The sequence below is a fragment of the Mixophyes fleayi genome, chromosome 10, assembly GCF_038048845.1.
Source record: "Mixophyes fleayi isolate aMixFle1 chromosome 10, aMixFle1.hap1, whole genome shotgun sequence".
Taxonomy (NCBI): Eukaryota; Metazoa; Chordata; class Amphibia; order Anura; family Limnodynastidae; genus Mixophyes; species Mixophyes fleayi.
In genome coordinates this window covers 12,989,937-13,050,884 of record NC_134411.1, presented here as the reverse complement: position 1 = coordinate 13,050,884, position 60,948 = coordinate 12,989,937, and the positions used below count along the sequence as shown (strand labels likewise).

The 60,948-nt window shown below is 41.5% G+C and overlaps 3 protein-coding genes across 10 annotated transcripts in view; 2 read left to right on the top strand and 1 right to left on the bottom strand.

Moving 5' to 3' along the window:
- The first annotated feature begins 855 nt into the window (after window positions 1-855).
- TSSC4 (tumor suppressing subtransferable candidate 4) lies at window positions 856-5,997 on the top strand. 4 transcript variants are annotated; one of them, XM_075187882.1, is made up of 4 exons: window positions 858-947; window positions 1,753-1,799; window positions 3,163-3,235; window positions 4,447-5,997. In XM_075187882.1, the coding sequence occupies exon 4, from the start codon at window positions 4,522-4,524 to the stop codon at window positions 5,455-5,457; it is 936 nt and encodes a 311-aa protein (XP_075043983.1). In that variant the 5' UTR covers window positions 858-947; window positions 1,753-1,799; window positions 3,163-3,235; window positions 4,447-4,521; the 3' UTR covers window positions 5,458-5,997. The 4 variants fall into 4 exon arrangements, with proteins under 4 accessions (XP_075043984.1, XP_075043983.1, XP_075043986.1 ...); XM_075187884.1 differs by having other exon boundaries at window positions 896-981; XM_075187883.1 differs by lacking the exon at window positions 1,753-1,799 and having other exon boundaries at window positions 856-947.
- Window positions 5,998-18,210: 12,213 nt separating this feature from the next.
- Window positions 18,211-41,077, top strand: SIGIRR (single Ig and TIR domain containing). Of its 4 annotated transcripts, none has more exons than XM_075187875.1 (10): window positions 18,211-18,281; window positions 18,816-18,870; window positions 23,849-24,038; window positions 24,868-24,998; window positions 27,181-27,321; window positions 33,502-33,645; window positions 36,069-36,171; window positions 37,149-37,299; window positions 37,482-37,644; window positions 37,782-41,077. In XM_075187875.1, the coding sequence occupies exons 2-10, from the start codon at window positions 18,864-18,866 to the stop codon at window positions 37,943-37,945; spliced, it is 1,194 nt and encodes a 397-aa protein (XP_075043976.1). In that variant the 5' UTR covers window positions 18,211-18,281; window positions 18,816-18,863; the 3' UTR covers window positions 37,946-41,077. The 4 variants fall into 4 exon arrangements, with proteins under 4 accessions (XP_075043976.1, XP_075043977.1, XP_075043978.1 ...); XM_075187876.1 differs by having other exon boundaries at window positions 18,220-18,277; XM_075187877.1 differs by having other exon boundaries at window positions 18,223-18,281; window positions 18,813-18,870.
- A 14,267-nt stretch (window positions 41,078-55,344) lies between these two features.
- PKP3 (plakophilin 3) overlaps window positions 55,345-60,948 on the bottom strand; it is a 50,171-nt gene continuing 44,567 nt past the window's right edge. For both annotated transcript variants that reach the window (XM_075187873.1, XM_075187872.1), the window contains 5 exons: window positions 60,482-60,667; window positions 59,325-59,478; window positions 58,841-59,033; window positions 56,348-56,435; window positions 55,345-56,229 (listed from right to left, as the gene is read on the bottom strand). In XM_075187873.1, the coding sequence (XP_075043974.1) occupies window positions 56,194-56,229; window positions 56,348-56,435; window positions 58,841-59,033; window positions 59,325-59,478; window positions 60,482-60,667 (657 nt within the window). In that variant the 3' untranslated portion in view covers window positions 55,345-56,193. The remainder of the gene's footprint in view (window positions 56,230-56,347; window positions 56,436-58,840; window positions 59,034-59,324; window positions 59,479-60,481; window positions 60,668-60,948) is intronic.

Below are 60,948 nucleotides of genomic sequence, written 5' to 3'. Positions count from 1 at the left end.
GATTGAAAGATTATGTGTATTTATTAAAAATCTTTAATAGGAACAGCAATCAAATAAAACTGCTGTTCCTGCAAAGACCTGTCTCCTATCTTTTCTATGGTCACTATTGCAAAGTGTCCACCTTTGTGTTAGTGACCTGGATGGGAGAACGGTAAGATGCAGTGAGGGATCTGAAGATCCCTCTACCACAATCATCTCCCCAGAGAGCACACCTAAAAAATGTACACATACAGTAATGAGAGCTAGCTGTATGTGTAAATGCCTTTTCATTCCTTATTAAATTGCAGTATTTAGCAGTCCCCATAAACATCTATGGAGACTGCTCTGTATTTCGAATAAAAATGCCAAGCAGGAGATATCTGCTGTGATGCACTGTTGATATATTTGCACAATACTTTTGTGTCTGCAGGGAATTATTTATTATTATCTTTGACTTATAAGGCGCCACAAAGGGTCTGCAGCACCGTACATTACATATACAGAAAACAGAGAACCAAGACACAACATGATACAAAGTACTATTCTGAAAACTAGTGTGCAGATAATCATTTAGTTGTCCACACTGACATTTTTCTCTGGCATATAGGCTGCGTTGTATCATAAAACAGCACAAACATCATTTTTCACACTCTCGTCTGCTCCAATTAGCTTCTACATGCAGCGAGTCTGCTTGTAAAAAAACCCTATTGCTCCTTTACTTCTAGGGGATGAAGCAGTGGAATCAGCGCAGCGTTTACCTGTTGTTCACCGTGTCCCCACTAGATGGCGCTGGCCCTAGGCGGAGATGACGTTGTGATGATCACCGACCACGCCGCACGCTGCCGTTTTGCAGCACGTTGCCAGAAACCCGGGAGTTGTGGTGACCTCTGACCTCGGGGAATGGAGTCTGAGCAGAGAGAAGAGATTATAGCCGAGCTGAGGGCCATCCAGAGCAGCACGGCCAGCCTGTAAGACCCCAGCACACAGTGCTTTGTCTCCACTGTAAGAGCCCTGACATGGGGGAGGTCTCATGTGTCTCTTCTGCAGCCAGCATTAGTCATAGTACATAAATAGTCATGTAGGAGATATATCAGGTGTATTACATCAGTGTGGGACCTAGATAAGTACCAGCAACTCACTACTTGTATTGCACATGCTATGATCTAAAGAGATAGTGCCTTCCAGTTGTATTGATTTCATAGAAGTGTTTATACTGCATATGAGACATGCATCAGAATTGTTTGAATTTATCTACAATTTATGTTTTGTTTTTAATAGCAAGTGATGCAGGACTTTTATCATTATATGATTTGTTTCTTTCACATCCCTTTTACATGAATTATTATACATACTAGAAACGTCTCCTCCTTAGGGCACATACTGCAGTGTGATTGGATGTTCCAATTAGTTATTTTGCTAAATTGGTGAATCCAGTTAATGTCAAATTAGGGACTATATGAAACACTGTTCGGGAGCACTTGTGAACATTTCAGCCAGTAGCGATGATCCACACTGAGATTATTTGATCTGTATTAAGATGTGTTTTGGTTTCCCTGTGCAATTAATGTTTTACTGAATAAGGGGGCTGAAGCTACTCGGTAAGTTGCAAGCCAGGTCCCACAGTTAATATTATTGACAAGCTTTTCTGGAAGGCTTCTGTAATTATGAATGAATGCCGGCTCATCAGATGCACAAGCACACATGGATTAGATGACCAACTGTCTAATCGGGAGCCTTCTGACATTGTACTTTTTTTTTTTTTGTCTGCTTCAGGCGTTCATAGATAATTACTGACGACTTACACAGCAGATGTCCCAGTAGTAAGTATGAAAGCTATATACAATGAGCAAATGAGTTTTACAAGGTGAGGTAGTATTTGCAGTAGTGCAGACCAGGGTTTCCCAAACCCAGTCCTCAGGACTCCCTAACAGTGCAGGTTTTCTGGACTACCTGTGGATCTGTTACAATGTGTCAGTCAGTAATGAATACACCTGTGCTCCAGCAAAGAGATATGGAAAACCTGCACTGTTGGGGAGCCCTGAGGACTGGGTTTGGGAAACCCTGGTGCAGACGTTTACGTGATGTGACGAGTTTGGTAGATCCGTTCCGTTCCGTTATGAGTATGGATTAGGCTACTTGTGCACCCACATACAACAATATTTGGTTTGATAGGAGATTATTTAAGTGAGATAAAAGGATGAGAACTTATTAGCGCTGCAGAGGTTTGTTTGTATTTCTATAGAATGGGAAGTTAGTTGCAGGCTTTGTGGGAGGATGTACAGTGTCTTTCCCCCCTGAAAAACAACCTGATTTTTCATCCACCTCTGAGGTGGCAGAGATTGGGTCTGGTCCTATATTTCTCCATAGAATGCATTTTGCACCTTCCAGTTATGCTTCTTTGAAATAAGGTATTTCTAGGCACATGTTGACCAAAGTCATACCACTATCCAGACATGTAATAAAGACATACATGAGGATACAGGGGCCCTTTTATTTTAGAATTTAGAAATTCCATTTTACTGTTTCCAGCATGCACATTTTCAGGTGTATCAGCAAATGTTGGTGCAGATTAAATTTCTAGGGGCAGTTTCAAGGACAGTGAAGTGTCAGGTTAAAATACAATGTTGTTGTTTTTTATTTAATAACACCCATAGTGGGTATCGGTGGTAGTCAGCATATCGATGCTGACTACCCCGACAAGACTTACCCTGGCGTCTTCACACCGAAGGGCTGATTCCCGACGAGCCTCCAGGATGAATGATGTGCCAAGCATCTGGAAGCAATCGCGATGAATGAAGAAGCCGCAGATGACGTCGCTGCCAACCGAGACACTTAACGGTGCTGTTAAGGGGGTAATGTAAGTATGCAGGCATGGACAGTATACATTACCCCCTTAACAGCACCGATAACAGCGTCGCGGTTGGCAGTGACGTCAAGTCGCAGCGGCTTCTTCATTCATCACGATTGCTTCCAGTCGCTTGGCGCATCAGTCGTCCTGGAGCCTCGTCGGGAAGGAGCCCTTCGGTGTGAAGACGTTGGGATAAGTCTTGTCTGAATAATCAGCATCATTATTCTGTACCCCACCCATGGGTATAGTGTAACATAGCCAAGATTGATACAAATGCACTAATACAATGTGGCTTGGCAAAGTAATTTATGTTCTAAATTGTTTTGCTCTTTTAGAGTGCAGTCTCTGACAGTGTTGGTGGAATATACAGATCCAGAGAAAGGGAGCTTGGTACAAGCTCAGAACAAGGTAGAATGACCACTTCTATGCTGCTTGTAGTTCTTAGTTATTTCCATACCAAGGCTTTAATTTTTGCAGTGAAAATACTTGTCCTAGAGCACTTGTGGACTTCTTGCTGGTCTCCTTGTGCTACAGTCCTGACCACAGTTGATCTCTCCTAGCGCTGACACCATCAGATGGTCTAAGCCATGCCTGTCCAACCTGCGGCCCTCCAGATGTTGTGAAACTACAAGCCCCAGCATGCTTTGCCAGTAGACAACCAGTTGATAGCTGGAAGGGCATGCTGGGACTTGTAGTTTCACAACATCTGGAGGGCCGCAGGTTGGACAGGCCTGGTCTAAGCTGACATCTAATTTAACCTACAGCATTATTGAATGTTTCTGCTTCGAATTGCAATACTGTATCCAGAGATTGTTCTAACACATGTGTAGACATCTATGACTACTGTACATGCTGTGGCACCCCTCAAGATCAGTCTGATGTGTCATTGTATGCATGTCACAGATCATTTGGCAGAGAGAAAAACCAAAGTCACATTGTGATGCACAGAATAATATATGTCTCTCTGTATGAAGTAAACTACGTTATCTGGGGTCAGTCACCCTATAGACGCAACAGCTGAGCAGTACAGGGTATAGAATAACCATTGCTTCCATACTAGAAGCCATTTTTCGTAGCCTTAGCTGAACTTCAACAAAATGGTGTCTCCATACACAGCCATGAGATAGAAATTGGAAAATATTCCTTCTCCAGCAGTAGACAGGTCATGTGATGAGATTGTACATAATGTACTAAAAGTTGAAATGTGGAGACAGCTTTATAAAATAGAGGATGATGGTTAATGCAATGTGTTGCCAAGAAAATAATGGGCAATATTCAGAGCTGCAAAATAATAATATTTCTTGTCTGCGAGAAAAAAAAAATATAGCATAAAATTGTCATCTGCTCCTCTTAAGAATGTGTCTGTGTCTTTTTATAGTATTAGGAGACAATTAATTGTCTTCTCTTATCCCTTTATGATGCCAGTTGTATACTAGTGTAAGAACCCTAGTGATACAATAACTGTGGCAAGGGGGCATCAAAATCCACCTGCTGAGTTTCGACTGCATACACGATAACAGCTGTCTAGATTATACGGTCTCCTGAGCTAGTCAGCGTTGGCAAAAATGTTTTTGAGGTTATCTGTTGTCATCACCTTTTATTATCTGTTTCCCCTACAGGTATCTGAGTCTTTATCTGTGTGGAAAACACTCTTTGGTTCTGCTGCACCTCCATCACCTCCCAGCTCTTAAATTATGTCCGAGTCAGAAGAAAAGGACGACCCTCCCAAGCACTTCAGTGCTTTCGCCTATGAAACCCACCATGATCCCGGCACTCTGTCCCTTAGCGAATCTGATCCTGAATTGTCAGATGATGCGGAGGTGGCATCTTTGACCCCAGAAGAAGAAGAGGACGATGAAGAGGACTCTAAACAGGATGGTCTACAAAAATCCTTTGATCTCCCTTTTACCCTGAAGGGTACAGATGCCAGCTTCTCCCAACGTAGCCTCGGCATCTTTGGAGGTCTACAAGATTTACAAAAAAGTTCACCTCTTGCCCATCGTAATGTAAAACAAAAACGTAAGATCGTAGCCAGTTCGTTACAAGAAGTTGCAAGGGAAAATTCTGGCTCCGCTGAGAAAAGCAGTGCAGAGAAGGAAGCAGCACCCTTAAGTACAGGCAGAGCAGGATCTACCAGTGCAAAACCCTCAGCACCTTCTGGCCGACCCTCAGCACCTTCTGGCCGTGTACCTGATTATTTAGAACACCCTGAACGTTGGACTAAATACAGCCTGGAGGACGTGCCGGACTCCAGTGACCGCACCAATCGCAGTACAGCTCTTGCTTTTATGACAGAGCTACAGCAGCGAAAAGAAGGAAAGGAAGCTAAGGAGGTTCCGAAGAAAACAAGCTCACTCTCCTTCAACCAAGACTCCTCCAGCTCTGGAGAGGGAAGGATCCTCTTTACAAGGCCCAACAAAGAAGGCCAGGGAAGCAAAGACAAAAGTGGCTTGCATTTCGGACAGCTGCACTTGTCTGGGTCATGGGGCGATGAAGGAAAAGAAGAGGGCGACGTGGTGGGGGAACAGGCAAAGGCTGAAGCCTTGGGGTTTCATGGATTTAAGAAACGCCCCCGGAAAAATATTAGACCAAAAGCTGATAAAGTTGATGAGGAAGAGGATACCCCGTGAGGAACACTTGGAAAACAATGTGTATACGTATTAGAGTAAAAGGACAACGTAACAAGGGAATACAATACAGGTCATTTTAGCGTAAACAAATTGTATTAAAGCGATCATTTTAAAAACTAGTGACAGTGTACATAGTATTGTAAGTTCAATCTATGAAAATTGTATCCCTGCAGTTTTGCTGTTTTAAAACTTTAAAGCCCCAAAAAGCCACGTTTCTACTCTCCCCTCAGTAACTTGTTGTTATGACCTCTACCTAGACTGATCAGTGGCCCATTCTGTGTTCCCACCTTTCTCCAGGCTCTTATGCCATGTTCATAACCAATTTTTGTAACCGTTCAGTAACTACATGATCATCCTGTGCGATCTCTTGCTGCAACAACGTGATGTTGAAAATAAAAGTGAATGGCTGGCAGACAGTGTGCTCCAAAGATGCTTTCCGATTGGGCAGAAAATAAATTGATTAAAAGAGTTCTGGAGCATTCATTTTTACAAGGGCTGCAAATTGTATTTGAGCATCCCTAATAAACTACTTTATTTTTATTTGTGATGTATGTGCTGTAATACCCAAGTACCCCTTGTCTGCATAAATTGGAGGTCATTCATGAGAATGCAGCTTGTCAATTCACTAAGAATGGACCTCATTGATTGCAAGTCAATTGGTAAGGAACTTGTTGAAGTAATGATGTCATGGGGAAATCTTTTTGTTCTGGTCATTAGACTTCCTGCCTACAAGAGATTGCTTAAAACAGAACTACACAATTGTTTGTATTCTGTAATCTGTTATGTTATTACACATCTTATATTATGCCAAGCCTTATATTGGATTATTATAGTTTATATAGTGCTGCACAGAGAATATGTAATTATTCACATCCGTCCCAACCCTATTGCAACAATCTTAAATTTCCTACCACAGAATTTTGTTTTTGGACTGCAGGGCGGAAACCCACACAACCCTGGTGATAATATACAAACTCCACACATGTCGGAATACTATCCACTGTGCCACCGTGTTACCCTGCCTTATGGGTTTGGTGGGCTTTAAATAAATACAAGATACAGAGGTAAACAGGTTCACTGCACAAACTCACTTTCAAGGCTAACTAGTTGTGTAAGCTATCATAGATACAATAGCAATGGGTAGCTTTGCAGTACACTCATTTAAGGACACAATTCAGAGTAAGGCGACTTTGGACTTCTGGAGGGGTGACACCCTTCTCTTTGCTATGACTGCTCCACTAAGGGTTAGTGACATCAAAAGAGAGCACTTTACTATTAATAATATTCATACACATGTACGATTTCAGGAATGGTTTGCTTATGTTGGATGCATTTTTCTTATGCCTTCCAGAGTTCCTCCTGGTAAACCCCCATAAAGGCACCACGTGCAACACTTCTGTGCTAAAATGACAGCACAATTGCTTGTTGTGATGTAGTTTTCATTATTGTTATGGAAAACTGTAAATTATTCAACTTGCATTCCATGTTTATTGTCCCTTTAAATATATTTTAAGCGAATCCTTAGGGACTGCAATGACAAGTCTCATGAGGGGACTTTGACACCCTTTATGACGGGTAATTATATTTTGTCTTTATTACAACAATTTTTTTTTTATTGCAACATATAAATGCAATAATATTTTCTGATGAGCAGGTCTTGGTCCTAACACCTGATGAGATGTGGGGAATTGAGCCCTATACTTACAAGTATGATCTGATCATTGGATATGATCCTAATGTATCTTATTTCACATTTCAATAAATCGTCTGGTTTCATGCTGCATTCAGAGTGAGAAGCACATACAGGACAGTAAGTGGTGATGTGCATTAGCAGCAAAATTAAAACCCAATTTTATAGAAGGTGGCTTGGTAACTTGCCATAATTATAGTTATGTAAGAAGTGTCCAGATGACTGTACCAAGTGGCTTAGTTATAGTCACCTTCCAACAGTGAGCAATGTCTGTGAGCATAGCTTGGTTCTGTCTAGCTGGGTGCCCTGGGGCTCCTTACAGCAGAGGGAGTAATATACAAGTTCCATGCGTGCTTTGTCGGTATTGTGCCTTAAGGGAATCTGATCTGTGACCACAGAAGGAGCACAGGGTATAACTAGCATCTTTCAGCCTTGGGTACCGATCTAAGGGACTAGCAGCTTAAGAATCAGGTAGTTGGATTTTTATTTAATTTTTTTATAACTAACTGGGACTGTTTTGCCCTGTTTCTGTCTGTCAATCAAGAGGCTGGTCGCAGCAAAGCAACTGAGTATTATGTATATGAGTGGTGGGAATATTTATATAAATGTGAAAGATATCCTTAAATTTTGTCGCTCTCCGGACCTCCTGTGTGATGTGCCACTGGGCCAAGGTGCATTGCAAAATCCTCACTGATGTTATGCGCCTCAAGCAGTGCGGTATTAATGATCCAAAGCACATGGATTTGCAGAGAAGCGGACATTTGCACCAGCCATTGGGCATCATAGGGGTGTTCCTTGCTACGTATGGACAAGGTGCTCCTGTGTACCTACTTTTGCAGAGCAGTGCAGAAATGATATTTCATTTGGTTGAGCTAAAGAAAGTAAAGCTGAAGGACTTGGGCGTTTTTTTATTGCAAAATTACAGGGTTTTTATTGTTTTGTTTTTGCACTAGTTCCGAACTGGCAGAGATTGGATCTTGTACTATATTAGTGGAATGTATTTAGCACCTTCCTGTCGCTCTTTGGAAGAGAAGCACATGTCTAAGTGGTCTTCGCACAAATTAAACAATATATATATATATATATATATATATATATATATATATATATATATATATATATATATATATCTTCAAACATTTGTATTAAAGGCTGTCCTAAACCAAGCAGTATTTTAGGAGAGTATTAAAGTGGTAGGAGGATGAACTGTTGATCATCTAAGTGCACTGGTGTAAAACCAAAACGTCCATCATTCACTAACCGCTATATTGGCTCCACCCACCAAGTTAATGAGAGATGGAAAAATCATCAATTCTTGTATATAGTTTAGGTATAAACCTGATCTCTTTCCAGTTTCTGTAACAAAGCTGTGAGATGGAGGAATGTTAAGCTGGAGGACTCTTGCAGTGTATCGCTCCCTCTGATCTAAGAGGTGCGAATTACATGTGCCAAACTTTATCAGACCTGGTGGGTGGAAATGGTGTTTCCCTAACAGGACTTGCCTGTGAACATTTGTATAATGCCTTTATTACATGAGAGAAGAGGGGTGTGCCATCAGTGTTTGGAGACAGCTTCCTTTACCCTCTCCAAACAAACATAAGGCTAGCTCAATCCCCAAGAAAAAAAAAAAAAACACATCTACCTAGGACAATGACACCACTCTTTTGAGTCCTTTCCATCCCTTGTATCATCTGTCCAAGCTGTAAGGTTGCACAGTATTCTAGTATAAAACTTTTCATAATCACTTCTCTTCTTCGAGTGCTACATAAGAAAATCTCAAAATAATATTTTCAATATTGTTTTCCTGTCAATGCAATATCCAACTGTCTAATAAAGTGGGATAAGGGGTAAGAGGGTGCTAAAATGAGCCTAGGAGGACTCTGGACATGCAGAGACATACTGCAGGGAAGAAATAACACCTCCCCCCTTAATAAAATATTAATTTGTCCCGCTAGCAACAGGTCTGTTCATTGACTGCCTGTATCAGGGATATTTTACATTACATATGGTACATTACATATGGGAGATTGCACACCCTAATGATGTAATATAAAAAATAGAGGTGTTCTGTGCCCACATAACAGCACATGACCATAGACCAAGTGGTATTATACAGGGTATGGAACACCAATATGACTACTAATATCCTTTTTTTTTTTTAAATTCGGTATTATTCCTTATATTATTATTAGTAGTACTACCTGTCCTTACTTTACAGGTGGTAGAACCACAAACACAATTCTAGTCACAACCAAATTACTATCATACTCATGAGTACCCCCCAAAAGTAACACTCCCCACCTTTCTAATCCTCTCCAGGCAGGCTACTGCAGCAGTATGGTACACATAGTGCACTCTGATGCTTAAGTAAATGAAGACAATGGATTGGAACACTGCACATTAGCCCCACCCACTGTCAATCATTTCTATAAACCTAACAATGGTTACTAGTTTAAACATGGGAATTCTATGACAAACGAGATGATCAAAGCATTGCGCTTTGTCCCCCTCCCATTGGAGTTTAAGTTGTGCTATTTAAAAATATCATGAATTTGTCCCTTAGAGTTGGATATATGATGTTTGTTTTATATAGAGACGCGTTTTACACCATAGTCAATTTGCCAGTGACCTCACATTATTATTTTTTTTGACAATTTTGTTTGACATTTGAACCACTTTAATGCACACTTGCCGACTATTCCAGGATGTCCAGGAGGCACCTGAATTTGGGTGAGTCCTTCCAGACTCCCTGAAGAGCAGGCACCCTCCTGGATCCCAAAGGAGGTCAGGGCTTAATGGCATAAATTGCATTATCAGCCCTCGTTCGAGGCTGTGAATATCAGCATTACATAGCAGGGGCTGGCGCCTTAGTCACACAATCACGTCGTCGCACCCCCTGCCGCTATTGCCACCTGGTAATAAAAGTATGAAATAATGTTAAACTTGTTCTTATTCTAATAAATGAACATGATGCGTTTTAAATAAAACATGGCACCAATTTTTTTACTTTTAATGTTCAGCAATATTTTTAACTCCACTTTCAGCATACTTCCCATTTTTAGAATATCCCACAAGAACTTGTCTTGGTATTTTCATACCTCAGAGAGGTATGAATCTCTAGCTGTCTTGCAGCAAGTGTGTGAAGATGGAAAGAATTTCTATAAAATTTTGGCACCTTCAGGCAGTTTCAGAAAATATGAGCAATTCTTCTAGGAACCAAAGTAACATAAAATACATAATGATGATGTTTCGTCTGAGACAAGCAGGTGAGCAATCAATTTTACTATATACTCCCTCGTCTCTCCAGGCATTTCTTGTCCATTATACCTTTGTTGTAATAGCTTCTGTATCAAGTCACAAGATTTATGTTATCCTACATTTTTCTCATCAGGTACAGTCTCTGTTAATGTAAAGATGCTAATCTCTGTTCCATTCTTAGATTGTGGAACGCAGTGACCTGTCCACATGTGTGATTGTTAGTAAGGAAAGTGCTTCATATGACAAGGGTACTATCATGGTGTGGAAGGGAATTTAGGCAAGTGGGAAGTCACAGACCTGTCAGTGATTGTGGTATGTGAGGACATGGTTACGTGTCAAACGGTTGGTGCATTAAGTGAGAAGTGAAATGGAAGCAAGCAAGAAAGTCTCCTTTTGGAGAGGAAGAGGGGGGGGGGGGGGCATAGAGTTCTGTTTCATTTAATAATGTATATTTTACTCCACTTTTTTCCTGCATTTCACCTATCAATTTTCCACTCTATCAGAGATTAATATACAATAATTGATTTATCATTTGACTGAGGTTAGTCTTTCTAAAATCAATAACTCCTTCAACTAAATGATCCCTTTACTAACTCTCAAAGTAGGGATGTGAGACTCCCGTCAAATGCACCGATAAGTAAAATGAAGTTTATAATTCTACTGGTCCCCACCCTCCCCTACACCTCCTATTTCTCACTTCCCCTCCTGCTCACCCACCTTCCTCCTACCATTGGCCAGCCCTCCTCCACCCTTCAACACACATGGTGCTGGTTCCTGGCTCAACTCTGGGAAAGATCTGCAGAAGGCAAAGGACTCTGCCTCCTACAGCATTCATCTGTAGAGCACCCTAGTAGGTGTGATGGTTGGGTATTAATGTAACGGAGTTGAGAATATTAATTTAATGTAATGTGAGTCTAGCGGGGGAGGGGGCTATTAATGTAATGTGGGTGAAGTGATGTACTGTGCGGTATTAATTTAATGTAGTAGGGTATAATGTGATGGTCTGGCAAGGGGCCATAAATTAGGAGGAATAGTGTAATGTGGGGTATTAATGTAATGAAGCAGCAGATTAGGGCAAGTAATATAATAGGGGGTCTGTTTTTATCAAACGTAGTGTATATTAATGTAATATGGGGTTGATGAGGGCTAATAATCTATTGTAGGGGCTAATATTGAAATGTTTCTCTGTAGTAAATGTGTGGAATAATAATTTAATGACAGGGCTAGAAGGGGGAAGGAGGCCTATTTATTAAATGTGGTTGTTATTGATTTAATTTTGGGGATTTTTGGGGGAAGGGAACACTCATTCTCTGATTTCTAGTGTTGGGGTACACGTGACAAGGTGAGAGTGATGGGGGCATATTTGAGGGGGGGGGTGTAGTGTGTTTATCATATATGCCCTTCTCACTATCCGCTTGTCGCCCATGATCCTCCACCATTCTGTAATTGTGGGTGGCTCTCTTCTTGCACAAAGGCCATCAAAATTCCTAAATTCATTGCTTTACTTACTGAGTACAAAAATTTAACCGTTGTTTGACTTTACTAAGTTATATATCTCTGACTAGGGGGTACTAGTCCACACAGAACTCTTCAAAGCTTTTATTGTTTTTGATGTTTCATTACAGTATAAATTTAAATTAATTTGATAATATAGATGGGTCATCCATAAAATAATTCACTAAAGAAAAGGCTCCAGATTAAAGTTGTTTGCTTTGGAAGAGGCTACTATAAACACCATTATAAACGTGTCCATGCTGATTTATATAATGGACCAAAGGGCAGACCAAGGCACACTTTAGCGTGGGAAGCACATCTAACTTTGTACTTTGTGAAATATGGCACCCATATTCAATAGCGATTGATATCAATGGAAGTATACATATTGGCTTCTAAAACCTTCATTTGCGGGGTGTGGGATAAAGGTATAGTTTTCTTGTTTATTTCTTCATGCATTTATTTTACGTGGAGTATTTTGGGGAGGAGGTGGCTGTGGATTGTATGTGACTCTGGGCTGTATCTAATGAGATTGTTCAATCTGCCTACACACACAGGGCCTGATTCATTAAGGAAAGTAAGGCAAAAAAAGGTGTCAATTGATCCTGGATAAACCATGTTACAATGCAAGGGGTGCAAATTGGTTTATTATTTTGCACATAACTTAAATACTGGATGTTTTCCATGTAGCACACAAATATTGATAGCTTTATTTTTACACTGAAATTTAAAGTTGATCTAAGACATGCCTTACCCCAACTATAAATATGTCCCCACATTTTAAATTTGCCTCCCCCTCCAATGCAACATGGTTTTGCCAAGGTGCAAAGTTACTCATTTTTTGTGCTTTACTTTCCTTAATGAATCGGTCCCAGTGTTACAATTGTTTTCAAGTAATGGACAATTAAAACTTTCCATTATTATGTTTTGTGTGCTATAAATGTAGCAGTGATTGTAAGATGTTCTCCTATGATTGCAGTGTAAGAGACAAACCTACATAATCTTTACAATTTAACCCATTATTCTGGCACGGACTGCTCACATGTGCCAGGAGCAGCCCCAGTGCACTTGGTTTGTTTGCCCAGGAAGTTAAAGGGGTGTGCTTAAACTTTTTTTGCAGTCCTGATTCTCCTAGGGAATTCTGCTTCATCCTGACCATGCTGTGACTCCCTGTCATAGTATGCCCAACTCAGGCTGGCACTGCCTGGTGCTGGTTGATGCTTTTGCAGGGGGCCACACACCTTGTCCCTCTGCATTAACTGCTGCTGGTTAATTATTGTAAGGTGCGGGACACACGCAATTTATTTATGTATTTTATACAGGGTAAAGATACATGCTGGCGATTATCAGCACATGTCTATACACAAAGTATTTGATTTACATTTACCTACATTGAACAGAGCCCGTTTTTAAGGTGTTAAAATCAAAGGGCGTTATTGTAATGTGACCCCATGTGATGAATTGCTGCTTTCTGATCTTTTCTTTTTTCTAAAACTTTTTTAGGCTTTATTTGCAAGACGTTTCGGAGATCAAGAAGACAATGACATACAAACTTGCCAAAATGTTTTTCTCATCTGTAGCATTCTAGAAAGTCAGTCACCAGCCTGTTTGTCCTACATTTGCATTCATCCATTCATTCCTTTATTAATTACAATTCTTTCAGAAACAAATAACTGCGTCATTAAATTAGCTGTTTGCATCCTAGAGAGTAGGAGCCAACCAGTCCTAAAGCATAGTTAGGGATTTAAACACTGGGTCTCATCCACTAAACTGGATGTGCACTGCATAACATGATTTTGCCATGATGACCCTAGATGATCCGTTCAACGTATTTCAAAGTTTCAAAGAGCCTTGTCCCCTCCTTCGCTCTGATAAATGATAGACTGCACATGGCTTGCTGAGAAGTAGGCGTTCGTGTTTAATACACAATCAGAGCGGCCGGACAGGATCCCCTGCCTGCCTCTCAGCTACCAGGAACATATGTAATGATTGAATGCAGTTACTGTTCACCCCCTTCTGGATCTGCCACTGAATACTTCATACAGTACCTAAGTTCTTAGAGATATTAACATTTGTATAATACTCTACATATAATAGCATCAGCCAAGCTGATTGGTGAACTTTTTATTTTTTTTCATGGAACATTATCTGACATTTTTAAAAATCTGTATTAAGGCTACTGTTTTTCATCAAGCGTATAGCCTGGTCGTTTTCAATACACTTCTGCTAGAAGTTTAATTATCACCTGAGGTAACTCCAGACCTCCAAAGGTAACGACATAAAGTCAGTAGACCTGCGATGTGCAGCCACCAATGATTAGACAGCCACAATGCATTTTTTCACATGCCTGTATTTGATTTGGGTCATCCCCATATTTTGATAATGCTACCTAACTGCATGCATTACTGGAAATCCATCACACATAAACCCACTATTACTATACACCTGAAGAGCCACCCGCAGTTTTCTGTTGTCATTAACAGTTGACACGTAGATAACTCGCCCTAATATTATTAAATGCTCCGGCTTTCCCCAAGCACATGTTATTGTTCCGGCCTACAGAGGGTCCATTATTATTAAGCCCATTGTTCTAGAATTGCAGTTAGTAGCCAACTATCTCCACCCTTTAATATAACTAACAGCGCACAAGTTTACCCCCCCTTTCTCTTGATTGTCCTTATCATGGAGCAATTGTTACAATGCATCAAGCAAGACTATAACATTCAAGGCTTTATTAATTTTGATAATTAATCCTTCTTGGGTGTTCACAGCCATTACTGAAATATTTGAGAATTTCAGTGATTTATCCAACTTTAAGTTTAATTATGTAAAGTCAAAAATTCTAAACCATAGCGTACCCTATTAAGCTTTCAAATAACAAATTGGTTTTTGTGATCAAAATAAATATTTTGGAATCCACTGGTCTTCTGATTTACAATCAATATGGGCCTGATTAATTAAGGAAAGTTAAGCAAAAGTAAGCAAGTAAGGCAAAACCATGTTGCATTGGAGGGGGAGGTAAATTCAAAATGTGATGACAGATTTATATTTGGGGTAGGGCATGTCCTAGATCAACTTTAAATTTCAGTGTACAAATAACCTATCAAGTATGTGTGTGCTACATTATTAACAATAATAAACTCATTTGCACCCCTTATATTGCAACATGGTTTTGTACAGAAAACTTGAATAAGAAAATGTACTCAATTTACTAAATTTTTTGCTTAACTTTCCTTAATGAATCAGGCTCTATATGTTAAATTAGTCTTTTATACTAAATGAACTTAAACTTGTTATACAGGTTTGTTTGCTAATCCTATGTTTGGAACAGTGCTACATCCAGAGTTTTATATAAGACTCTTATTGTACACAAGGATAAAGGACATATAACTAGAAAATATTACTTCACAGACCCCCCTCACTAAGATTATTTGTCCAAACAGATAAAGAACATCCCTTAAGACACATCCTCTTAAGAACCACCACACTCACTTGGGATTCATTGAAAAATAAATATTGACTATGCTTATCTTCGTCTTCCATCATGCCAATTCAACCTGTTATCTCAAACTTGCACATATTTCAGATGTTTGTTGAATATCAAGCTCTCAGTTTTACTCTCTGGAGTCTCCATTCCTTAGACCAGTGGTTCCCAAACTTTTGCAGTTCGCGGCACCCTTACAGTCTCCATAACTTTTTCAAGGCACCCCTCCAAAATAATTACCAAGCTGTCCCGTTTTATAAGTAGTTTGGTCAAAAAAACGTAATAAGTATTTAGGTCAGGACAAAAATACTTATTTAGTTGTATGCAAAAATAATACACATTAATCCAAGGGAAAAGAATATTTTTATATATTTTTTTCAATGATATTTCTGTCAAAGAATAATTTACAGCTAACTCACTCTGTGCTCTCCTGCATCTCCACACACTCTGTGCCCTCCTTCATCTTCACACACTCTGTGCCCTCCTTCATCTTCACATACTCTGTGCCCTCCTTCATCTCCACACACTCTGTGCCCTCCTTCATCTCTACACACTCTGTGCCCTCCTTCATCTCTACACACTCTGTGCCCTCCTTCATCTCCACACACTCTGCATCCTCCTTCATCCACACACACTCTGCGCCCTCCTTCATCTCCACACACTCTGCGCCCTCCTTCATCTCCACACACTCTGCGCCCTCCTTCATCTCCACACACTCTGCGCCCTCCTTCATCCCCACACACTCTGTGCCCTCCTTCATCCACACACTCTGCGCCCTCCTTCATCTACACACTCTGCGCCCCTTTCATCCACACACTCTGCGCCCCTTTCATCCACACACTCTGCGCCCCTTTCATCCACACACTCTGCGCCCCTTTCATCCACACACTCTGCGCCCCCTTCATGCACACACTCTGCGCCCCCTTCATGCACACACTCTGCGCCCCCTTCATGCACACACTCTGCGCTCTCTTCATGCACACACTCTGCGCCCCCTTCATGCACACACTCTGCGCTCCCTTCATGCACACACTCTGCGCTCCCTTCATGCACACACTCTGCGCTCCCTTCATGCACACACTCTGCGCTCCCTTCATCCACACACTCTGCGCCCTGCTTCATCCACACACTCTGCGCCTTCCTTCATCCACACACTCTGCGGCCCCTTTCATCCACACACTCCTCGCCCTCCTTCATCCACACACTCTGCGCCCTCCTGCATCCACAAACTCTGCGCCCTCCTTTATTTTATTTTTAATTTCCTGGTCTCTGCAAACCCCTTTGACAGCGCCGCGACACCCCTGGGAGCCGCAGCGCACACTTTGGGAACCGCCACCTTAGACGGTTTACGTGGTTTTAAAAATGACCTTACTCTTCAAAATCAACAGATCACTTCATAAGTAAACTTTTATAGATGTAGATCATGGTTTCTTGACACCAGTCCCACAACAGGTCATGTTTCGAGGATTTTTTTGTGTGGAAACAGGTGGGATAAGTACTGACCATGTAGTCTAAGACACCTGTGCATGACTAAAGAAATTCTGTTGGGGTGAGGGCCGGCTTTAAGAAACTCCGATCTATATAAATAAACTTTTGGATCTAGAGCCTCACTCTAAACTAAGCTGTTTGGCTGTCACACCTATGTAGACCCAAATTCTTAAATACAAACTTCACCACATGCATTAGGACACAAGAAAACCCAACTATACCTGATATCTGTTGGAGATGCACATCACATAAGTGCTCTGTCCTGCATAAGGTGGACTTGTTTCAAGCTCAAGCTTTGGACACAAATAAATAATATTTAAGATTTGGTGGGTACGGTACATCTATGATGGGGGAGGCAACGGGAGTTTATTATTTGTGATCGGAAAAGCATTAATTCTTGTGTACCTCTGGGAGTAGCAAAGTGTCTATTACACGTCCATTTGCGATGTTGGGGTGCCGTAGTACCCGGAAATATGCGTGGTCGCCCTCCCCATTTACCTTTCAATAACACCCCCACTTTTCTCCCCACCTCATATTTCTGTTAGTGATTCCACGTTCTGCCAAAGACGTTCCATCCAGTTGGGTTTTATGGGGATGTGCCCAGTTTTTCCTTTTTCTTAATTTAAAGTAAAACCCTGCCTTGCCTGTGATTGCTGGTCAGCTCTATCTCATTTAGAAAACAGTTACTTTTGTATTCTCTTATTGCACTTTCCTCCCTTTCCTGTCCCCTCTCTCTTTTTCTGTATCCCTACAGGGGCAAACGCAGGATTTGTAGAGAGGAGTTTCCACGCTACGCCGCCAGTGGGCGTGACCAGCATGCATGGGGGCGTAGCTATAATTTTAGACAGTGCTTGGCTGCTCTCCAACTCTTCCTATCCACATCATATAAACAGGCAATTCTATTCCCATCATATACACGGGACAAGCCACCTCAAACATACAGTGCCCCATGCTGGGAGGGGGTTTCTAGACACTAGGAAACTCCCCCCTCGGTTTGCCTATGCCCTCTCCCTACCCCTAATTTTATTTCTGTTCTTTAAATCTCTTAATAAAATGTAAAAAAGTAACTAATGTTAGCATAAACCTTCTTCTGTGCTGCCCTAAGCCCTGCCTAATTTTCCTGTATGGTAAATACAGCATCTTGCTCATGCAGACTGTCTGCATATTAAGAATAGTTGAAATCATTGTACTTAAGGAGTAATACAGAAACACACGTGTATATAATCACAGAGACATTCAGATGAGTCTATGTGCTGTGCACATATTGAGCAATACTGCTACGCTACACTGTATGCTTTGTACAGGTAACTGTTACTTCCTGCTTCTCTGGCCCCCTCCTACTGCTCCTCCTCTCACAGGTGCTGTGGTGCCAGGCTGGGAGCATAGTACAGAAGAGAACAGTGGCTGTAGGTAATAGTTGTGTTTCTTGTAACTGTTTTGGGAGGGGGGGTAGCTACAAGATATGCACATATCTTCTTGGAAACTTGTCTGTGCCTGTGTCAGTTACTTTCTAAGTGGCCCTTGTGTATTCTCCCATGTCCTATCCTGTCCGCTTGTAGCTCTTGTTTAGATGATAGAATTAGCTGCCTCCTCTGTTGTCAGTCTCTCTAACGTTTTCCTTTCTGAGCTGCCTATATTATTATCCTGGGAATGGTTCCTTGCTGATGGTAAAAGCTTCTGTCTATAGTTCATGTTTCACTTGTGAAATTCATTTCGTGCAGAGAGGCAGCAGTGAAAGTCTATTTCTGGGTGGACGCACCTGGAATGATTATCTGTCCTTGGCTGGTCACATTCCTATTATCTGTTTTTTATTGTGTTTTATGCTGTGGTGTAAACAGGTTACTGTGTTTAACATTGTGTGTGCTGATGGGTTGTTACAGTCACTATATACAGCACATATGTCATTGGTGTTGGTGTCACATGTTCTTCTCTGTCTGTCAGCAGCCTGGAGACATCCTCCTCTCACTGATGAGCCAGTGACGTTCCAAGAAAATGACTGGTGAGAACTGGCACTCCATTACATTATGACACACCCAAACCTGCTGCATGGCCCTGGGGCGCCCACGAGAGGCCTACCACCGTCAGTCTACCTGTGTCACTAAAAAGTCTTTCATTGTAGTGAATTATTGGGGAAATAACAGATAATAAAACAAAACATGTCATATATTTTAGTATATTAAGCTCTGTACTGTATGATACCAGCTATTCTATATACAGGTTTAAAGTGAGGTCAGCGCCTTTGTGCTGATATTGTAGCTCTTGGAATGTAGATCTACACTATAAAAGGGGTTGTTAAGCTAAGGGGGAGCTAAAACACAACCACTTACTTTAGACTGGTCATAAGAGCCATCTGTTGATATATTACAATTTACAACCTGTGAATGTGATGAGTAATATGTGTCATTTGTTTGATGATTGTGGGCTACTGTGACAAAGTCTCTGATATGGGTTGTTACTATGTTGCCTGTACTGATGGGCAACAGGCAGTCCCCCAAACCTTCACCAGAAGCCCCCAGCTCTTTCCTTGTCAGATGTGTGTCTTATAGATTGTAACACTTGTTTAAAATACCTGCTGATACGTTGTTACAGATAAATATCTCTTTCCTTGATTAAATGTATCATTTTAGCTTCTTAATGAGATTAAGGGTAATGTGTGGCCCTTTGGAGATTAGTTGGTGTATTAGGTTTCCAATCACTGAATATTCTATGATAAATGGAAAGCTTTGCACTGTTGTTTTTTTTAATATTGCTGTGATGTTACTGAGTGTTTGGCACCAAAACAGACACAATGCCTTATAATGATGTGATTATAATAATTTGGTTTGCTTTTGGTCATGCTATCGGTCATACCTGTAAACCTGGTGAGAAGATGACCACTATCAGTCTGAGTGTACAGTCATCCTCCTATAGAACTTACAGGCCCCCTTGTGGTCTATAAGTGATCCGGCCAATTGGCTTGAGTACCCAATGGTAAGATCTTGTCTAAATTGACAAGGCTAGTGTCTAGCCAACATAACAGAGCTAGGTACACCGTGAAAGGAGATTAAAACGTGGTAGTTTATTTTTTGATCAGAGTCAATGGGCTAGATTTACTAAACTGCAGGTTTGAAAAAGTGGAGATGTTGCCTATGGCAACCAATCAGATTCTAGCTTTCATTTATTTATTGCATTCTACAAAATGACGGTTAGAATCTGATTGGTTGCTATAGACAACATCTCCACTTTTTCAAACCCGCAGTTTAGTAAATATACCCCAATGAGTTTTACAAGCTCATTGGGATATATTTCTGGCTAAACTTTTCTGACATTCCAGCAAAAGAATAGTACAGTTTATTGCACCCTGTCACATATGTAATATGTGTAGTTTTACTTCCACGTTAAATTATTTTACTTCTTTTCTACGTTTGTTTGTTGGGGGGAAGTTAGGGGCCATGGGAATTATCATTTTAGTCAGTGACTATATACTTTCCAAGGATTTACCTTACAGATTTCCCCCTTATGTGACTTACAGTCATGGGGCCTCATAAATCTTAACAACGTCATGGGTGAAAAAATATTACTCAATGATCCATATTGAAAGTGTGGGAGCGACACACAGAAAACTCTCTTCTAAAAGCACTGAGCGTGTGCATCATCCAGAACACTTGAAAGGTCACAATTCCAACATTTGTTTAATTATTACAATATTTGAAGACCTGGTCATTACCACCGAGCAAGCCAAGATGAGCTTTAAGTTCAAACAATTAATAACACAGGTCTGCGAAATTTAAGGTATTGAAAGCTTTTTTAATAGTACTTTTATATTCTTAATTATACTCCTGAGTACATCAAGAAATAGTATATCAAAAAAATGACCACGTCACATTTACCTATAAGGGGGTTACATACATTTTTAAGAAAAAACAAGATGTTTAATTTTTCTTGACGTATTTATTGTGAAATACGAAGAAGTGTAGATGATATCACTGTGTTTTTCTCTTAATTATATAATAACATAACAATAAAATCAAACAATAATAGAAACAAAACCATAATTATTCAAAAAATCGTTAATATCTTGTTTTTTTGTCCTCAAACTTCATTTTGTCGCTTTTCGCTTATAAGTTTGTTCTGTGTCATCTCTGTGTATCATCCAGCAGTAGTCAGCCATCATGCTGACGTCTCAACGACCCTGGTATCTTCTTTCTACATCTTTAACGTCTTGGTGGAACCGTTCACCCTGTTCTTCCCTGTTGTCTCCGAGATTATTTGGGAAATACTCAATATGGGAATTCAAAAAAATGTACCTTTAAACTCATATTGCAGCCAAGGTTTCTGTAACTATTAAGCATTTCCCTGAAAATTTCTTTGTAGTTTGGATCCTTGACATTGCCTAAAAATGTTTAAATCACTTGTTTGAATGAAGTCCCGCCGAAAGTTCCACAATATTCATTACACGCCCGAAATGTTCATCTTTTATTAACTTTCTAATGTCAGGGCCTGTAAACATGCCTTTCTTCAGTTTAGCATCGGATATGTTAGGGAATTTGGTGCAAAGATGTTTGAAAGTTTCTCCATCATTTGGCAGTGCTTTTACAAATTGTTTCATCAGTCCTAATTTTATATGTAGAGGCGGAAGTAAAACTTTGATGACATTATGTTTTCCAATTTCTAAACTTTTCGAGCTGGCCAATTAGTTTTTTGCCAATGTAAATATTTAGCTCTGCTATCCCATTCACAAAGAAAACATTGGCATTTGGTGTAACCTTGTTGCTGGCCAAGTACCATGCATAAAAGTTTAAGATCTCCACATATAAACCAGTTGTGTCTTATATCCAATCAGTTCCAAAACGGTTTTCAAATTTTCATATGTTTCTTTAAGATAGACTGAATGTGCTAATGGCATTGAGGCGTATGTGTTGCCATTGTGCAATAAAACAGCTTTTAAACTTCTTTTTGAAGAATCTATGAATGCAAGTGTACTGTGTGTGTGTGTGTGTGTGTGTGTGTGTGTGTGTAGTGTGTACTGTGTGTGTGTATGTGGTGGCAGGCAGTGGTTAAAATGAGCCTGCACAGGGCAAAACTGTGTTGCATCTGTTGTATTTGGTTCCACCTTTGCCAGCTAACTTTGTAGTTGTAGTTGTGTGTGTGCAATGTTCCTTTAGACAGTGTGGGGTTTAGGCCCTTTGTAAATTTGAGCTCCAGGCCCATGTGGACCTTAATCTGGCACTGAGCAGGGGGGGAAAGTTTCATGACGAGAACTGAATTGCAACGCTCTATACTACCGACTGAATTTGTTCAAGACAATGTTTTATAATAAATGTAGGCAGAATACATTTATTATTTTAAGGAATATGAAAAAAATTACTTATTCATAAATAGACGTTTTGCAGAAAAATGTGATGTGATATGCAAAATCGGGAGTCCTTTTTCGTGTTCAGAAGTCAAAAATCTATTAGTATCACATAAATTTGTTAAACCGCTTTTTCAACGCAGACCTGTGTAATGAACAAAAAAAAAGAAAGCCTAGCGGTCATAACCTATTATAGTAAATTGTCACCAAAATTATATAGGGCAAGACTATATTGGGCTTATGTAAAAGCAATTAAAGTGGTGTTTCTGCATACTTTACTCAATGTGAAAGAATACAACAGTTATTCACCTATTTATGAAAGTGTGTTGTATTGTATTTTGTAAACATAGAGCAGGTTTATATCTGTTTGTTTTCATAAGAGTGCCACATACTAGCCAGTTTTAATCTAGCATTCTACCTTTTTTTGCTCTACCGCAGTAAGCAAAAACAGGTTGATGTGATCACTGTAGCTCAAATTATACAATCTAATCAGGGTACTAACACTCAATCACTGAGCCCTATAGCAGCCACATGGGCAGCTCTGGTCGTAGTTCCACCACTGTAAATAATTCCAAAGATCTTTCTGTAATATTTTTGTACAAGATTCATAATTTTCTTCAGCCAGTACTACAAAACAGTTTTCTCAACGTGTGTCTGCTGCTGTCAATATAGGACAATGTAATCACACAAGTGTAAACTTCTGGATACAGATTATTATCAAAGTTTACTAAAAACTAAAAACAAACACCACAAAGTAACCAACTATAATAAAACTGAGGATTCAATTATATTGCGATTAGGAGGCGCTCAGACACTGCAGCAAGGAGTGCATAAATATTTATATTCAAAACCGAATTTGGAGCATGCGAAGAATATAAAAACCAGATTAAGGACAATTGAATGGGACTAGGATCAGATGAAGGGATAAAATACATTACAATTTTGCATTATACAATTATTCAGTGTTTGCTTTTGCCATTTAGGGGGATTCAAATGTGCGCGGAGTGCCTCTGGAACGTTCGCAAAGGCACTCTGCGTTACCGCAAAATCGCAGAGCTCTCTTCGACCCCCAGAGGGGTTCAAGGAGAAATTTGCGATGTTGCAATACCGTAGTACTGCAAAAAATATGCACAGAGTAACATCGCGGCTACTTGAAACTCCCCCTTAGAAATTACCAGATTTTATTGCAGTGCAACTTCCTTCCAATTTTGGAAATCATAATATGGGGCCTGATTCATTAAGGATCTTAACTTGAGAAACTTCTTATTTCAGTCTCCTGGACAAAACCATGTTACAATGCAAGGGGTGCAAATTGTATTCTGTTTTGCACATAAGTTAAATAATGTCTGTTTTTTTTATGTAGCACACACATACTTGATAGCTTATTTGTACACTGAAATTTAAAGTTGATATGTGTGTGCTACATGAAAAAACAGGCAGTATTTAACTTATGTGCAAAACAGAATACTAATTTGCACCCCTTGCATTGTAACATGGTTTTGTCCAGGAGACTGAAATAAGAAGTTTCTCAAGTTAAGATCCTTAATGAATTGGGCCCATGAACCTGATTGTTTAAGGAATACTCTCTACATTACTAGCTGTATAAAGGTGGTCACTTACATTTCTCAATTCTTATGTTGCACAGACACTGAATGTGGGATTCGGCCAACTTTTATTTCACCTCCATCCGTGGACCAGGAACTATGGCCTCATGTGGGCTCCAGTCTGTCCTTGAACTGTACTCTACAACTGGGAGACTCCTGTAATGGTAACTTCACGTGGCTGAAAGACGGGAAAGGAAAACAAGACCTGTACGGAGAGCAACAGAGTGTCTGGTAAGTGTTTTATTACTGGAAGAGTCCTCGGTATGATTACAGCGAGGGCTTATTTGGATGAGTGGTGTACAAAGTGGTAATTAGACCACAAGACAGCAAGTCCCCTTAAATATATTGTATATAGAGAACCGGTTAATCCGAAACTGATTTTAATATTTTGAGTTATGTACCATCTTATTATGGGTTGTACTTTAAGGAGAATGTGACCCCAATATTAGTATAAAGAGTGGTGAGCTGGTATATGGAGATACCGCCACTTCTCCTAGTGCCTTCACTGTATTAATATCAAATTCCATTAAAATGTTCCATACCACCACTTAAATATAAATATATTTATTTAGTAACAATATAGGTAAATCACAAACTGCTTCTGTTTTAAGTTGGTATGATCATTATCAGGCATGTTGAAAAATGTGGTCAGAAGATGACAGCTTTTGGCTTGAGGGTGCACTTCTGTGCGGCACGCCGGTGCTGCAGTTTCCCTACTAAAGCAGCCGATGATGGCCGAAATGGCATGCGCAGAAGCTCCGTTTCAGCTGTCATCGGCTGCTTTACTGAAGCAGCTCCTAGGTTTCTGTAACGGAAGATGTGTCTCTCCAAAGGTAAGTAAGAGCAGCACTAAAAATCAAGGGGCACAACTATGTTGCATGCTATCAATAGGGGAAAACAACTATGTGGCATACTATGTATATGGGCGGACAACTGTGGCATACTATGAATTGGGGGGACAATATATGGCAAGATTTACAATTATTTTACATAACACCTATGTCTATCTATAGTTTTTCTTTACAAGTCTGGTTAAACAGTTAGTAACTTATTTTTCCAGGAATGGTCTCAACAGTTCGGAAAGGTTCCTGACCAGCATCCTAGATGTTAATCTTACCACAGAAGAGGATTTTGGGAAGTTTACATGTCAGTTCCAGACTTTCTCTGCCTCATTTACACTGCACAAAACAGGTACTGATTTTTATCTTCTAAATGAATTGAAAGCTTCAGTGCAGATACCCATGAATATCCATTGCAGTATTCCAGGAGCACGTTGTAACATTCAGTAATATACTGCTTTCTATGGCTTTTATGATAGTACTTCATATATATATGCACAATACAGTGCTATTTTTGTCTGTTAGTGCTATTGATGTGCCAGGATTACCCAGTAAATTCACTCAGTTACATACTGCAGTCTTAACAATGCTTTTAAATAGTATGCACAAGAGCTGCAAGCAGGGGCGGATTGGCAATTGACCTCACTGGGAGATTTTCCTGTAGGTATGTAGGCCTATGAAGTCATATGGCCTCCAGGAAAAGGCAATTTTTATCATTTACAGAAAAAATCTGGGCTGCCACGTCCTCCTTATTCCCTCCCCCTTCTCTCTCTGTTTTGTGATGGTATGGGCTGTGCAGCCTATCACTGCAACACATGGCCCCTTATCTCCTCTCTGGCTACTGCGACTAGACCCTCCCCGTCTCTGCACTATAGGGTGCTACCATTTAGTTTGCACTGGGGATGCAGTTCTCTCTATATTTATCCTTCACTGAGTTATGGGAAGAGTTATGGGAAGAGTGGCACCTGAGCACTTCTCCTCTCCCTGCTTCCTCTGTTGGCTAGGAATATTATTGTGCATCAGACTGTCCCAGAAAAAGTAAATATGATGTGAAAAGTCATTGGTGGCCTATAGATGAGGATGAAGCTCTCAGGTTCTGCATCCCCCGGTCTTCCCACTAACCCAATGGCCTGACAGTGACCCCTTCCCAGGACGCTTGTTCCATACCATTTTCTCTTTCATGGCCCCTTGTTACGAGGCAGTCAGCCTTGACTTAACCTTTCCTCCCCAGCCCACCCATGACTCCTTCCTCCTCCAATGTTTGTCTGCCTCCCCAGCCCTACCCCCCGTGGGTCTGTCTCTATCCCTATGTCTCTGTCTCTAGTTTTGTATGTTTGCCTCTGTCTCCCCATGTGTACCTCTGTCACCCCCATGTTTGTGTGCATCTTTCTCCTGTTTGAGTGTGTCTGTCCCTTTCTTTCTCCCCTATATTTATCTGTCTCTTGGGCTCAGATTTTGTATATGTTGCACTTTTTTCCCATTTGTATCTCTCCCCTGCTGTCTCTCCGTGTTTCTCTCTCCTGCTGTCTCTCCGTGTTTCTCTCTCCTGCTGTCTCTCCATGTGTTTCTCTCTCTCGCCATCTCTCCATCAGTTTCTCTCTCCCGCCGTCTCTCTCTCCATGTGTTTCTCTCTACCGCCGTCTCTCTCTCCATCAGTTTCTCTCTCCTGCCGACTCTCTCGCCATCAGTTTCTCTCTCTCACCGTCTCTCCATCAGTTTCTCTCTCCCGCCGTCTCTCCAATAGTCTCTTGAATAATTGTGTTTTTATTGGTTACAGCTCAAATAAAACAGCACACTTTTGTCAGGATGACACAAGGCGACCCTAGCTCTGGCTAGACACAGACCTGCTGCCTAGTCACCAGCCAACTAGTTGGCATCAGTCACCCCACCCACAACACAAAATAGCCTTTAATTCACCTCCCAAACACTACTAACCAATGGAGAGAAAAACATAATAATTACACCCATGTGGTGCACCTGAGCCTCTGTGTACTATAGGAAATATGTGTATATGTCAGAGGCCTATAACAATAGCCATTCCTCCTGAGATCTCTTTATAAGCAGGGAGGCTTGAAGGCTTGCCATTGAACCAATAACACCAGCCACATCATAAGAGATCTTCTAACAAAGCAACATAATATGATAATATGTGATGTATAACATAACAACCAATCAGATGTTTGTTTTCCTTTTCTAAACTATTTTAGAAAAATGACAGCTAAAATGTGATTCCTGGTTGCTACATTTATGTACTACTTTTTGATTTTAGTGCATAGATTTCCTCAAGAAGTGAGCCTTCAATTGAAAAGTTAAAATTGTACAAAAGTATTGAATTTGTAGCAATGTGTAACTTGCAGAACACGTGTCCTACGGATTAAGGCTTGATGGTTTTAGAAGTTGCCAGCTAAGCATCATGGGAGATATAGTCCACCAATTGCTAGAAGTTACACATCTCTTCTGTAAATATATAGTTGGATTTAATACATAACATAATATATTTGACAACCAATATTTATTCCTGTTTCTGTCCATAGATAAAGCAGGACATGTAGCTGCCGTCCTCTTTGCACTGTGTGTGGTGGCAGTGTTGGTAATCGGTAGCATTTTGTACCTCAAGTGTCGGCTCAGTGCTCGTCTTTGGTACAGAAACAAGTACGGAGACCCAGAAATAAACGGTGAGAATCTCTAGGACTGATGGTGAGAGACAGTCATTTATTCTATAGCTGGATATCTGGGCATACAGCAGTAAGACAGTGTTACAAAGACTGGTCCTATTTGAATATATTAGTATTGAAGATTATTAGATTTGACCAACGAATTCTTAGAGACTTATGGCCTCATTTAGAATTACGAATCCAGCTAAAGGGTACAAATTTGCATGTTGTGATGCGAGCCGTGCAAATGCAATTTTGCTTTTTCATGCAGAGAAAATATTGCCTGCTTTTACATGTAGCACATAAATGCTGAGCAGGTTTATTTTTACACTGTAATTTAGATTTGAGCTAGGACGTGCCCCCAGGGCTGCCGAGAGGGGGAGGTACTAATTACCCAGGCCCGGACATGCCAGGGGACCCGGCCTGGGCCCTCACTGCCAACTTTTTTTTTTTTTTTAAACTTAAAATGTTTTTTTTTCTTCTTTTGTTTTTTATTATTCTTTGGCGGTGTGGGGGGAGGGGCAGGCTATTTAAAAAAAACAACAAAAACAAACACCTCATACCCACATCACATGATTGTGGCTCTGGCGTCCCTCCTCCTTCCTCTCTGCTCTGGTCACACTGAATGTCTGGCGTGACGTCATGAAGTCATGCCCAACATTCAGTGAGGGAGCATTGCACAGAGTGTTGAAGGGGGGGCAGAATGGAACAGAGTGATGAAGGGGGGCCAGGTGAAGGTGGAAAAAGCAGCATGGAGGGCGCAGTTTGATCATAAGGTGGCACAGCGTGTTTGTGATGAAGGGGCACAGTGTGATCATAAGGAGGCACAGCGTGGTGATGATGAAGGGGCACAGTAATATGTGTGTGATGGCACAGGTGGCTTGCGGTAGTGTGTGTGATGGCACAGGGGGCTTGTGGCAATGTAGTGTGTGTGAGGTAGGTGGTCTCTAATTAATGGGTGCTATTTTGTTTGTGGGGTGATGGTGGGGCAATTTAATAGTGGGGACTAATAATTTAAGATGGGGTGGTTTGGGGGCTATTGAATGTGGGGGTGAGTTTGTAAACTCTTTATGTACACACTGCATTCTTTCTATACTACACTATGTTGCTAGATGTCCTGAAAGTCAGGACTGCTGGGACATATGTCACGCTCCGGCGAACGGGCACTTCACCCTTTTGCCAATGGTGTACACAACCATGCCTACCGCTTTTCACCTGCTAGCCACGCTCCAACGATGCATAGCCATGCCCCCAATTGTATGATCACTCCTACTTTTGCGGCGGCACAATTATTTTTTTTGTACCGGGACACTGAATTCCTCTTGGCAGCCCTGCGTGCCCCCCTCTCAACTCTAAATCTGTCCTCACATTTTAAATTTGCTCCACTCTGCACAGGGCCTGATGAAGGGTTCAGCTCTCCCTAAGCTAATACGCTCATAGCGCCCTCTCGCCTTTCACGCCATGGTAATATGCAGTATGTAAAAAATAACTCATCCCTAATTTAAAGTTCCTTCACACCTCCCCCCACCAAAATTTATTTCCCCGTGTTTTTGAAACTCCACTTTTTTAAAAGGTGACAGCAATCTTTGTCACTTATTTAATTTTCATAAAAATCAGAACTGTATAGCAGAAGGGAGGTGTGAACAAGCGCTATTGTGGGTTAGGTTGTTGTTTGCACCTGTCTCAAGCACCCACCCAAGGATGACTCATTGGGCCTGAGTCATTAAGGAGAGCAAAGCCTAAAAAAGGAGTAACTTTGCACCTGGGCAATTGTTGCATTGGAGGGGGAGGTAACTTTAAAATGTGGGTACAGATTTATGATAGAGCATGATGTCCTAGATCAACTTTAAATTTCAGTGCAAAAATAAAACTATCAAGTATTTTTGTGTGCTAGATAAAAAAACCAGCCAGTAATTATCTTATGTGCAAAAAAAATAAACTTATTTGCACCCCTTGCATGGTTTGTCCAGGATCAAACTTGCTACTTTTTTTTGCTTTGCTCTCCTTAATGACTCATTATCTTCAACCTTTACCACAGGAATACATCAAGAGTAAAAACTTCTTTTTTCTTTTATGTTTTCTTTTTTTACTTTGGAGAAGAACTATTCTCTTCTATTTTAAAATGCATTACAGTTTATCCCTCCCCTTGTCACAATTTTGCACCTAGTGAGCTGTTCTGCACTGCAACGGACCTGACCTCTTAGGAGATAAACTTCTTAGCGCTCAATCCAGTCAGACCTTTGATCTTGGAATAAACCTTCCCCTTCCTGCTTTGATACTGTAAGATTTTAAAGATGACTTGCCTCTGGTGCTTTATGTGATGCAAGCCCTCCTTTTAAAGATACTAACCTTCTTTAATATCTTCAGATAAGTCATATGCTTCATTTGGGCCAATTAATTATGCAGAATAAGGTTCTTTCTGATGACCTTCTAATCGAAGTGGAAGTCTAATATATAGAGATATTAACAAGTGTGCATGCTAAATAGAATATTGGCATAGTCCCAGGCCGACAGGCTGCAGATAACACCAGGCGGACTATAGACCTCATCCAACACATAAATGAACGTAAACTGCCCTCACCCCTCTTGTCCCTCGATGCTGAAAAGGCATTTGACCGCGTTGGCTGGCCCTTCACGATGAAAACCCTCTCGGCTTTTGGCTTCAAAGATCGCTTTCTTAAAGGGGTCTCCGCTTTGTATGCCAACCCCGCTGCTTCTGTCCAGGTGAATGGATGTTCCTTCCCATCTTTTCAAATTCAGAATGGAACACGACAAGGTTGCCCTCTCTCCCCACTCTTGTTTGCACTAATCATAGAACCCTTGGCTATGAAAATACGTCAAAATCCTAATATCTGGCATACAGCTATCCTCCAGCATCTATAAGATTGCGCTCTATGCAGACGATATCCTCCTTACTATCACCAACCCCCTAACATCTCTACCAAATGTATTCCAGGAACTCAATAACTTCTCCACAGTCTCAAACTTTAAGATCAATACGGCCAAGACAGATATCCTGGACCTCAATATCCCTCCTAAGTTGAAGCAGCTCTTGGAGCTAAACTTCCCCTTTCACTGGAATTCCGATAGTATCAAATACCTGGGTATAGCAATCACCAGAAAGGTAGAAGACCTCTACCAAGCAAACTACCCTCAACTGATAGCGTGTCTAAAAAAAGACATGATCACCTGGAATAAATTAATAATATCTTGGGTGGGGCGGATTACATCAGTGAAGATGAATTTGCTCCCCAGGCTGCTTTACCTTTTCCATACCCTCCCCATCAGAATTCCTCCCTCTACTTTTAAAGTGCTGCAAGCCTCTGTTATGCGCTTCATTTGGTCAAATAAGAGACCCAGGATCTCTGCTCGTATTCTACAATGCTCTCCCATGGCAGGTGGCCTCGGCATACCCAATCTTCGCAACTATTACTATGTAGCACGTTTAGCACAATGTGTCCATTGGCACTCCCCGCCTGGGACCTTGTCTCCAAGATTGTAAATGCAATTCCACTACTGCCAGGCAGGATAACAGTCTATTAACTGAAGGTAAAATCAATGACCCTCCATATGACCACCTTTCATCCATCCAAGACCAAGGATCATTATGCAGGCTTCAGTGGCACCTCACCTTTAAGCTACAGGCTGAATAGTGTCTTGCAGGAAAGTATCTCTCTCCCTCCTAAGCAGAATGGGATTGTGACCTCTAGATATCCCTCACCCCAATAAAAAGGGACAAAAATCTAAATATTAACAGACAAATGCTCTCTAAGCAATAGTTTCCAGAAATACAGTCACCGGCTTCTCACATGATGTTATCATATGCTGATAGCTATATAACATATTTTCCTGGGTTTGCCTGATGCCTGCTAGAGTTGCAGTACAAATAGGGGGTCAATGTTACTGTCAAATGCCATCCCTGCTTTAGCTATCTTGCCACAGGTAAGGATTCCTTCTCTCTGTCCCGGCCCAGTGCTCCCGTTGTCAATATTTCTGGCTTTCACTGCTGCATCGATGTGCTGACTACCACCGCTGCTGCCGGTTTGCGCATGTGCACCCTTTGCTAGGAAACGGGACGCGCTATTCAGCTTTCCTTTCGACAGTCAGTCATCTGCTGATGTCACTGACCGCCTGGGACAATAGGACTGCCTATAAAAGGCAAAATCTGGCAGTCAGTCTCTGCCAGAGTATTGGATCACTTGTTGGTTCCTGCTCCAGCATACTGTTACTTATCCTGAATAAGTCCTTACTGATATTCTGGCTTGACTCCTGATATTCTGGTTCTGCCTTTGGCTTCCTGGACAACCCTTTTTCATTACTGATTCTGGTTCTGTTTGGATCTAACGGTTCTGACATTGGCTACCTTGACTACTCTTGATCTATTTACAGCTGCCTCGCCATCGACTGACATCGCGACCTGCAAAGACCAAACCTTCTTACAGGGGTCCCTGGGGGCGTGTTAGACTCTGCACCTCTTAGCTCAGTAGTGCCAACTGCTGGCATGTACTCCTCCATCACTTTTTAGTGGGCCTTTGAGAGTTTCCTACACTACTGGCAAGTGGTTCATGAACATGTACCCAGCTTCTATGGCCACAACACATTGGGTGGCCCAGTGGTAAACAGCACTGGGATCCACTACAACCAAGGCAGTATGTGTGTGGAGTTTGTATGTTCTCCCTGTCCTCCCATTTCCTCTCACAGTTCAAACTCATATTGGTAGTTTTATTGGCATTTAACAAAATTGACCAATATGTGTATGTTTGTGTGGTAGAAAATGTAGCCTCTAAGCTCTACTAGGACAAGGACTGATGTGAAGGATTACATATTATCTGCACTATATAAATAAAGGATAATAATTAGTAAATGCTATGAAAACTATGATACTAGCCAGATGGGAAACCATTCAAGTTCCAACAATGAAGGATTGGTTTACTCGAGTAACCTAAACTATGGGCGTTGAGACTATCTTATTATTTGCTCGGATTGAATTTTAAACCCTGAGGCCATATTAGAAATGCATCTTTTAGACTATCTCTGGACCCCCTACTCAAAACTGCATACGGCTCTGTAAAGGGTTGTAAGTATGCTTGTTTTCCATGCTCCTATCTAAAGAGTAAGTTACTCCCGTTTCGCATCCAAATCAGCCCTTATGTCTTTAACCTCCCCAACCTACTTTTCTCTGCTGAGCAGGTTTTCATCCAAACCCCCTGTCTTTCCTTTTATCCCTCATCCTCTTATCCCTTTCAACTATACTGCATCTAAATTCAAATCTAATTTTCTTCTTTCATTTTATAATACAATATACATGGTGTCTTTGAACTTGTGCTGCAAAGCAAGTCATATTGGCCCCTGAAAAGACATTGTAAAACTAACAAAACAGTTAAAAACAAGCAAAATTGTAAATTTTGATCTTATCATAAAGATGGCAGCACGGTTGGCTAAGTGGTTAGCACTTCTGTCTCACAGCACTGGGGTCATGAGTTTAATTCCCGACCATGGCCTTATCTGTGTGGAGTTTGTATGTTCTCCCCATGTTTGCGTGGGTTTCCTCCGGGTGCTCCGGTTTCCTCCCACACTCCAAAAAACACACCAGTAGGTTAATTGGCTGCTAGCAAATTGACCCTAGTCTCTCTCTCTCTCTCTCTCTCTGTCTGAGTGTGTGTGTTAGGAAATTTAGACTGTAAGCTCCAATGGGGCAGGTATTGATGTGAATGAGTTCTCTGTACAGCACTGCGGAATTAGTGGCGCTATATAAACAAATGGTGATGGCGATGATGAAGATGCAAAATACCTTCGCTCATAAAGAGGTTAAAGTGGAAATTAATTGTTGTTCAGATTTTTATAAGGTGCAGAGTAATCAAAAATTGGATGTACAGACATCACAAGCAAAATTCAGACTGAACACAGTGAGGTCCCTACTCTCCCTAGCTTTCCACAGCTGACGACCTTTACCCCCTTCTTAAAATACACTGTTATTACTTGATTCAGTCTTTGTTTTCATGTCTTCCGACGAATAGCAATTTTATTGTGTACTGTGACTTTATTTTGATGCTCATTACTGCTGTCTCATATCATTCTTATTGTCACCCATGTTTGTTTAATACAATTTTTGAGTTAAAAAAGAAATCGGACTGATAATCTTCAGGATCGTTGCATAAATATATATATTTTCTTGTGCTAAATTATCATCTTTTCCTGCAGATGGCCGTCTGTTCGACGCTTATGTCTCTTTCTGTCCATCAAATATTGACACAAAGTTCACCAATTTTATTCTGAAGCCTCATTTGGAGAACAGGTACAACTACAAACTGCACCTGGATGAGACGAGTATCCTGCCCAACACAGGTAACCTCATAACACACCCAAACTTCCTATTAAAGGGCATCTTGGATCCATTGGATAGATGGAATGAGATGGATCGATTGGGTAGCATGGGATGGATGGATGGTTTTTGTACATAACTGTTCCCCACTAAATAACGAAAACACATTTTAGATGGAGATAGCCTCACCTTTAATCATGTGACATGTACTAAAGCCAGGGGCGGACCCAGACATTTGTCCTACCCCGGGCGATTTTAGGGGGGTGCGATTTAGGCCCCGCCCCCTTTCTGTGTTCTAAGGCTGCCGGCAGCTGCACAGTATGTGCAGGTCCGTTCAGCAGTGAAAGTGTGCTGTCCCGCTGCTCTGATTGTGTTTAAAACACAATCAGAGCAGCCGGGCAGCACACTGTCCCTGCTGAACGGACCTGCACAGAGTGCAGCTGTCGGCAGCAAGCCCCTGCTAGGGGGGGGCGATCATTAGACTAGGTAACTGCAGCACCAGCTGAGATGACATAAAGGTTACTCAAATAATATCTGAATATTAATCCATTATATAATACCTAGACTATGATAAATCGTGTTAAATAGACTGAATTATTTTATAATTAAGATAATAATCTGCTATGGCACAGTGACAAGTGACAAAAGGAATATAATAAAAGTTCACAATATGTTCTGGATTTTGACTGTACCTGCTATTTTCTGATTACTAAATACCAGTAAATCACAGACTGTCCAAAAGTGTTTTATGTGCTGTAATTGATGTTTGATGTTGTTACCAAATCACACCTCATGTCCACTCTTTAATTCATCTACTTTAAAATGTTGTAGCAAAGGAGCGGTCAGGGAACTTTATTACCTTTTACCCCCAAATATATTTAGATACGCCGACGTTACCCCTTTGATTTGAAAGGAAGGAAATCCTATATTATTAATTATTGGAATTCAAAATTTTATTGAATCTATTCAAAATTTCTTTGAAAGATTCAACTTCAAAACTTAAGGTTTTGGAGAAATGATGTTGCTTCATTTTTGATACAAGAGCATCAATATTGGGGCATTTTGATGTGAGAGCAATTTGGATACAGTCCATACTTGCCAACTCTCCCGGAATGTCCGGGAGACTCCCGCATTTTGTGAGAGTCTCCCGGACTCCCGGGCGAGTGTGGCAATCTCCCGAATTCTGCCCACTTCACTAGGAAGTGCCCCACTTCCTAGTGAAGTGGGCAGAATTAGATCCCAAACGCCGCGATTCCCGGTGAATCGCGGCGTTTGGCCCCGCCCCCGCTGTCAAATGACGCAATTTGCGTCATGACGTCACAGGGGGCGGGGCCGAAATGACGCGATTTCGGCCACCCCGCCCCTTCACGCCCCCCTCCACTGGCTGGCTCCCGGAAGGGAGCTGAAGAAAGTAGGTAAGTATGATACAGTCTTCAGCGTCCAATCGATTTCTCTGCTTTGTTTTTATGTTCGTTAGAGTGGAAAATCCTTGTTTGCAAAGGTAGGTTGTTGTAAAAGGCAGCAACTTTTTGACTGACTCCTCATGTGCCATGTGCAATTTTGAATGCCTTTGCAGCTGTTGACATCCAAAAATATGACAGATCTGCTTTGTTTTCAAATGCAATACGTGCTTCATTATTACATCGATGCTCAAGAAGTGCCTCTGCCAACCCTGGAGGCTTTTCTGGTACAACAGCAATTTCACATTTAAAGGGGTCTACAATCCAACTGACAGCATGTGAATCGGCAGCATTACCCCCAGGAATTTCATTTTTACCCCATTTGGGGTAAAGATCAGATAGATGGTTTGATAGCTCCTTGTGGATCACAACTATTCCAGTAAGAGGCAACTAAGGAAATTATAAGGAAATCCTACAGGAAGAGCTGATCTTTATTTGGGGTCAATCACAATCACATTTATTACTGGCAGGTGTATGCTAATTACCTTTGAACATGATTTTGAATGTGATTGGTTGACTCTGAACACCACTACAGACATTATGAAAGGGTTTTGCACACCAGGGTATTGTAGTTTTTTTTTTTTAATTTTCACTTCTTTTATCTAACTATTGTCTATTTGTTTTCCATTTCAATTTTGTTGGTTGCAAGGTCACATTAAAAGTGGAAAAAGATCTGACATGATTTATCTAGATTTCAGACATCTAAAACACTTGCCATTTCAATAAGGGTGTACACTTTATATACTCACTGTGTATAGCTGGTAATTTCACCACTAATCCAAATGACCTCATATAGTCTGTTTAATGTCACCACTTAAATAAAACCTCTGACCACAAATCCATAGAGAACAATTATGCAGCCTTACAGTTACCCAGCTTGCCCAGAGTCATGTGACCTCGCCACAATACCACAGCACTGACAGACTTCCCATACATCTTTATCTACTGAACAAACTTAAACACGAATTTGTTCTTGTTAACTGTAGAACCTTCTGCTGAACTGCTTATGAACGTCAGCCGTAGCCGACGCCTGATTGTGGTTCTGTCACTGGCTTATCTAGAACAGGACTGGTGCCAAAACAGCTTTAGGTGAGTTTGTCTGTTGATATATTTATTTAATGTTCAGGGGCTAGATTTACTAAGCTGCGGGTTTGAAAAAGTGGGGATGTTGCCTATAGCAACCAATCAGATTCTAGCTTTCATTTATTTAGTACCTTCTACAAAATGATAGCTAGAATCTGATTGGTTGCTATAGGCAACATCTCCACTTTTTCAAACCCGCAGCTTAGTAAATCTAGCCCCAGGTGTGTGTACGTGAAACCTCCATTCATTGGGAACATAGGGAACAACCAGATATATTCTGTGATTTTTCTGAAACATTTTGAAAAACTAAAGTAATTGTCTGAGTGACTGATGAAAGTGTGTTTTTTTGCATTATCGATGCAACACTTGTCATAAATGTCCCTCCATATGTACAACTTTCTTGTTAATACTTTGATTCTAGAAATTTTCTATGACTGTACATTTTGCAGTATACTTTATTGTATTCATGAGAAAAAATAAATCATTAAAAAAAAAATAGTTGCATTATGCAAAACTAAAAAACATTTCTTGTAATATATGAGCATAGTCGCCTAGGGCAAATCAATAAAGCTGGCAGTCAAATTCTAAATGCATTTCCATTTGCATTTCCATACGAGTATAAAAAGATCTGGGGGTAAATGTATCAATCTCCGGTTTTGTCAACTCGCGGGAGTTCGGCGAGATGACAGCTAAAATTTAAAGCGGCGCTGCCTTGTAAAGGGAAGTTTCCCTTTACAAGGCAGCGCCGCTTTAAATTTAAGCTGTCATCTCGACGAACTCCCGCGAGTTGACAAAACCGGAGATTGATACATTTACCCCCTGGTTGTGTTTTTCATTTTAGGATTGGCCGCCCCTGAATGCACAGGGCTCTTTTTGCTTTATTGAGTGACATGTTTTCCTGGAATATCATGTTTTGTAACATTTGCATGTTTATTGCACTGTTCTAGAATAATAATTTAATGAAGTGTGTACCTCGTACTTAGGGACGGTTTGTTCCGCCTGCTGGAGATCTCACACAGGCCTATCTTTATCCTGTTTGAGAATCAGTACAAGGATGTGCCCGCAGAAGTCACCCAGCTTTTGAACTCTCAGAGAGGGACACTGAAAACGTTGCTGTGGAAGGCGGACTCTGTGGTAGGTGCGATGGATCTGGGAGGGAGCAGAACTGTGTCGTGTCACCACATTGACCTTGAATCCACGATTGTTTAGTCGCTGCCCCTGTGCACCAATAATGCATGCAGATTGTTTCACAATATTGTAACTATAACCTCCTGCATAACCTGAGTCCTTGTGCCATGTACCTTCATTCTGTACAGTCTCCAGCGTCTGAATTCTGGAAGGAGCTGCGACTTGCTCTTCCTCGCAAGATTTCTCTAGTAGATGGGAAAGGCGACCCACAGACTCAATGTCAGGATGATAAGGATCCTATGCTGACTGTCAGCAGTGAGGCTGCTGATCCTGATCCTGATGGAGACCTAGGTAGGACATGCCATCTTTTCATTCCCTTTTTCATCCTCTTTCTCTTTCTTATTTGAGATTACCCTCTTTCACCTGTGACCGCTTTGTGTCTATATTTTTTTTTAAGCTATCACTTTACTATTGTACTTTCCTTCCAGGTGTGCGAAGGAACCTCTATAAGGCTCCACCTCCCCGGATGGCCCCAGAGACACATGCAGTAGACAGAGAACCCTCAGGAGATGTGGACATCTCAGATTTAGGATCACGGAACTACTCCGCTAGGGCAGATTATTACTGTCTGATGACTGAGCCTGAACTATAGGAAGAAAAGTGAGGAGAAAGGGAAGGGAGTTGAGGAGACCAATAAGAGTCGAGACATTAATGTGAAAGAAGTGTTAATGCTGTGATATAGGTGATGTGCAGGAGAGGGACAGTAATGTAACACAATTATACTCATTCCCAGGCAGATCCCAGGCCCCCAGCTCTTACTGTACACCTCCCATGGGTGAGATTGCTGAAGGCTGCTCGCCCCTCGTACCAGGATAAAAATTAATATGAACTGGCTCAAGAAAAAGGAAGTGACATTTCAGGTCAATAAACCTCTTATCTCCTATGACTAAGAGTTGTTACAATGAGAGAAGTGGTTCTTAACGGAACACATATAAAATGTTTTATTTCATGTCCAAAGTTCTATATATCATTAGAGTTTATTTTATTACAAAGGTGTGCTTTTTACTAATGAAAAAATTGCGGTTAAATCAGATTTAATTTTATGAAACAATCCCACCCTGTCTTCTATTTGTAATGAGGTGCAAGAAAACGGGCTCTATGTCTACTGTTCACATCATGCAGCTGTATCGCCTGCCTGAGACCAGAAAATGCTGCAATATGTGCTATGTTCCAGTATTTAGATAATAATGAAAAGAAAAAGGAATCCCGCGCTGGGCTGCACCACACCAAGTAAACACAAATCGCAGCTGCAAAGCAGGGCCAATTGCTAGTCCCTAATCAAAAACAACCACAATCCAAAAAGAAAAGGCAGTGCTGAATAGTGATATATAGGTGTGGCCTTAACTAGAAAAATTAAAGGAAACCATGGCAGAATACATAAAACCCAGAGATAATAGTATATAAAAAACATATTTTTAATTTCTCAATAAATATAATACATTGGCCTCGTAAATTGGTGATTGAAACCAAACATTTAAAAAACACTGGGACTAAAAGCTGTATACTGTAAATTAAATCACAAATGGTGATTATAAACGGACTAAATTGATGAGTGTGTCCATGTAACTAGTAAATTTATGGTAGTTCATATAAAGATATAATCACAATAAAATCCCTCCAAGATATCCAACAAATCGGCCCATAATTTGAAAGATATATAGCAATCAAAGTAATGCTGGTATATTGATGGTATTCCACGTCCAGATCCTGATGGAATGTCACTGGCAAAGGACTTGCATAGGAAATAAATGATATAACTCACTTAATTGTCTCAGTGGTTCCTATGCTGCAGCTCCCAGCTTATGACTCCAGCTGGGTGCTCTGTACACACATCCGTCGGAGAACATTACCCAGAAGCACAGCAGTATGTTTTCTCGCCGTCAGTAACGTTAGTATTAGCAAAGGTGAGTAGGTCTTAACATGCACAAAACTGGAAATTGATTTCAGCATTAGTAGCAAGTTCCAATTAGATCAATTAAGATTCATAAATCCTGAAAGGACAAAAACTGGTACCAGTGTAAATATAAAATGAGTCTAATATCAGATAACTGAAACTGATCCCAGAGTAAAACACCTGACGCGTTTCGTCTGTTGAACCCAGACTTTAGCAAAGATATAATCTATTTTTTGAGGCCAATGTATTATATTTATTGAGACATTAAAAATATTTTTTTTATATACTACTATCTCTGGTTTTATGTATCCTGCCATGGTTTTCTTTTGATTTTTCTAGTTAAGGCCACACCTATATATCACTATTCAGCGCTGCTTTTTCTTTTTGGTCTGTATTTAGATAATAATATCAACAAATAACAGTATCCTTGATACTGGTGCCTGCTATGACCCTGGTACCAGCAGTATTTCTCTGTGTACCATTCCAAATGAAATACAACTTGATAATATGCCCCAAATGGTCTGAAAGCCTCCTGAGTAATGGAAAAACACAGCCCTCAAGACATGTCCAAAACCAAGCGAGAACTAACACTCCACCAAGATTTGTATTGTGGAAGATTATGTGGTACCAAACTTTGCTTTATTTGGGTTTTTATACTGCATTTTTATGTTAAGATTGTTAACGCGCCAAAATGTATAAAATGGAGCATTTGGAAAAAGAAAGAAAAGAATGTGGAAAAATAAAGCAGCGTACATGTAGAACTGTCTGAGCTTAAACCAAGGACAAGACACTGGAGAACTGTGAGAACATGTGTTTACGGTGTGGTATATACTGAGGACTGAAGATGGCGGCCAGGTATTACCTGTCCGCCAGCACTTCCTGAATAGCAAGTGGATGGCAGTGATGTAACTTCCGCCAAGCAGACATAGCATACATCTACAGTGCATATGTGAGAATGGACCTGGGCCATAACCCGTGGAGTAATTACCCTGCTGTACACAAGACTATTGGATCCTGGAACTAACCGGAGTGAATATACAAACGTGCTGGCTGCTCTGGTCATTTATAATACACTTATGGCATGACATAAACACATATAGATATTAGACATTACATCATACTTGCCTACCTTTGGCAAGTTGTATCCGGGAGAGAGGCGTGTCTAGAGGGCGGAGGGGGCGGGGCACGGTGAATCACGTCATTTTGGTCTCGTCCCTATGTCAAATATGTCGTTTTGTCGCAGGGCCAAATTGACGCGATTCACCACGAATCGCATCATTTTAGCTCCGCAGTTGTGGGATGCGGGAGATTTTCCAGCTCTCCTGGGAGTCCGTGAGACCAACCCGAATTTCGGGAGTCTCCCGGACATTGCGAAAGAGTTGGCAAGTATGCATTATATCCTATTAAATGATATAAAACAAAAACAAATTTCACATAACTACATTCAGCAGGTTACTATAACAGGTGATTGTGTACATGTCAAATGGTAGAATGCTACATGGGGGTATAAGACAGATGTCACTCCCATAATACATTCCACATTCCATGTAGTGTAACATGTGACTAGCCTGTAAATCATCTGATCACACAATGGCTAAAGAGCGATGCCAAGGAGAATCTAAACCAAAGCTAATTTACAACCTGTGGAATAAGTGTTACCTATTAACAATGATGTCTACATTTTTATGTTCTGTGACAAATGGTTTACTAAAGGATTGCTTGTATATTTCCAAATACATAAATATATTATTACAGTATCTTATATTTGTATGTAAAGAAAAATTGCTGTTTCATTTCATACTGTGATCAATAAAATGTGATAGATTTGCAGTCATTGTTGTCACTAGTAATAGTGTGCACAGGTTTCACTGTAGACATTAATGATCTCTTTCGTGAGAGGCTTTCTAGGAAGCTCTTGTGATAAATTGTGTAAGGGATGAAGGGCTATTTTACTTCCTGGGTCAGGTTATGCCCATCCCACTGTTTACTTAGAAAGTTCTGTATGGTTTTCTAAGTTTATTCTGCCATATTTCTTTCTCCATCCTACTGCTGAAGCCACTCACTTGGAGTAATATATATGTTGTTTGGCTGTATATACATGGTGCTTTTCATGCTTCATTATCTCTTTTATGTCTGTTGTGTCAACGCAGGAGGGAAGTGGCAAAAAATGTTATTTAGAATAAGAGCACGGTGGCTCAGTGGTTAGCACTCCTGCCTCACAGCACTGGGGTCATGAGTTTGATTCCCAACCATGGTCTTATGTGTGTGGAGTTTGTATGTTCTCCCTGTGTTTGCGTGGGTTTCCTCCGGGTGCTCCGGTTTCCTCCCACACTCCAAAAACATACTAGTAGGTTAATTGGCTGCTATCACATTGACCATAGTCTCTCTCTATCTGTCTGTCTGTCTGTCTGTGTATGTTAGGGAATTTAGACTGTAAGCTCCAATGGGGCAGCGACTGATGTGAATAAGTTCTCTGTACAGCGCTGTGGAATTAATGGCGCTATTTAAATTGATGATGATAATGGGTCATTGATTTCATATAGATTGCACTTATGGTACACACAATTTTAACACACTCTGCTCCTCACTTCGTTGTTCCCAAATACCCACATCTTGTCTATTCTCTAACCCATATGCTTCATCATCTACTTGTGCCCTACTTGCTCACTCCTCACCTGCTTGTTCCCCACATGCCTAATTACTTGCTTGGAAATTGGTGGCGGAAAAAGCACACTGTGGGACTGATGATTGGACCGTACCTGTGGATGGCCAAATGGCCCTCAATCCATTTAACCAAGGATGTAATCCCTTACTGGATGGCCGGAACTAAATACAGTGTCAGAGTGACTACACCACCTCTAGACTCACAATGACTGACCCTCTCAAAACAGATCAAGGGGGTCCTCCTCCCAAAAGGACCAAGAGCCACCTTTACCTCGAAGGGGGAAGTGACCTGCGGCCAATCATCGACAGCGCCATATGCATCAGAAACTGGTCACAGTGCTTTCCTACCACCACTGTTGTCCTTTACCAGACCAACAGCCCGCCACCAGCTGACCTAAGAATGCCTCCTAACCTCCAATAAATTTGGTCGATGAATGTCCACACTTCGTCTCCTGTGAGGTGTACCCCATCATTACGGAAAAGTTGAATTTGGTCTATTGAAATCAACAGATGATCAATTACAAAACCTCCCAAGGCACATACCATTCACCCTACCAAGCGTTTAAGATTTTTAACTAGCCTCTGCATGGTCTTCAGGAGACTCATAGTTCGCCAACAAAGGCAGGGCACTATTGCGGATCAGACTAGAGTAATGGTCGTCATTTGGATCTAACGGTCTGTAAATCTTCCCGAATCTTTATTATTAGATATTTGTCCTTCCCTACATCGTTATCGCTCATGTTGAGAACCAGGATTTCTGGGGGTCCCCTATTAACTATTACACTTTTCAGTCAGAGCAGGAAGTCAGGCCAACAAAGGCCCCATCTACCTAGCCAATGAAGTTCTACCAGAGCCGAAAGGGAAGCCCAATTTGAGGCCATCTCGTGTCTGGACGCCCAGTAAGCTTTGTTTACAGCAGGACTCCACCTGTCAGTTGAGGCCCTGTGGGAAGAGGAGGGAAATCCCTTTACGCCCTCGCTAATAGCGTCAAGCAGCATGCCCTGGGTCACTGGGGGAAAGGGGGTGGAATGAGAAAGAGGGGCGGCATAGGCGAGGAAGAGTAAAAAAAGATAAGAGTCAGGCTTAATGTATTTTTTGCAAGATTATGATTTCCATCTGCCAGGAGTCTCTATGTCAGCCACTGAGGATCCAGCCAAGGCCGTGGACATAGCCACCCCAATCTGAAAGAAGTGGATGCCATACTGGGCCAGTTGTAACCAGAATACAATGTGCCGCCCCAGTAACTTTGTTGGCCATAGCTCTATTGCTACTATTATTGGAAACAGCTCAAGGACTAAAAGGTTGCCTTGCCAACAAGGTATGCACTGAAACTCAGCGAGCCTGAAGTGTCCATATGTAAGTTCAATTGACAACTGCATAGAAGAGGGGTGGGCCATATGCATTTACTGTTGAATTCACTACGAAAACGGCACCATACTTGTAGTTTATCCTTGATCTCTAAAGATAATTGAACTCTAGCATGAGGTCTAGTCAGGCCTGTTGTGGCCCTTTGTAGTTTTTGACAGAAAACTCAACCCCTGAGGAGGATCCAGCAGGCAAAAGTGAATAAACCTAACATGGATTACACTTTGCGCGGGGGAATAGAGTGGGCATCCTGGATATAGTTATGGTATCTATCATTTTTTGAATTTCGTCCAGGGGAGAGACGACAGCAACTTGCGAGGGTGTCAATCTCGATAGCCAGGTAGGACAATTGGAAAGTTGGTCCTTCCTTCTTGTCATGCAAATGGGCAAGTCTAATACTACAAATAAAACTTGTACCTCTGCCAATGTGTCTGCACATGGGGTTGACCCTGCCGGGCCTATTAATAGAAAGTCATCCATGTAATGGACTATCCCCTGTTGGAGGTCTAGTGCATTCTGCGGTTGCGTGAGAGCCTTTGCATGTAGAACACGCATGGCAATATTTACATGCCGTTACTCGATAACATGATCCCGTATTGTATGCATAGCATCGTTTTTTGCTGGGGAGGGGCACAGCGACTCTCCTCAACGTAGGAAACTGATTAGGTCCAGTGGTTACCGAAGCCTGACTACTAGGGCGCATGAGTTCCATCCAAGTTTCAATGTCCTTGAAACCTAGTTGAAGACTCATTTGGACGTTCATTTTTCATCTAAATCGCTCGTCTAATGAGCTCCAGATCATGGCGCCACGGATAACGAACATGTCGTTTGTTAAGTGGAGGTAACGCCAAATCTCTGTATCTGCCTGGACTCAATGTATGCTGCTGCGAAAATGCAATATCCACTCAGCCAGTTGGGGAAAGATCTATAGTATATGCTTCCTTGCCAATGCCGTTCCTCTCTCACAATGGGCAAGTTATTTTTTTTTTTTTTTGCCATGTCCGTAATTGTGAACATGTCTAAAGACCGGTGGTTGGCCGTGGAATAGCCACTGCTGGCCGAGGACCGTTGGAGGGAACCAAAATGTGCACCGGATGGGCGGGGGTTAGGAATCCATGAGGCGGGCAGGGTGAGAAGTAATTCTTTTAGGAGGGGGCATAATAACAAGGCAAATAATTATGGGTATCACAGCAAAGGGGGAGATGGGGAGAGAATGAGTGTGGGGGGGGGAATTAAAATAGAGGGGGAAAAGGCGCAGAGCAAAGAAGCACAGAGAGGGGAGAGCAGTACAATACAAGAACAATGCACAGCGGAAAGAAGGAGATAATAAAGAAACAGCAATAAGCATATTTTAGGTACAGATCCTTAGCTTCTGCAGATCTCTCCGTTCTGTGAAGGATAAAAAGGCAGCCCTGCAGCCAGCAAGGGTATATATCTGTAATGTAGGCACTCCCCCTCTCTGCCATTGGCTGACCTGGCCTGAGGAAATGTTAACCCCTGCAGGTGAAGTTTGTGAACAAAGAAACACATGTCTGAGTTTTAGTATATTAGTTTTGATTAACTCTCTTGTCATTGTATTTAAGCTGACTTGACTGGGCAGATTAAAAATTCTGGCTGCCACATTTCCGTGTCCAAAAAGAGAGTAGACAGATGACTGTATCAGCGTGTCTGTTATCTCATCCAGAAAGCACAGGGCCTTAGATTCAGTTCGGACAGCCAGATCTCCACATATTCCGTCCCCTTTACTGCAGACAATGGTTTGAATTCTATTTTTGGCTCCTTATCTTATGGGCCACTCTCTCTTGTTGTATCGAAATTACCAATGAAGAAAGAAAAAAATAAAGTGTGCAGTGCACAGTGCAGCTAAAAGCATAAAAATATGTATAAACCTATGGACTAAGAACAACAAAGCATTATAAGGGCAAGCTATAGTTTCACTATATGACTCAATTAGAAATGAGCGCAGTTGCTAAATATTTTGCACAAAATTAACGTCACAGTGGAAAAGGCCAATTTGCAGAAATGAAAAATTACAGGAATACAAACTTAAACTGTACTTTCAAGTTTTGCTTTGTTGTTCCACAGGATGGCAATTCCACATTTAATTTCATTTTTAAATAGAGCTGGTACGATAACAGTGTCAATTTATGACAAAAAATGAGGACTTAAGTAGATATTACCAATTGAAAAGCAGAATAAATATGTCATCACCCAAGTCGGCATCAGGAACACTATTTAGAATACATACACTAGCTGAAAATATTCAGCAGATGGCGCTGTGCGTGAATTGTATAATGAAAATACAATGTAAGCTGGCTTTGTAAATAGATTAGAGTCGGGTATTGCAGTGATCTATTTTCTGTACACATAATTTGCTCAAGATCACTTTTTTTTAATGTTTTATTTTTGGAACTGCAGATCGGTAGACTGGGTTAATGCAGAGATCATCAGGAAATCCAATTGTGAGACTTCAGTACTGTAAAATATTTTATATTGTAAATTTACAATAACCTACAATATGGAATTGGTTAATTATGATTTTGTGATATCAGGGGGGGGGGGGGGGGAGTAAAAGTTATTTTTTCATGTTTGTGTTTTGGATGTGCAGGTCAGTTGATGTTTGGGTGTGCAATCCAAGTTTTGGCCTGAGGAGCCTGAGCCAGGTTTATTGCAGGTATAAAGTGATCCATACAGGGCCTCTATTAGGTGGGAGTGGGTACAGCTGTAAGGGGCCCTGACTGTCTAGGGGGGGGCACACGTGACCTGCCTGAACTGTCCCGTTGAATTTAACTTTTATTTTATTTTTTTGCTTTTCCGGCGGTGCTGTTACTTCCAGCCCTATTGAATATGCCTGCTCCATATATATATATATATATATATATATATATATATATGTTAATAATTATTATTATTATTATTAATTTTTATTTATAGGGCGCCACAAAGTATCCGTAGTGCCGTACAAGGACAAACAATGGCACAGTACAAGGTGAAGCAGCACAGTACAAGTAACAGAAAGCACTATAACTCTGGGGGCTCAGGCACAGCATGAAAGAGAGGGAGGGAGGGGAAAAGTGAGTACAGGCAGGTAACTATGGCCCAAGAGGGTGGGCACGGATGACAGGTTGAGAGTCACTGAGGGGAGCGGAGAGAAGCGAGAGGAGACAGAGGGCAGAGGGACTGAGAGGAGGTGAGCAGAGTAGCTGGAGAGCGCAGTTAAAAGTGATGGAAACAGAAGGTAGGAGAGCCCTGCTCAAAGGAGCGAACAATCTAAAGGGAGGGGAAGACAGACAGACACATGGATGAGACGGAGAGACGGGAGGAAGGGGGAGAAGGGAAGAAGGAATGAGAAAGAGAGGTAGCCGACCGGTGGGAGTTTAGGCATGAGACTGGAAGGCGTTAAGGAAAAGGTAATAATAATAATAATAGTAGTTTTGGAGTAAATGATGGGAAGATAAATATAATTCCTTATATCTCTGTGAGGACAGATACACTCAATAGTGAAGAGGCATAGTTATTTATTTATGCTGAAGAAGCACATTGAGATTATTAACACCAGCCTATATAATATACGATACACATGGGATCTGTATATATTCATTAAAATTCATTTTTTATCCAGTGTCTATGGTAACCTTCACTTCGGAAGGTTTTGTACACTTCCTGGGTACGTTTTAATTTAGTATTATACTGTAGGTAAACGGGGATGTGCAACAGTATAGTGTAAGAGAAGCAGCCTCCTGTCATATCTCCATGTATACAAAGTGTTTTGTTTCTTGCTCCAATCATCTGGAGGTGACCTGGCAACCAGCTTCCATCCACTGTAGCATCAAGCAGTTTATCAGCCAGATGGGAGAGTCTGTATTGAGGTCCCCTGGGAGTGGAAGTGAGGCCCTTGACAATATATTATTCCACAAGTACCAGTAAAGTGATTCTGGAGAGGAGTCTTGGCTGTATTTCATTGGGGGCAGAGAGCAGTGTGTGCCCAAAACTCAATAAGGGGCAATGAACAGTGGGAACCACTGTTGGTCTCTGACTCCTGAAAATGCTATATACCATCAATAAAGACATAATAGATGAAGTAAACCAAAACATACTTGCCTGTTCTAGACACTGCACAAAATGGAGATTGGAGATCTGCAGCAAGCAGTCCTTGTTATGATGTCCTCTAGGAGATGCTGGCTGCCAACTCAATCATCTGGTGACAGAATCATAGATACTTTTCCGGGAGCCTAAAACAATAACATTTTTATGGCATCCCCAAAGGGTGGAGGGTATTCCTGACCCAGCATCATCTGCAGTTTGAGTTCCAAATAGCATCGTTCAGCACAGAATGGATGAAAGTGGGACACTCATCTCCTTGCTGACTGACCAGGTTTTGGCCATCTCTCCTGGTTGCACCACCAATGGCTCCTCAAGATTGCTTCAGATCAAGGAATGTGGTTGCTCAGTCTGCAACTGAATTCCTGACTCTCGCAGAAGAGACTGGATTGAATAACAAGTCACTGCTTGCCGACTAGCAGACTCCATTGAAGAGGAGTTCAGTTCATACTGCCTTCATTATGAAGGCAGTATACTGGGTCATGCCCCAGCCATCTTCCAATCACATCTGAGGTGTCTCAGTCCTTATTTGTAAAGGACATGCTTTGTGTTAAAATATGTACAAATGGAACCCTGAGGCCTCTGTTTTCATCTATGCTGCAGTTATCTTTTGACACTCATTATTCTGACAGTGAATACCCCCTCCCTACAATAGTGAGATGCCTGTTATGTATGTATGTTGAACTTCAATATTGTAATGAATAAGGATCCAGAGATGAATTCAGCTTAAACAGAACACCATGCGGTTGCAGCAACAATCTCCTACTTTACCTCATCCTAAAGGTGCTCTTGGATTGAGATCTGGTGACTGTGGTGGCCATTGGAGTACACTGAACTCAATGTCATGTTCATGGAACCACCTTGAGATGAAATCTGCTTTGTGATACAGAATCTTATTCTGCTGGAAATAGCCATTAGAAGATGGGAAGACTGTGGCCATAAAGGCATGTACATGGTCAGCAACAATACTAAGTTAGTGGAGTTTAAACAATGATAAATTTGTATTAAGGAGCCTAACATGCCACCACCAGCCTGCACAATTGACAAAAGACGGATGGATTCATGTTGTTTTTTTAATTTCTGCTCCAAGATGGTAGAGTCAGAATTTAGCATAAACAAGTCAGACCAGGTAATTATTATTATCTTTAATTTATAAGGCGCCACAAAGGGTCCACAGCGCCGTACATGACATACAAAAACAGTGAGTCATGACACAGAATGAACAAAAATATATACACAGACACAGGTAACATGGTAATGCAAATCAAATTATTACTGGGACAATGAGTGAAAGTGATGTTAGAAATCAGCGAGAAGCAGGCCGAAGCTTAAGAAAATAGGGCTAGGGATGCAGGCCAAGAGGTACAGAGAGTGAGGGAATAGTAAAAGGAGCACATAAGGAAAGAGAGCCCTGCTCCTGAGAGCTTACATCCTAAAGGAAAAGGGGGGACATAAATAGGGTGGTACAAACTGGGGGTGAGAGTTAGGAGGAGGACAGATAGACTTGAATAAAGAAATGAGTCTTAAGGGCATGCTTGAAGCCTTTGAGAGTAGATGCTAACCTGATGGAACGTGGAAGATTGTTCCACAGGTGGGAAGAAACCCGGGCAAAGTCCTGGAGATGGGAGTGAGAAGAGGTGATCTGTGAAGCGGAGGGGGTGGCTAGGAGTGTAGGTAGAGCCGAGATTGGAAATGTAGGGAGGGGAGGATTGATTAAGAGCTTTAAAAGCGAAGGTGAGGAGTTTAAATTTAATTCTGTAGGCCATGGGGAGCCAATGTAGTGACTGTTGGAGGGAGACAGCAGAGATAGAGCGGCAGGAGAGAAAAATGAGGCGGGCAGCAGCATTGGGAATAGACTTAAGAGGATCAAGGTGAGAATCAGGTAGGCCACAGAGAACGTTACCGTAGTCAAGGCGAGAGATTACAAGTGAGTGAACAAGGGGTTTCGTAGCTTCCGTGGTGAGAAAGGGGCGAATTTTGGATATATTCTGAAGGTGGAAGTAGCAGGATTTTGAGACGGACAGAATGTGAGGCTTGAAGGAGAGAGAGGAATCAAGGATGACCCCAAGGCATCGGACTTGAGGGACAGAAACCAGGGTAGAGTTATTAACAGAAATAGAAAGGGGGGAAGTTGGGAGAGTCCTGGAAGGGGGGAAGACGATAAGTTTAGTCTTGGAAATATTGAGTTTAAGGAAGCGTTGGGACATCCAAGATGAGATGGCTGAGAGACAGCAGGAGACATGAGAAAGAAGGGAAGGGGAGAGGTCAGGGGATGAAAGATATATTTGGGTATCATCAGCATATAGGTGGTACTGGAGGCCAAAGGAGAGGATGAGGACACCTAGGGAGGAGGTGTAGGGGGAGAAAATCAGGGGGCCAAGAACGAAACCTTGAGGAACGCCAACAGGTAAGGGAAGAGGAGGGGGGATGTGGAGTCATGTGTAGAGACTGCGAAGGAGCGGTTGGTGAGGTAAGAGGAAAACCAAGAGAGAACGGTGTTACAGAAGCCTATAGATTTGAGAGTTTGCAAAAGGAATGCGTGGTCAACGGTATCGAAGGCAGCAGAGAGGATAAGAAGGCAGTAGTGTCTTTTGGATTTAGCGAGGAGGAGGTCATTAGTGACCTTAGTGAGGGCAGTTTCAGTGGAGTGGAGGGGGCAAAAACTGGATTGGAGTGTGTCAAGGAGTGAGTGAGAAGAGAGAAAGGAGCTGAGACGGTTGTAGACAACCCGTTCAAGGAGTTTGGATGGTAATGTTTTACTAATCTTCAACTGTACAGTTTTGATGAGCCCATGCCCATTGTAGTTTTCCTGTTCTTAGCTGACAGAAGAGGCACCAGTGGTCTTCCACCCACTTCAATGTTCAAGGTACTTTGTGTTCAGAGGTGCTCTTCTATAACACTGTTGTAATGCACAGTTATTTGAGTTACCGTCACCTTCCTGTCAGCTCGACCCATTCTGGACATTATTTCCCTTTCCAGTCCTCACTACCTGAATCTGGTGCATTATGTTTTAGTCACATTATTAAGAATGTTCTTAGGATTTCCACTAATACAAATTACAGTAACATTGTTAGCATTTAGGGAGGTAAGAGCAGATCTCTATTACGACTAGAGATGCTTGAATCCGTTCTAAACTTCAAAAATTGTTTTGAGGTTTCCGAACATTTCTAATTCTGACTTGGGATCATGTCAGAGCTGCAACTAGGTTTATAGTTAGGACTTGATTGGCATAACAACTCTGGCTTACGTTAGTCCTAGGATAAGTGAAAAGTCAATCGTGGCCTATCTAAGGGCCTGGATTAAGACTATTAGGCTAAAATTAAGCACCATAGTCTTTTGTTTTTATTTGAACCAGGAGATTTTATGATAACCTCTGCTAGCAAACTAATATTAAAGGGGAGATCTACTCTCTGAATTAAAGGCTCTTGTCTTTTAGGGGCTCCTTTTAGGCCTCTCTGATCCAGGCTCCATTACAAGAAAATTGAGCCTCTTGGGCCCTGGATGTATGCCCTTTTATTAAAAACAACCATGGACAGTAAATAAAAAAAAAAATAGGGCAGCATAAAAATGTGCTATGAAATCACATGGCTACATCATTGAGAACATCTCAAGATGTTTTGAAAAGGAGCAAATTGTCACTCTGAATGCAGGGGCGCACGGAGGATTGTCGGGGGGGGGGGGGGGCCCTCTGCATGGAGAACTAGTTTGCTGTGTGCCTCGGTTCCCTCCTCCCCACATCAGAGCCCACAGCTCACTAGTTCTGTCTCTTCTTTGACAGCGCCGCGGCTGCTGTATAGGACAGTGGCCACTTAGTTAGCGCGGGGGGGGGGGGGTTCTAGAGACTCAGAAACCCCCCCTGCGTGCGCCACTGGAATGATGGGTGGATTAGAGACAATGGGAGGGTTTCAATGGATAATGATCTAGTTGCAATTACATAATTTTATTTTCCACAAAATTGCTGAAAAGAGATCGGAGCTAGACCTGGTGGGAATTTATGCAAACTGTAAGGTGTTCCCCATTTTGCGAACCATCATTGCTCTTTAAACGTTTACCACCTTCTCTGAAGTGGTGTTATTACCTTTTCTCTCTAATATGTTATATGTCTGCAGAAACTGAAAACTTCCCAGGTAGTGCACATTTAATGCAGGATTGTTAAAAGAATGTAACATATACTCTACACATGGGATTAAACAAAAATTACTGGTCTCCATAGCAATGGTCCCCACCCTTTTTAGCAATTCCACATCTCCTTTCCAGAGCTACAGCCACACCCACAGAGATCTGCACTATCCCAAAACTGTACTCCACCCTGCAAGTCTACTAATTGCAATCTATCAACCTGAAACAGTTGCCTGAGCTATATAAATATATTCCTTTTATCCTCTGTATCCGCTGACTCTGATTGCTGCCAGACAAAAAGGACCCTAGGAGGCATTCATATCCCTCAGGGTACAGGACACGTTGGTGGAATCACATAAGTTGTACTGTTACAAATGTTAAAGATATGCTTTTGATTACACATTTTACAGCGTTAGACTGCATATTTAAAATTATTCAATGTCCCTGTTTTTGTATTGTTGAAGAGTGGTCTTCTACTTTTGTTCTCTATGCAATACTCAGTATTATAGCCCTTCTGTATGTTGAACATTAGAGCATGTATTCAAAGTAGCACATTTAATTCACAATCGTGTTGAGGGGGGGGAATTGCTATGCATTAGATCAGTCTAGAATACATTCAGACCATCTGCCAAGTGTCTCTGGGGTTTGCACTCAACTGATAACAAATCTAGAATGTCTGGGCAGCACGATGGCTTAGTGGTTAGCATTTCTGCCTTACAGCACTGTGGTCATGAATTCAATTCCCAACCATGGTCTTATCTGTGAGGAGTTTGTATGTTCTCCCTGTGTTTGCGTGGGTTTCCTCCCACACTCCAAAAACATACTAGTAGGTTAATTGGCTGCTAACAAATTGACCCTAGTCTGTGTGTGTTAGGGAATTTAGACTGTAAGCTCCAATGGGGCAGGGACTGATGTGAGTGAGTTCTCTGTACAGCGCTGCAGAATCAGTGGCGCTATATAAATAAATGGTGATGATGATACAACTATTTCTAAACCGCCGACATCTTAAAGACAGAATTTTATATGCTAGTACAGATAATATTTGTCAAAGAATAAAGTGGGAGGGAAAAAAACACAGTAAAAAGTTATACAATGACAACATTTCACTTGGGAAAAGGTTGACTACAGCACACCAAAAAATAATTCCTTCAACAAGCATTATATAATAGGTAACCTATTATGTAGCACAAGCAGTGACAGAGCAGGTTTAGAAGGTCAGAGACTAGATTCCACAATAGATTTCCATCATAGGAATTCTACCATTCAATATAACAATCTATACAAATTCTATATAAAAATTACTCTATACCGAGGAAAAACTAACAAACATAATAAGTGGGCATTATGGTGGCACAGTAGTTGGCGTTAAAAATCACAGCACACTGGGGCCATGGATTCTATTACAACCAGTGGCGGAACTACCATTGGTGCAGCAGGTGGGGTGCACAGGGAGATAATGGGGCTCTCTCAACAACATTTTGAGCCCCCGGGCAAAGCAGTGCACCGGGGCCCATTTATCTAAAAGCAGTGAATATATATATATATATATAGGCCCTGCAGCCCAGAATGCTTACCTTGCGGTCAGCTGGCGATCCGGCTCCCTCCCTGATCTCCTCCTCCGGAGCGCTCTGCAATGGATGTTGGGCGGGCGTGATGACGTCACGCCCGACATGCACTGCGAGCGCTGCATGGAGGAGGAGACCAGGGAGGGAGCCGGATCGCCAGCTGACCGCAAGGTAAGTATTTTCATTTCATTTTTTTGCGCTGCCTCTGAGGGGCCCCCCTGGGCTGCAGGGCCCCCGGTAAGTAGTTTTTTGGGCAGGTCGGTATACTATTCAGTCGGAATCCTCATATCGTTGTATTCTGTGTTGGGGTATTCAGTACCGTGAAACTAACTACCATCGGAGAGGGGAACGGTGTACAAATGTTGAATGGCAGCTGCAATGTCAGGCTTATTCTATAGCTTCTATGTGCTCACAAGGAAATGGTTGTGAAAATTACTATAAAATGTATATTTTTGTGTAGTTTCCCTCAGAGGTAACAGTTATAAATTTAGTAAGCCGGTATAAACATGAGAGTAGCCATCAGCTCTCATGTCAATAGTTTTGTAGAGTTGAGTCTGTCCAGGGTCCTCATAGGTGTGTTATGGACAGAGCTTAACTGGACCATCAGGTTTATGCTGGATCAGCCCAGAAACAATCCAGCCTCAATGTCAGCGGAACTGTTGGTCCAGCTGGTAGTAGAGAACGAGAATGTAATTTACAAGCCAGCAGCACTAGAGCACACCAGTGCCTCAGTGAGGTCACAGAAGTATTTGTGGATGCTGTAGCTATTTTTACAGAACAAGAGCAGTATCAAAATCATTATTATTATTACCATTTATTTATATAGCACCACTAATTCAGCGCTGTAGAGAGAACTCACTCACATCAGTCCCTGTCCCATTGGGGCTTACAGTCTAAATTCTCTAACATACACACACAGACTAGGGTCAATTTGTTAGCAGCCAATTAACATATTAGTATGTTTTTGGAGTGTGGGAGGAAACCAGAGCACCCGGAGGAAACCCACGCAAACACTGGGAGAACATACAAACTCCACACAGATAAGGCCATGGTCGGGAATTAAACTCATGACCCCAGTGCTGTAAGGCAGAAGTGCTAACCACTAAGCCACTGTGCTGCCCAAAATCATGTTGGTGATTCAGTCCCCCATGAAGAAACAAATGTTCTAGAAATAGTTATTTGATTACTGCCAAGATGTTTTGAATAGTGTATATACTCCATGCACTCAACTAAATTAGTTGTTCAAATTGTATGTAGAAATATCAAGGCGTTTATTTTGTACACTATTTGGAAAAAGAAAAAAAACAAAAAAAACCCCAGACAATTATACACATTTATGGAGCCTTGACGTGTGAATACATTTTACTCCTCCACTACCAGTGGCGGATCCAGGGGTGGGCGATCGGGGCGATCGCCCCCCCTAGCAGACACTTGCTGCCGACGGCTGCACAGTATGTGCAGGTCCGTCCAGCCGTGACAGTGTGCTGCCCGGCTGCTCTGACTGTGTTTAAAACACAATCAGAGCAGCCGGGCAGCACGCTGTCCCTGCCTGTCACGGCTGGACGGACCTGCACATACTGTGCAGCCGTCGGCAGCCAAAACTGTTAGAAAGGGGCGGGGCCTAAATCGCCCTCCCCCTAAATCGCCCCGGGTACAGTCATTTTCTAGATCCGCCCCTGTCCACTAGAGGTGAGAAAGAAAGCCTTCACAGTTCACTTAAAAAGGAAAACCGTAATGTATTACATAAGGAAGAATTCACATAACATGCGCATGTAAAACAAGGTGTTTATTCAAGCAAAATTAAAACATCTGTCACTTACAATAAAGTTACCCCAAATACCCTGCTACTGTCATTAGTTACATGAAACATATATGAGGGTCAAACAATGCAGTATATTGGAAAAAGTTTAAATTAATTAGTGGGGAGGAGTGGTTGATAAGGTGGCAAATTATTCATATTTTGAGTTTGGAGTGGTTTATCACCACTGGTTTAGGAAAAAGGACAGACAACCAACCACCAAATACACTGACCTTAATTTAAATTATTTCCCCCTCTTATACCACATATTAAAGGTCTACAAGAATCCACGTGTCTGATGTAGTCTTCACCTCCAGAAATCTCTTATGCAGGGCAGGCCCCAGCACAGACATGGAATGCATGAGAAGATCCCACCTCCACCCTGGAATGTAGAGGCTGTAATATACCTACAATTTCCCTACTTAACCCTTTCACCATCCAGGTAAAATCATGTTTGCGGGAGATAATGAACTTCGTGACATCAATTTCACAATCCAAAAGTTTATTTTGTTTTACCGAAACTGCACTATACTTTACAAGGGTGATACAGGAAGAAACAAGGCACATTTGAGCATGGGCACACACAGGAATGCTCCCCTGAGAGTTAAAAAACAAAACAAAATAAATGTATTTCAAAAACTACACAGTGTGTTCTCATTAGCAAAAATACAATGGAGTAAAGGGAAGGTAATGCTGAACTAACCCGCGGCTGCCCAAATCCACACACACACACTCACACTAGGGTTTATTCATTCTAACTGTTGTAAACCGCTATTAAGCATTTTATAATATTTAATTTAAAATACAGTCCTCCTGTGAAAATACCAAGCACAGCGCTCCCGGAAATGGTCTCCCATCTTAGGAGACTAACGGACTGGTGGACAAAATCCCTGAGACTGCCATAGCTATGTAGAGAAAACATTCAGGGACAATTAACCATTGGGTCTCTAACTATTGCTGAACGTGGGTAGCATGGCATACTGGGCACTGTAGTTTAACATGAACTAGAAAAGCACAGCTTATTTCTAACTAGTATGTATGTGTTTGCGTGTATTAAATATATAAACCCAGACAGACATTTATGCTGTACATTCAAACCCATACATTAGTTTTCATTTATTTTTCCTTTTTTTTTTTTGTTAAAAAATACAAGCACACATGCATGTATCTATTTATTAAACTATCTAGCTACATACACTGCCCTCTGCAAACACTGCGTTTGCACAGGGGAGTGCGGTTAAGGGCTGGGGAAGTACTCAATTATTCAGTGCTTTCTTTGCGATCCTCTGATAAAAGATGAGAAGCAGACACTAGTGTAGTCGGTAGACACCGCATCATGGGCTGAGGAAGTCTTCCTTCCGGTATCCCTTCTGTGAAAGAAGATTGACAAGGTGTTGTAAGGGTACAGGTTTGTTTGGCACCCGACATGATGGACATTGTGGGGTAAAATAGAGACGGCCTGTAGGGTTCATCAACGCGATTACTTACCGCTTTGAAGTCACGGTGGAGTTTGCTGTACTGCCACATGTTAGTGAGGAGGCTGGCAGCCGCTCGGGAGGACTTCTCACTGTCCGCACTGGAGAGGAGAGACATTAATCATTAATTTCTCCTTAAGCAAGTAAGTCCTTGTAACCCCAATCAAGTACTAATAATCTGTGCCAGGATCGGCCGGCCCCTATCAAACTTTTTACTTCTTAAAATCAGCAGCACTGTTACCTACAAGTGCACTTACCAGTAACCCTACCTACCACTTACAAACCCTCAAAAGTGTTAACTGTATTCCAATACAGAACTATTTGTAAGCTTGTTTCCTGATGCTGTAGCTCTTTCATCACCCATTTAAATTAATTGCTTTTGAGCGTATTATGATTCCAATGTTCTCCCTTCCACTTGTTATTCCTAATATTTGGGGGGTTTATTTTCCAATATAGTGGACAATTTAAACTGGCATAAGAAATGGGAGTTTTCGCTTATGCGACAATAGCGCCTCTTGTCATGCTCAAAGTTCCACTTATCCAGTATCACCCAATTCTATGGAAGTGGCTGCTCACCGGACACTGCAAGGCGAGTACGGAGTTTGGAATGCTGAGAATTTGACCAGAAACAAATATAGTCCTTACCAGTTCTTCTCATGTCTCCTCTATATTGTTAATGTATTTTTATGTAACTGGTATATGTTTAAACATCATGTGGATTTTAATATAAAATGTACACGTTTCTATATCATTTACAACTTTATTGGCTCTACATTTCTAGTGCATTAGGGTGTGCGCCTATGGTTTATATTTATAGCTATTGTGGAGCTAATGTTGCAGTATGCACACATTTTAAAATAAAAATTAAATGAAGAAAACACTAAGAGAAACCTCTTGCTCACCACTTTAATATAAAATGATATCTTCTCTTTTCATTCTTCTGTTGTAATCTAATGGGTAATCCTTTGATTTTTGTAATCCAGTGTGAGAAAGAAAGAAGAAACCATAAATTCTGATGCAACCGCTTGCTATGACCGCCCAGCACTGAGTGACTTTTGACCAGTGCTTCTTTTGGCCACTACACAATCACAAGCGGCCAGTGTGTGAAAAGGCTTTTGATAAGGATTATTCTTTAGCGACGGGCACTTGTAGCAAGCAGTTGCATCAACTTCCTACTGGATTACAATGACATAAGAATTTCCCATTGGATTTCCCAGTGAATTACAGATAGAGAACGAAGATTTGATTCTGCAATAAAGTGTTGAATTAGGAGTTGACGAGTATTTCATTTAAGTTTTACATTAAATATATGTCTGTGTTTTACTTACTTATTTATACCCCATTGGTAGAATGGGTAGGAGTCTTTGATTAAATTACATTGGGACTAATGAGGTGGTAAAGTTGAATATGCCCCTTGGAATGGCAATTAGCTTCCGGGATCGCGCTTGCCTCCTTCCCAATACCACTATACCGCAGATTTCCCTTCGTACCCCATAGGATCGCAAAGGAAAATTTGCAATGTGGCGGTACTGTAACTGCACTTTATGTACGCGGCCGCGTGATGCTGTGATCATGAAAACTAATTGAATAAGCCCCTAGGAGACCCAAACTCTACATGGGCCCAAGACGAGTGCCAGCACTTTTCAGCACAGGGCCCATAGTCTCTGGGAGTAAGAGGATACATTTTTGTTTTGCGGTTTCTCTTTCCATAGAGGCCACAGCCCTGTGCTTACCAGCCTGTATGCGGATTTCCAATAGGACAGGTGGAACCCATACAGGCTGTCTAGTGCTGGGACTGTTTGAGGATTTCTTGGAGTAGGTATGCTGCCCAATGATCTACCCATATTTTGGTAGATGCCACCCAAGAAGTTTGGCTTAAGGAAATGTACATTTGTTCTCAAATCTTTTTATCCACCCAAAGTGTGGCAAGCAGAGTCAGGAAATAATTAATTGTTTGCAAGCGAAAGTAACTAGATCTGAATAGCATAAAACTAAAATTTGCCATTTTCATTCATCACACACGTAAACAGAGAAGTGAATAGGCCACTAGTATACATAAGTCACAGTGTACACCATGCAACACCATATAAACAAACTGTAAATACTAAAACCTACTTTTGGCCTATAATCGCGCTACGTACTTTGGACAGCCAGGCCCAGATTTATACGTCCCCCATAACCACCTTCACCCAAACATCACAGTTCTCCATGATTTAAACCCCTACTGCACCCCATTTGTAAAAAATAAAATTGTATAATTACAGTTCTTTTTAATCGCCTGGTTAAATGATTGCTCAATGAGTACAAAATGCTTCTTTATGATTTAATTTGGAAATTAATTATGTATTTATACTTTACAGAGCGCCAACCCTGCTTTAATGCTGCCACAGACCAGAGTCTGTGTGGTCCATCCACAAATCCAGAACCAAACAAAACGCTCCATTTATTGGCTGCATAGTGACCCCCTAAAGGAGGGTTCCTCCCTCACTCTGTTGCCTCCACTTACCTGTCTCTCTTCCTCTTGATGTACATAAGTTTGCCAAGTCCGTTGAAGTATACAATATCTCTGGCTGCGAGGGGTCCAGCTACCGTCAGGTTATTGAGCACAGCAATGATATTTACTATGACCTCAGCAGGAGGGCTCTTGACTCCTCCCTCAGCGGGGAGTTTCTCCAGAAGGTGGCTCACTAGCTTGGTGGCTGATAGCGAGAGAAGAGATAGAAAACATGATTAGAAACCAACATACTGACCCCTTCACTCCGCATGAGCGCGGACACGCCTGATGTGAAACTACAATTGACTGAAACAAGAAAAGTGTGAACTTTAATTCTCAGACTTCCCCCTATTATTTCATAAAATGTCTTCTACAGAAACCAACACGTTGGCTTTACACAGCTGAGGGAGGTAGAATAAGTAAAATGAAAAACTTAGAAACTCTAGAAAGTGATAACTTATGAGTGAAGATAGGGGAGTGTCAACTAGGAACTCACACATCTCATCCTTATTTTTGGCATGTCTAGACAGGTTGCGGATAAGGCCTGTGAGAGACCGTAGTTGGCTGTGATCTGTAGTCCTCAAGCGATCCAGAACTGGGTTTAGAATACGCTCCTGCTCCAACGCCACCCCGCTCAGCACAGCTGCCCACTGTTAAACAAGCACACCATTTGGATATATAGTTATCATATATTGAGCTTCCAGGAGAAGGAATAGTTTTCAATCCTTATCATTTATTTATATAGCGCCACTAATTCTGTAGCGTTGTACAGAGAACTCGCTCACATCAGTCCCTGCCCCATTGGAGCTTACAGTCTAAATTCCCTAACATACACACAGACAGACAGAGAGACTAGGGTCAATTTGATAGCAGCCAACTAACCTACCATCCACTTAACCCCTCATCCACTCTGCTTGTTCTCCCCCCTGGTCCCTTTTTCTCCCTTGCACCACTGCCTCCCTTTGTGCCTGTTTTGTCCACCCTCCTTTAGGATGTAAGCTCGCATGAGCAGGGCCCCTCTCCCCTCCTGTCTCCATAACGGCTCTTCTGCTCCGCCCTCTCTCCATTTGTCTGCCCGGAGTTTCTGAAGCATTGGTAATTACATTATTGTTCTGTAATGTTTTACCCTGTATGGTCTACTGTTCGTGCTATGCAAGGCGCTGCGGAAACCCTGTGGCGCCCAACAAATAAAGGATGATAATAATAATAATAATAATAATAATAATAATAATAATAATAATAATAATAATAATAATAATAATAATAATAATAATAATAATAATAATAATAATAATAATAATAATAATAATAATAATACTAGTATGTTTTTGGAGTGTGGGAGGAAACCCACGCAACCACCGGGAGAACATACAAACTCCACACAGTTAAGGCCATGGTTGGGAATTGAACTTATGACCCCAGTACTGTGAGGCAGAAGTGCTAACCACTGAGCCACCGTGCTGCACCATACATCGTCTACCTTATTTCTAACCACTGGATGTGGTATTTGGCACCTCTTCCTATATCTCATACCCTTTAGATGCGTTCTACTATATGATCCACTATTACAGAATAAGATACAAGCTCGCCTCACTATGAAACAAATAGCGCTGCATATATGGATCGTCGTCACAGGACACAAGCGTTACTTACTCTGCGGTCCCCGGCTGTGATGTTCTGCAGAGCTCCCGCTGCCGCCTCTGTGGTATGTCTGTTTAGTTCACACTGCTGTAGTATCCGATTATACAGACCGACAATCTGCGGGTGCCACAGTAACTCCATTCCCTTCGGATCCTTTGAGATCTCGGCAAATATAGCAAGGTCTGTGCCCTGTTGTTTCTGTGGGGGGGAAGTAAAGGGTACAAGCTTAGACCATGCAGTTGAGAGAGGGACTACAATTCAGCAAATCAAATGAGCTAAAGTGCTTTCTGCGATAAAAAATAAAAACTTTTTGAAGTCTGGGAGAAAAAAAAAAGAAAGAAGGAAAGAAAAAATAAATGAAAAAAAGTAAAAAAAAAAAAAAAAAAAAAAAAATCGATAAAGAAGGTGAAGTTAATTCACCATAAGCAATTCATGGTAAAGGTATTACATTTTGTGGGGAAGTTGTCACTAGTGTCTAA

What these genes read in the sequence shown, in the direction of transcription:
- TSSC4 (XM_075187883.1), top strand. Translation starts at nt 4,522, where the DNA reads ATGTCCGAGTCAGAAGAAAAGGACGACCCTCCCAAGCACTTCAGTGCT.
- SIGIRR (XM_075187875.1), top strand. An exon ending in GGAGAGCAACAGAGTGTCTG is followed by an intron (nt 24,039 to 24,867) that starts GTAAGTGTTTTA and finishes TTATTTTTCCAG; the next exon opens with GAATGGTCTCAACAGTTCGG. An exon ending in ATTTACACTGCACAAAACAG is followed by an intron (nt 24,999 to 27,180) that starts GTACTGATTTTT and finishes TTCTGTCCATAG; the next exon opens with ATAAAGCAGGACATGTAGCT.